Below are 60948 nucleotides of genomic sequence, written 5' to 3'. Positions count from 1 at the left end.
AAAAATATGTGACAGGGTGACAGTCCCTCCTGGAAGCTCCCAAGAAGATGACGCTTGAAGTTCTGAGACTAAAACCAAAGTTACAGTGGAGACACCAGGAAGTCAGAGCAGCAATGTGGACAACTGAGGAAAACAGCAGACAGTGAGAAGAGCTAGCCCATGAGAGAGGCCACACAGGCTGCCACCAGTAAAGCCACAGGGATAGGGCTGCCCAAACCTGCAGGAGCTCACAGCCCACAGCCCACAGCCTACCTCAGGTTATTCTTTTTTAGGATAAGTGTCATGGTTTATGTTGGTGGCCCCCATGCCTCATGCATTTACATTATGCATTTGTGATTGGTTTAATGTTTAGAGTTGGATTGGGGGTGGGTGTGCTACACTGGCCTATGGGTAGAGTCAGGATATAATGTAATGGCAGGAAAAAGGTGTGTCTTTCTGTCTTGCCTTGCTGTTTGCCGCCTCCACAAACTGTGGCCTCACCATGCCATATTGCCTCACAGCCAACGGAGTATGCACAGAAACTTCCAAAAACTCTAAGAAATACACTTTTTCTTTCCCAACTTAGTGAATAAGGCATTTTGTCTCAGGAAGGAGTAAAAACTAACTAAGACAAAAATTGGTACTGAGAGTGGGATCATTTGCTGTGACTACACTTGACCATGTTTTTTGAGAGACTTTGCAAATGGTTTGTGGGCAGAGTCTGGAAAGGTTTGGACGTGTCACCTGGATGCATACAGCTGGAGCAGCTTAGGCTGATCTGTAGAGGAGATTCAGTTCAGAGGTCAGGAGACCAAAAGGCTGATAGAAGGCCCGATGGTAAAGACCAGGCTTGGGAGGTTTCTGCTGGGAAGAAGTACTGCCTTGGTTGTTGGACTCCCTCTGATGTGTGTTATGGCTTGAAAGAAAGTTTGTCTGCATTTTGTTCATGCCCAGAGACTTTTTGCCTGAGACTGAGCCTAAGAGCAATCAGTCCAGGAATCTGGAATAGGAAATTACACACAGTCAAATGTTAAGGCTGTGGAATGACTAATGTTAGGGACTTTTAGCCACCTTTATGTTGCAAATCAAGAGCAATGAGCCCAGCAGGGTAATTTACAATACTGTGAATTTGGCCAGAAAGAAAATTCCAGAAAAGCTGTGGATTATAATGATAGAGTTAAGACTTTGATTGCTGAGGAGAAACAGAGAGATAAGAAAGATGGCCCAAGGCATCCCAGGAAGCATCAGGTCTCCAGTCTTTGTAGCCTTAAAACTGCAAAACTGAAAGAATTTGCTCAGAGGAAAAAGCTGCAGATCATCATGCTCCAGAATGGCGAATGAGGCCACATGAGTTTCCAAAATGGTGACAAAGGACACATGAGGTTCCAAAATAGCAGCAACATAGAGAAGGTTTTCTTCACAATCAGGTTCACAGAGCCCAGTGATTCAGGCAATCTGCCCCTGCAGTCAAGAGAGAAGAACGCCTGGCTACTGCTCCAGCTGGGAGCAAACCTTAGTGGCATCCACATGGTGCTGATTTTAAGTGCAAGGCAAATGCACAAATTATGAGGGTAAGATGACTTTTGCCTTGACTGCAAAGAGCCTGTTAGGCCAATCAGTGTACTCCTGAGAGGGCAATTTGTAAAGATACATGGATAAAGCCAAAGGTGCAATGGAGACCTCCCCAAAAAAGCCAGAAACCTGGATGATCCAAGGAAAGCTGCAAAAAGAAGGAAAGAGGATTTTAAGAGAAAAGTTGTGGGAGCTACAATCCCTGTGAGTTCCATGGGGGTAGAATCACCCCAGTCTTTTGGAACTTGCAAGCAGATTGCTTCAAATGCTGAGCATGTAACTATACTATTTAATCTTTACCCTGCAGGATGTTGGATTTGCTGTCTTTCCAATGTTTATATTCTCCTGTTTGTAACTTTTGAAATTGTAATGTTTGTCTTGTGCCTTTGGATTTCAGAAAGTTTAAAATTGTCTCATTTGTACACAGGTTTACAGTTAAGAGTTTGCCAGAGGTCTAGGAGGAGACTTGACACTTAGACTTTTCAGCAATGCTAAAACTATTAGGACATTGGCAACTCTTGGAGGTAGACTAAATGTCTTTTGTATAAAAGATATACATGAGGCCTGGGGGCCAGGGGTAAAGTGCCATAGTTTATGTTGATGGCCCCCAGGCCTCCTGTGTTTGCATTGTGCATTTGTGATTGGTTCATTGTCTAGAGCTTGGATTCACGGTGAGTGCTATACTGGCAAGGTGGTAGAGTCATGATATAATGTAATGTCAGGAAAATGGTGTGTCTCTGTCTTGCTGGTTTCTGCCTTGCCATTTACAGCTGCCTTGTATTGCAGCCTTGCCATGCCAGCCTGCCTTGGAGCCAACTAAGTATAGACTAAAACCTGCAAAAAACTTTAAGAAATAAACCTTTCTGTTCCCAAATTTGTGCATCATGTATTTGTCTCAGTGAGGAGTAAAAAGTAACTAAGACAATGAGGAAGTCTACTTGTGCCTTTGCACATCTTTTTATTTGCACAAGGGCTTACAGGTAAGTGTTTTCCTCCAATCTCAGAAGAGATTTTGGATCTGCAGCATGCAGGATGCAAGAGTCAAATCCTCTGTGTTTTCAGCCCCAGAAGGATTCCTTCTCAATGGCCATGGGAAATGCAGATACAACCACACGTGATACACCTGAGGCCAGCAGGGACCTCAGGCAGGAATGGTGTCACACACCAGTTGCAAAGTGCCCAAGTAATGTTTGCAGAACTAAAAGGTCCAGGGGCCAGGGAGGGAGTCGCTGGGGTGGGAAAGCCTTCCTCCAAGCATCAGAAGCCATGGGAGGGAGAGGACATTTGTCTCTGTCACCCTGTGAGCAGCTGAAGATGGATGCTGCTCCAGGCAGGTACTGAGGCATTGACACTTTCTGTGTTGCAGCCTCTGTGTATCCCCTCCACCCCTGAACCACTGGTGGCAGCAAATAATTCTGATTTTTTCCACTAACAGAAAAGAATTGTGAAGTAAACCTAATCCATAAATTACTCTCCCCTTCTCTGTCTTGAGGAGAGGACTGTGTCCCTGTCCCCAGGGCAGCCTGATGGGCCAGGCAGGAAGAAGAGCATCAGAAGGGATGGCTTCTGGGTGGCCATTGGCAGTGGTGAGGGACACAGGCAGGCACAGGATTTAGCAACATCTGGAAAGCCAAGAGTTGTGACCAGGGTGGGACTAAAGCCAGAGCCTCAGAGGTGGAGTGAGGCCAACTCCAGCCCCCTCCTTTCTGCCAGTCCAGGGTGCAGCAGGGTCTGCAGAGGGTGAGTGCTTTGCAGGGACCAGAAGCCCGGCTCCTCGGGTCCAAAGCTGGAGACCAGGTCCTCTGGGGACAGAGAGACAGGGTGGCCCCTGGCCAAAGCCTCCTCAGGCCAGCTCCTGGGGGCCCAGGTAAGGGGCACGGGGGCTTGTCCCCACATAGGATAATTTGTCATGGCAGAGGCCACCCCTGCTGATCCCTCCCCAGATGCCTATGTGCCTGGACACAGGCTGCTTAGCTCACATGGCTGCCCACACATCCTGTGTCCCTGCCCCTGCTATTTCTGACAGCAGAGCCCATTGTCTTCCCCCAAGCACACCTGGCTCTGATGCTGTCCCAATCCCCTGACCGAGCCCTGCTGTCTCCACTAATTACTGAGTTGCACTCTGACCTCTGGCCTCAACACCCACTGAAGGCAGAAGGCATTGTGAGTGCATAGTCCAGTCCTCTCTCTTCTGCCCTCTGTAGCTCCTATCTGCCTGGGTCAAAGCCTAAGTCCTTCTGCAACCTGTAGAGCCCTGCATGACCTGCCTGTCCCCTCTCCACCCCTATACCCTTCACACCAGCCACACAGGTTTTTCACTGCTCCTGCACCTTGCTCAGCTCTATGGTGCCCCAGAGCCTTTGCATGGCTTCTCCCATATCCTCTGAGGTCTCCCTGTGGAAACTGCAACAGCAGCCCCAGTGGCACCTGCAATATTCACTGCAAATCTCTGCCTTCCTTTGTCTCCAGCAGTGCTTCTGACTCCTGGGTTCAGGATGCAAGGCAGGTAAGAGCTGGGTACCTGGGTCTCAGCTGCACTCTACGGTTTGGACCAGAAGTGGGCTTGGAAGAGAATACAGGATGGCATTGGATGGGGGTGGGAAACAGCTGGGCCAGGACAAGTATATATGTGGAGTACAGCTCAGCACCATCATTGAATCACCTGAGGCAGCCCAACTCAGCCCCGCCCTCTGGGATCCACTTTCTGCCCCCCGCAATGCCCTCCAGGGGGATGGAGGAAATGAAGAAACCTCCTGTGAGGCTGCACATGGCTGAAGTGCTCAGAGCCTTTAATTTGCCAGGGACCCCAAGGCAGGTAGTTTAGGGAAGGATACAGCATGTGAGGCTGTCCTTTTGTCCTTCTGTCCATCTGTTAACACAAGTAGGAATGGAGACCATCCTGTCCACACCATTAGGCACAGTGATTCTCTGGAGAAGTTGCACCACCTGCCTGCTTCCTGGGCATTCACCTGCTTCTTCTCTCATACAATATAAATTGCATTTCATGACACGTATGGGGCAGTGACTGCACCATGCGAGTAGCAGCTCTGTGCATGGGACCAGCTCTACTGGCACCCACTGCACCCAGATCCCAGATCCTAGATCCCAAAGCCCTTTGCTCTGGGTGCTGCTGTGTCTGCAGTCCTCTTCTCTTGGCAGATGCCAGACATGCATTGAGTGCTCCTGGCACAGGCTAGTGTCCCCTGGACCCATGTCCCTGAGCAGGTTAAGCTGAGTGGCATGGTGGCCGAGGGCGGGGACACCAACCACCCTCCCAAAGGCCTCTGCCAGACTCTTCAGGGTGATTGGTGCCATCTTTTTAACCCAGGGCTCCCATCTTCTCCTGACATCTGCATCCCAGGTAAATGGCAACACAGGGGATTCTGGGCCATGGAACTGCATCTTTGTCTTATGTACGCAGACATGGGCTCCTTGAGGGCCCACCCAAACTAGTCCTCATCTTCCTGGGAACCAATGTCACCACATGTGACAGGGTGGAGGGGCCCCAGCTTCACAGGCACATAAAACTGCTGCCTACTTGGCCTGGGAGAGACTGGGAAACAACAGAAATGCAGTGAATTGAGGCTATTCATTTGTGAATCTCTGCCAAGGCCAGGGCGGTCCCTAGATGCTAGGGATCACCATTGTGTAGAGCATGGATATCAGAGCACCCACATGGTCAGGCAGGCTGGAAATGAGTGGCAGCAAAAGGGCTGTCGTGGTCATCTGGGGAGACAGCCCTCTGATTCCCTTAGGTTTCTGGGTCTCCCAGACATGGTGGGACAGCACTCCCCTCAGCTTTCCCAGTGGTCCATGGGATTTTATTTTGTTTTGTTGTTTTTCTTTTAATCTTTTGGAGACAAGGCTTCACTATGCAGTTCAAGCTCGCCTTAAGTTCACTTTGTACACCAGGCTAGTCTTGAGCTTGCATCAATCCCCGTGCCTTAGCCTCCTGAGTGCTCTAATGACAGACATGCACCACCATACCCAGCTTCTGAAGGGTTCTGAAACAACAAACATGAACAGTAACATGGGAACCTCATCCCTGGCACATCAGGGCTGCAGAAAAAAATGCATTGATATTAAAACCACAACTCTAAAATAAAATTACTACTTTGGGGGCTTCTACTTGCCCCATTTCCTGTGTTTCTCAATTTTTTTAATTTTAAAGAGGGTAAAATTAAACACAACAAAATACAACATAAGAAAGCAATGTAAGAGACATAAATTTCAAAGCAAGACAACTGGAGATCTTCACTATCTCTCTTATTGTCTCTTGTTTTCTTCCAAATAGTTGTCCATATCTTCACCAACAGTTTATTTATACAAAACAACATAGTATAAAACTGATCCAAATAAGAACGCATTTTAGGTCTTGAAGACCAGACAATAGGGAAGTTTCTCAATTTTTAAACAATATGTATTAATAGAAAGAACTTCAGAAATGTGACTTCGCACACAGCCTCATCCTGAGGCTGCTCAGTGCATGGCAGGGAAGTAGCACAATTAGGAGAACAGGGCCTAGAGTCTGATCTGAGGGATGTGGGTGATGGGTCTGAGGCCCTGCCCCTGAGTCCAGGCCATGCTGTCATTTGCTACTGCACCTCCCTGGCAGGGGATGCCTACAGTGTGAGGTGGCCTCAGCCAAGGAGGCCCTGATGGTGCCTGTAACTTTGGGTGGAGACGGGACCGGGGATCCAGACTGGGCCTGTGCCTGAAGCAGGCTCTCCCCAAAGGCCGGATAGTCTGGGCTGTGATCAGAGTCTTCAGAAGATGCAGCAGCAGTGAGTGGGTGTGCCCACCAGCAGGTGCTTGGAAGCCTTCACCTCCTCACCCCTGAAGGCAGCTTTCTGTGGAGCTCTTGTGTGTGCAGCAACTGCAGAGATTGAGGGATACATGGTCAGCATGGCAAGGTCCCCTGAAGCATGCTGAAAGTGCCCAGTGAGCACAGAGGACCACATTGGCCTCCAGTGACCCTGAGCCCACTCTACCACCCTACCCTGCAGTTCTTTTACATAGCCTAGCAGGGAGCCAGTGTACACTTCCCCCAACCTTGATGGCAGAGCCAGAGTATAGGGGCTAGTGACATCCATGTTCTACTCAGGATCAAGGGTGATGCTCACCACACAGGAACACAACTTATTGGGCAGCTCCTCCTCCAAGGTGAATATGTTGCCATGCTTTGCAGTCAGCTGGAACCTATCCTCAAACTCCATCTGCTAGGGTACACCATGCTCAGGTCGGTTCCAAGCTCTGAGCACCCTCTGCTTAGCTCTTCATTGACAACAGTGACAAACACCAGACACCTGAAGCAAGCCACTGGGCAGGGGCAGGGGTAACCAAGTTTGGTGTGGAAGGAGCCCTGGTTGGTGCTGAGCCACATGAGTGAGGGTGGTCCTGTCCAGGCAGAGTCCTTCATCTTCCCAGCCAGCCTGGTCTCCTTGTCACAGCAGGAGACCTGTCACTGCTGGGCCACCATCTTGGCCCAACCAGGGCCTACAAGTCCCTCAGTGCATCCCACCTGCACACAGATGGGTGCACAAGAACCCAGCCACTCTCTCTCTGTGTAAGCCATCCTGGGTCATGGCCCCAGTGAGTGACAGGTGTGTCCCCACCAGTGGCCCCACACTTGGACACTGCACTTCCTGTGAGGTCACATCACATTTACCTCTGGTCAGCTGCTGGCCCTGAAGGCTGTTTGGTGACACAACTGGTCCAGGGTCTTGGTACCCTTGGCTCCTTGGGGGATGCACTACTGGGGAGCACCATGGGTTCTCTTCAAGGGTGCCATCCCTAACCCCTATTGATGCCCCACTTCTGGTTTTTGATTTTCATTTATGTATTCACCCATTTGTGCCAGGGCTGGTGCAGGGCTTCCCTGTGAAGCAGGGCCTCTGTTGCTCTCCTGAGTCATAAGGGCAATGCCAAACATGGCATCTATGGCAGGGCTTCCCAAAAGGAACAAAGGCTGGGCCCGCACAGCAAGACCCTAGCACAGGGTCATTGGGAAGGCAGGAGATAACATCACCACTGATGGTAGGGGGCCTTGAGGTTCCTCTGGGTAGCAGTGGGTCTGGGTACACAGGGTGCACCATGCCTCAGGAAATCTGATTGCAGTTGTCCACCACTTGGGGTCTTCGTGATTCCCTTTCTTTGGCTGTCCCATTAAGTCCCATGTGTGGGGTGTGGCAGCCATGTGCTCAGGGACAGGGACACCCAGCAATGCTGCTGTGGCATCCAGCACATGTGGCTTTGACAGAGTTAGGGCCAAGGCTCTGTCTCACTGCTGGATTTGGGGGCCTGGCTCTGACACTTGGCTGAGGTGTGGCTAGTGCAATGCAGCTGGGCATGCAGGGTTTAGGGCTCAGGATAATGATATCAAGCTGTGAGGCATCCTACCCAGAGCCTGCAGCCCACACTTGCCCTCAATGGGTAGATATAACTCATCATGGAGATAAACCTGGCCTTGTAGACATTGCCTTTCTTTCATTGCAGCTCCACGAGCTCACCCTTGGCCAAGGCCCCCACATGGCCATGCAGCAACACCAGCCTGCATGTCTGTGGCCAGGAAGAGGCCTTCTGGTACTGGTGCTCCACTGTCACCCCCTCACCTTTGTCAAAGTTCATCTCATAGAAGAACTCCATGGTGGTGCTGATGACATGGCAGTGGTAATAGAGGCCATTACAGTTCTTGGTGATGACCACTTGACCAGGGACACAGCCAGAGGACCTGTAACTGCAGTAGGTGGGGGTCAGGCAAGGCATCATCGGGGCTGGGAGTATGGTGGTTGGAGGGCTGGGTGGGGTGAGGAGCCTGGGGAACTCATGGTGTGGCCACCAGCCTGGTACTTGAGGCAGGTGATGGCCATTTCATAAGGCCAGTTTTCAGGTTCCAGCAGCAGCACCCCAGTGGCATGCATGCAGGTCATGTGGAAAGTGTAGCCTTCCATGTGGCACAGGGCCCTCCTGACCCCAGACCACAGCTCTGTATCCACGACCAGCCCCAACACTATCCCACTGTCTACCCGGCCTAAGAGCAGGCCAGGAAAGAGGACCCAGGCAGCACCCAGCATGAAGCAGATGGACACATTGGGAAGCTCAGAGTCAGGGGGTGGACATGTCTCAGTGCCTGCTGTGGTCTACTGGGCATGGCAAGTCCACCATGCCAGGTGGCTCTTGGCAGGACACTCGTCACAGCATGGAGGAACCTCAAGGATGCTGTGCATGGTGAGAGATGCCGGATACAGAGGTCATATAGTGTGGGCTCCCTATGCAGGAAATGACCAGGAGAGGTGATGCTAGATACAGGAGTGGACTTGGGTGTGCCAGGATGTGAGAGGAAGAGGTGTCACCTCATGGGACAAAGGGGGCCATGGAGCACTGGAGCCACAGCTGAGGTAGCTGCCACAAACAGGCCATGTCTGCTGTCACCCCGAGCATTTAATAAGCAGCCCTATCATTCTGCAAACCATGTACAAAGACCACAGAATCCCAGCTGCAGCCGTGGTATGAGGCTCTCAGGATTGATAGAAATGAGATCTCATTATAAGACCACGAATAATCGGGCCATGGTATAGGGTGGTGCTGAGGTCCAGCAAGAAGCCTGGAAGTATCTGCCTCGAGGCCTGGTCCCTGCTGCACACTGGGAACACATGCACTACCCCCCAAAGGCCACAATGCCTGGCTTACCATGAGCCCTTCTGGCCTGGGGGAGTCCCTGGGAGGTGGACATCTGCCCTGTGCTCTCCCAAAGCCATGCAGAGTAGCTTCAGAAGTCTCCACCCTGGCTCTCAGCCTCATTCAGGACTTCTGATTTCCCAGAGCACATCAAGGATGTCAGGACACACCAGATCATCGTCCCTGGGGCCTGGAGAGGGGCTCCCACCTTGGGCAAGCATGCTGGGCAGGTAGGATATAAGTACGCTTCTCACACAGGCCCATTAGGAAGGACACATGCACCCAAGTAAAAGGATCTTTTGGTTTTTTTTTTTTTTGTCTTTTTTGTTTTTATCGGTACCAGGGATCGAACTCACAACTGCCTGCTTACAAGGCAGGCGCTTATGCCGCTGAGCTAAATCCCCAGCCCCGTAAAAGGATTTTTAATTAATCATTACAAGGTGAAGAGGTTGCTTGCTGGAAATGTGAGCAGATCCCTAATGCCCATGGGATGGCATGCCATCCTTCCCCCTGACTAATGAGGCCTTTTAAACTATGTCTGTGGATCAAGGCTCTACCACCAGGTACAGGCATCACCTTCAGCTGTCACTCTGAGTATTTAAGTTACTTTTTACCCATCACTGAGACAAAATACCTGATGACCAAAGATGGGAAAGAAAAGGTTTATTTCTTACAATTTTAGAAGATATCAGTCCATACTCTGTTGAGTCCAAGGCAGAGTGGCATGGCACAGCCACAGTTCATGGCATCTGTAAACAGCAAGCGAAAAACATCAAGAGAGTGAGAGACACCTTCTTCCTGCCACTACACTGTATCCTGGCTCCATCCCTATGTGGTTGTAGCACTGACACCATCAAGTAAAACACTATACAATGAAGAAATCACAAATACATAATGTAAACACATGAGGCCTATGGGCCACCAAAATAAACCATGACATTCCATCCCTGGACCCCAAGACTCATATACATCCTTTATACAAAAGAAAGTTAGTCCATCTCCAAGAGTTGCCAAAGTCCTGACAGTTTCAGCATTTCTGAGAAGACCAAGTCCCAAGTATCCTTCAAGATCTGTGGCAAACTCTTAACTGTAACACCCTATACAAATGAAACAAGTTTAAACATTTCTGAAATGCAAAGGCACAAGATAAACATTACCATTTCAAAAGTTACAAACAGGAGAATATAAAACATTTGAAACAAAGCAAATACAATATCCAGCAGGACAAACATTAAGTCCTAGAATTTCATGTTCAGCATTTGAAGAAATCTGGTTGCAAGCTCCAAAAGGCTTGTATGATTCCACCCCCATGGCACTTTCAAGGATTTCAACTCCTGTGTGTCCCTTAAATCCTCTCTGCTCGCTTTCTGCAACTTTCCTTGGATGATCCACGTTCCAGGCTTTTTCAAACTTCTGGAATCTCCACTGCATCTTTCGCTTCACCTTTACATATTTACAAATTGTCCTCTCAGGGGCACACTGATTGGCAGCCCAAGCCCTTTACAATTGAGGTGGAAGCTGTCTTACCCTCAGAAATTGTGCCTTTCCTTTCACCTAAAATCACCACCATATGGATGTCACCAAGGTTTGCTACCAGCTGGAGCAGTAGCCAGGCTTTTCTCTCTCTTGGCTGTGGGGGTCAATTGCCTATATTGTTGGGCTCTGTGAGCCTGACTGTGAAGAAAACTTCTCTGTTGCCACCATTTTGGAACCTCACATGGCCTCCATCACCATTCTGGAGCATGGTGCTCTGCAGCTTTCTCCTTTGAACAAATTCTTTCACTTTTGCAGTTTTGAGGCTGCAGTGGGTTGGGACCCTCTGGTTCCTGTGATGTCCCGGGGCTATCTTTCTTATCTCTCTGTTTCTTCTCAGCACTCAAAGTCTACTTTAACTTTACAATCCACAGATTTACTGGAGTTTTCCTACTGGCCAAACTCACAGTATTGTGAATTACCCTGCTGGGCCTTTGCTCTTTATTTGCAACACAAAGCTGCCTAAAAGCACCCAACAATAGCCATGCCACAGCCTCAACATTAGACTGCCTTGAAATTTCCTTTTCAGATTAATCAGTCCATTGCCCTTTTTTTTAGTCTCAGGAAAAGTCTCTGGGAATGAGAAAAATGAAGACAAATTTTCTACTAAGCCATAACATGCATCATCATGGGGAGTCCAACAACCAATGCAGTGCTTCTTCCCAGCAGAAACCTCTGAATATTGGTTTCTACAATCAGCCTTTCTATCAGCCTTCTGGCCTCCTCAGCTTTGAACAGAATCACCTCTACAGAAGAGCCTAAAATTCTCCAGCTCAAGGCATCCAGTTGACATGTCCAAACGTTTCCAAACTCTTCCCACAACCCATTTCCAAAGTCTCTTGAAAAACATGGCCAGGTACAGTCACAGCTAATAACCCCATTCCTCAGTACCAAATTCTCTTTTAGTTACTTTTACTCTTTGCTGAGACAAAATACCAGAGGACCAAAGTTGGGAATGGAAAGGTTTATTTCTTTTTTTTTTTGAAAGTAGTAAAAATGCAACAGCACAAGACAGAACAAAGCCAATCAAGACAATGCAGTGAAATTGTTAAAGGATTTCACATTAGGATACTGGGATAGTAGTAATAGCTCTGTACGGTGTCTAGTCAATTAAGTATAGTAAAAGCAAACCAAAAATAGAACATTGTAAGACCAATTGAGAGTACTGAATAGAGGAAAAGAAACATAGCAAAACAAAACAATGAAAAAAACCTTTACTTTTAAACAGAAGATAGAAGGAAATCCACCATACTTGCTATACTGTATTATGGTCCTCCTACGCCAAGACATCTATCCCCAGTAGCTATGGGCAGGAGGGAAGAGGGAAGAGTGCTTGATTTTTCAGCCCACAAGGCAGTAGACTCACAGGTAATGGTTCTCTTCCTGGCCCACACCATGGGTACTTTTCAAGAGGGTGGAAGAATAAGCTGCCTGAGTCCCACCATGGCCGGATCTGGGGAGTTCTGGTCCTCCTCCTGGCCCACACCACAGACACTTACAAGGTTTATTTCTTACAGTTTTGAGAGGTTTTAGTCTATACTAAATTGGCTCCATGACAGGGTGGCAGGGCAGGATGTCAGTTCACGGTGGCTGCAAACAGCAAGTGAAACTGACAACTGTTGTAGTCTAAGAAAAATAGCTTCATTATATTTGTATCAAAAGCAAAATACCTGTAATGTGGCCTACTGTTCTATATATGGTTTTGCTTTTCTTTTGGGTGACCTAATTGATATGTTAATCAATGCTCCCCTCTGTAAAGAGTTGTAAATCCCTAAAATCCTAGCCTAATTGATATATTAACCATTGTTTCCCTCTACAAATAACAGATGCGGTGCTAAGATAAGCTAACAGGAGTTGTTAGTTACTCCTAGGCTTCCCTATTCTCTGCTGAGGAAAACCAGGATGTTTCGCTGATTTAAACTTGTTTAAAGTAACTTGCTTGTATGCAGAGAGACTTGCTTGTTAGCACAACCCTTACCTGACCTCGCTCTCCCCAAGGAATGTAATCTTGCCATATTTTCTATTCTGTAATGCACGGCACTGCCTTCCCCCCTTTCCCTACCCAGTAGTAGTCTGTCACAAAATGTGCTAATTGTGCTCTTCTTAAGAAATGCTTAGCTTCAAAGAAATTACAGGAAAATGTTATGGCTTAAACCCTGTAGGGAGCCGAGTGACAGCCCATTGCTGCCTCCCTACCTCTCACTCCTATGGGCACTGCATCTGCCTACATTAACCATAATCCTCTCCTGCTTACGTCACGTATCTGGATGTGATGGTGACCCTGTTGTATTCACCCCTTAACCTCTTCCTGTCCCACCTCCCACCCTTGGCCTATAAAAGGTATGATCATTGCCTGAATAAACAGCAGCTTGATTGGATTATTTCGACTTGCTTTCATCTCTCTTTGTCTCCCCCCATGTCTTTTATTTAATCCCTGTTCCCCCTTCAGGAGTTCTCCATGGATTGATCTGCAGGCCGGATCAAGTGGCGCTCAGTGTGGGGGCTCCTGGCACGGAGGAGTTAATGAGGGAGCCGTTTGAGAGACAGACAGCTTAAACTGAAAGTGAAAGCAAATTGAACCAAAGACCGCGGCAAGGAGTGAGCAAACTGAATCAAGGATTAAACCTTAAAGCAACAGGACATTAAATTAAGTACTGAGGCCTGTGCAGACGACTACCCAACATCCTGCCTGAGTCACGGTGAGTGAACAGCAACCCCATTTCCTTTCCTGGACATGGGTCAAGTATTGAGCAAACACGAATTGTTCATGGGAGGCCTTAAAAAGGCATTAAAGACAAGAGGGGTAAGAGTTAAAAAAAGAATTATTGCAGTATTTTCAATTTATTCATAAGGTTTGCCCTTGGTTCCCCCTAGAGGGTTCTATAGATAACAAGAGGTGGAATAGAGGAAGAGATGCTTTAAAAGATTATTATAGAGTTTTCTGTCCAGAAAAGGTTCCTGTGACCACCTTTATATATTGGAATTTAATCTCTCAGCTGCTTGCTCAGTGGCCTGCAGATCCTCAGGTTGAGGAGATGGTTGCACTAGGTGAGGCTGCCCTGTGAAACTCTGTTAATTCCACATCAAAACCATCCTCAGAAAAATCTGAAGCCTCTGATTTCTCAGATGCAGAGGATGACGGGCTGTTAGAGGTCCTCCTACATGGTGATCTGCCACCACTTCCTCCTGTTGACATGATCAACAGGTCCCACTCTCCGTGCCTCCATGGCCAATTGGGGATTCATATAAGCCTTTATATCCCGGCCTTTCTGATTCTCAGGAGGTCAACTGGGAACAACGAACACAACAAGCCTCTACATATCGCCCTGACCCTGTTGCAGCACCAGCCACTATTAGGCCTGACTATGATGATGCACTCAGCATCTGCTCTCAACCTTCTAGCACATTAGCAGAATTAGAGCAAAGAAAAATGGATCTTTTAAAACAGATACAGCTAGAAAAAGAATGCCAAAATCTTTCAATTCAATTGCAGGCCCTCCGAGCTACACAGTTTTATAGTGTCCTTGAGATGGCGCCTGCCTCTGGCATGCCTTGTGGCATGCTTAAAATGGTGCCTGCCTCTGGAAGCCAGCCTAAAATGGCTTTCCCAGTCACAGAGGCCCTTACTCCCCCACGGGATGTTGAAGAGGGCACTGAACCACAAGCTTTTAGGATACACACACCTCTCACCGTGGCAGCCTTAAAAGAGTTAAAGGCCGCAGTCTCTCAATATGGCCCGACTGCCGCCTACACCATTGCGGTTCTAGATTCTTTGACTCAGGGTTGGATTATTCCTAATGAGTGAAAAGACTTAGCAAAAGCCACCCTCTCCAGAGGCAATTATCTATTATGGAGATCTGAATTTCTTGATCAATGCAAGGGCATAGCCAGAGATAACGCCGCACAGACAAACCCCTGGATCCTCGCTATGCTTACAGGAACAGGAGATTTTGCCACAAAAGAGACCCAAATGCGGTTTGATTCGGGCCTCTTTGCACAGGTTAATATGGCAGCCATTAGAGCATGGAAACGGCTCCCCTCAGGAGGCGAGCCTACCTTATCTCTCACCCAAATAAAACAAAAGCCTGAGGAGCCCTTTTCGGACTTTGTTGATCACCTGTTACAGGTGGCAGAGCATCTTTTCTGCTCCACAGAAACAAACTTTTCCCTGGTTAAACAATTGGCTTATGAAAATGCAACCTCAGATTGTCAGGCTGCAATTTGACCACATCGCAAAAAAGAGAACCTATCAGGTTATATCTGCTTATGTACAGATATTGGGCCGGTTTATCAAGGCCTAGCCATGGCTACAACACAATAAGGTTGCATGGTTACACAACCCCTCTCTCATTCTAAAAAAGATGCCACTTGTTTCAAACGTGGCCAAAGTGGCCACACGGCTCGTGATTGCAAAAGAAAAAATCAAAATCAGTCCTCTACAAAAAAATCAGGGCTATGTCCTAGATGTAAGCAAGGAGACCACTGGGCTAATGAGTGCAGATCCAAAAGAGATTTTCATGGTAACCCTCTTCCTCCACAGGGAAATGGGTTACAGGGCCAGCCCCAGGCCCCCAATTTCGGACAAACCCGTGGGGCTCCAAGGTTTGTCCCAGCACAAAACAATCCATTTCAGACCTCTTCAGGGCAACCCCAGGGAGTGCAGGGTTGGACTTCTGTTCCACCTCCAACACAGTATTAACCCCTGACATGGGTGTCCAGATCATGCCCTCAGGAATCTATGGGCCCCCTCCCCCCGGGACTTTTGCACTTATTATTGGACCTAGTAGCACTGCACTTAAAGGATTACAAGTTCTGCCTGGGATAGTAGATAGTGATTACACAGGAGAAATAAAAGTCATGGTTTCTCCCCTTGTCGGCATCATACCAGTTAGGACAGGGGAACGCCTTGCTCAATTGCTGCTATTGCCTTTGTCTCAAATGTCTAACAAATAAGACAATTGTCTTAATGGGGCCCCTACAGCCAGGCCTCCCCTCACCCAGTGCCATTCCCCTGGGATTTTTTTAAATTGCCATAGATCTTAAAGATTGCTTTTTCTCTATTCCTTTACATCCAAATGACCAAAAGCGTTTTGCCTTCAGTCTCCCGTCAATTAATTTTAAAGCCCCTATGCAGAGATTTCAATGGTGCATTTTGCCACAAGGTATGGCTAACTCCCCCATGCTATGCCAGTCTTTTGTAGCCACTGCAATACAGCCAGTCAGAGATCATTGGCCACATATCTATATTATTCATTATATGGACGATATTCTCTTGGCAGGAGATGACCAAAACCACACCCTAAAGTGCTACCAGGACTTACAGGTTGCCTTACAAGAGGCTGGACTTCAAATAGCCCCTGATAAAGTATAGCTTACTGATCCATATACATACTTGGGTTTTCAATTACGTGGCACTCAAATACTCTCTCCAAGGCCCCAGCTGAGGCTTGATGGGCTCAGAACACTTCATGACTTCCAAAAACTATTGGGAGACATTAATTGGCTCATATCATTTTTAAAACTAACTAAACATGATTTACAGCCCCTTTATGCACTGCTTCAGGGAGACATAGATCCAATCTCCCCCCGAGAGCTTATACCTGATGCCAGGAGAGCTCTCAGTAAAGTAGAAGAGGCTATTGCTCAACAAACTGTTTCCTTTATGGGCTACAATGAGCCTTTACAGTTTCTCATTTTTAATACAAAGCTTTGTCCCACAGCAGTGTTCTGGCAACAAGCTCCCCTCATATGGGTCCATTTATCAGTCTCCCAAAAAGAACACTCCTGCCTTATTTCCAGGCTGTTTCAGACCTAATAATTCAGGGTAGAAAGCAAGGAAAATGTTACTTTGGCAAAGAACCAGATATTATCATTCAACCTTTTACAAAAGACCAAATAGATTGGCTATTTCAGACTACAGAAGTGTGGCCTATTGCCTTAGCTTCCTTTTCAGGGACTATTGACAATCACAACCCTCCAAATAAGCTTTGCTAATCGCCACCCATTTATATTCCCTAAGGTCACAGCTTCATAACCCCTTCCAGGCGCCCTGGTGTTATTCACTGATGGCTCATCCTCTGGAAGGGCCGCTTATGTATCCCAAGACAATGTTTCTACCCTCCAGGCAGACACTTCCTCTGCCCAATTAGCAGAGTTACAAGCTATTCTTGCAGCCTTTGCTGCTTACTTCAACCGACTCTTTAATTTGTATACTGACAGTGCTTACCTTGCTCAGTCTGTTCCATTATTGGAGACTGTTGATACCATCTGTCATGCTTCCCTGGCTTCAAATCTGTTCAAATGATTACAATGCTTCATACAGCTTTGCCATCATAAGTTCTTTATTGGTCATCTGCGGGCCCATTCCAACCTCCCTGGACCTCTTCCCCGAGGAAATCATTTGGCTGATGTTGCTGTACGAGCACAGATTTTTATGACTCATGATTCCAAGGTGTCTGAGGCCCAACAGGCCCATCAGCTACACCACCTCAATGCTCACACCCTCCGCCTCCTCTACAAAATTACCCGTGAGCAAGCCAGACAAATTGTAAAAAATTGCCCCTCTTGCGCTATCCACTTACCTGTCCAACACCTAGGAGTCAACCCAAGAGGTTTAATCCCTAACGCCTTATGGCAAATGGACATTACTCATTTCAATGAGTTCGGCAATCTAAAATATGTACATGTCATTATTGACACATATAGTGGCTTCATTTTTGCCACTCTCCAGACTGGAGAAGCTGGTAGACACATTATAGCCCATATGCTGTCAGCCTTCTCAGTTCTGAGATGTCCTCAACAGCTAAAGACTGATAATGGCCCTGGCTATACCAGCACCTCCTTCGCTCTATTTTGCAAGAGTCTTAATATCCTCCACACCACAGGTATACCTTATAATCCTCAGGGACAAGGCATTGTTGAATGTGCACACCGTTCCGTTAAATTCACCATAGATAAAATAAAAAGGGAGACATGGTACCCCACCCGGGGGTCCCCTAGAAATGTCCTTTCACATGCTCTTTTTATTTTAAATTTTCTGACCCTGGATGCTTCAGGCTGCTCTGCAGCATCTTGATTTTGGCATACTCAAACTCAAACATGGTTTGCATCTGTTTTATGGAGAGACCCACTAACCAATATGTGGAATGGCCCTGACCCAGTCCTTATCTGGGGACACGGTTTAGTATGTGTTTACTCTCAACAAGATAGAGAAGCTAGATGGCTACCTGAATGCCTCATAAAACAAGTAGACAGTTCTTCAAAGACCCCATGCAATGCCTAGGAATAATGTCATTTCCTGAGGCACAATCTCCTGTGTTCTCTTACAGGTGACACAACTCCCTGGAGTCTTATGCTGCCTAGTCAGCCTTCTTCTTGAGCCATACCACACCCATGGTGGATTTCGACCCCTGCCAAACAGACTACAACTGCTGACAGCCATGCATAGAACCCCGTGACTGTGGAAGAGGCTCTTCTTGGTCTGGAGGAACATACACCAGCCAAATAGCCTGTGTCCAATGTTATGCAAGGCATGCTCCAAGACATAGGAGAATGACTTCAACAGAGACACTGACAAATGGCTGTCAACCCCTTCTCCTCGATATGAGTGTGTGGGGGGGAGTTTTTCCCTTACCTAGTGCCACTTTTGGGTCCCCTAGCTGCCCTATTGCTTCTCCTTTCTGTGAGTCCTTGTATTTTATGATGCTCATTAATAACTGGATAGATGCATTTATGGCAAAGCCCATTCAGGTACACTATCGTCAGCTGGAGATGGCAGATCAACAAACTTACCAGGAAGGATTTCCCACGAGTGGCCCATATGACAATGTGGCCTAACTGCCCTGGGGCAATGGACAGGCAGTCAGAGATGGGCAACTAGGACATGCATGTTAATTCCAATGGCCACCTAAGACAGGCACAGGACCAACTGTTGTTCTGCAAGCCCATGACAGGTAAGGCCTGGTTGGGTCCATGCAATGAGGTCCTTGACCTAAGACAGACGCTGTCCGACAGGGCCTGCCATACTCTTGATTAAATAATATAAAAAGGGAGGAGATGTAGGGAGCTGAGTGACAGCCCATTGCTGCCTCCCTGCCTCTCTCTCCTATGGGCACTGCGTCTGCCTACATTAACCATAATCCTCTCCTGCTTACGTCACGTATCCGGATGTGACGGTGCCCCTGTTGTATTCACCCCTTAACCTCTTCCTGTCCCACCTCCCGCCCTTGGCCTATAAAAGGTGTGATCATTTCCTGAATAAACGGAAGCTTGATTGGATTATTTCAACTTGCTTTCATCTCTCTTTGTCTCCCCCCATGTCTTTTATTTAATCCCCGATCCCCCTTCAGGAGTTCTCCATGGATTGATCTGCAGGCCGGATCAAACCCCAACCGTGCTCTCATTTTGTTCTGTATGCATCAAAATTTCTAAGTTTCAAATCCTTGTAAAAACTTAGGTTTCAGCTTCTTGTAACTTTCAAGCCCTTCACACCTGTTAGTGATGAGCTTTCCTAAGATAATTAACTTTCTACTTTCTTTTCCAAATGTTATTGCAGATGTGCAATTCCAAGATAATGCTTATCTGCAGGACGGGAGTAACTTGAAAGGCACCAAAGGCTCCCAAGGTTGTCAGAACTAAGTGGACAGCTTTACAGTTTCCAGATTTGGGTCAACAGTTAAATGGCTCTGCGGATTTTTTTTGTCCCCCCACCTCCTGCTTTTTAAATCCCCTTCTCCAATCTCTGGCGTGCAGTCTCCAAATTGGCTCTTGGAGACTTGTCGCCAGGCCTGGCCTAAATAAAGCCTTTGCTCCCCAAATTTCAGTCTCTTGCTTCCTTGGATTTTGTACTGGGGTCCGAGCTATCACAACAACAGAGCGAGATACACCTTCTTTCTGGCATTACATTATATACTGACTCCACCCCTATGTGGATGTAGCACTGACACCATCAATCCAAGGACTACACAATGAACCAAACACAGATGCATAATGTAAATGCATGAGGCCTGGGGGCCACCTACATAATCCACAACACTGAGCTGCCATCTGTGCTGGCTGGGCTGGTGGCCACATGCCTGTGAATGGGCCACCATGGCCACAGGCACACCCATCCAGGTGGCTCTACACCTGTGGGCTTGGATTGCATGGTTCTTACCCCAGGCTTCCAGGCCTCCTAGCACCAGCTCTCATGGCTGAAAAGTAGTGACACAGAGGGTGGTGGTGTCTCGGGGGATGGGCTGTGGCAAGCAGGCTCTCAGACAGTGCTGCTGGGGCTCACAGAGAGGCCCAGGTGCACATGAGGTCTGGGTGGGGCACTTTCATTGGCCACTGCCTGGATAGCAAGGCCAATGCACAGAGTGGTCAGGAATCTTCCCAGGGCCACCCAGCATGACAGCAGCTGTGGTGCTGCTCCATGGGCCACCTCCAGACAACCTCGCCTGAGAGCTCAGGGAGCCTGCCAGAGATCGACCACTGGCTCTGTGAGGAGCAGTGGATGGGAGAGACACATTCCCAGAGACACACAGAGAGGCAACAGAAAGATGAAAGGCTGATGACACAAGTCACACCTGGGGAGGGAAAATCTCAACCATAATGGGATGGCGTCGTGGCAATCTGGAATGTCCACTCAGAGAGGACAGAAGGAGTATGGGAATTGGGACACAGGAATACAAGGCCCCATCTCACAGAAATGCTGCACTGCTGCCTGGGAAAATCAACCTCCACTCCAACCATGCCACAGTGATCTCACTGCTGGCAATTCTCCCTGCTCCCCGGGCACCATTCACCACAGCCCAGTGCAGAGATGCCTCAAGTGCCTGTCAGCTGAGGAATTGATCAAGAAAATGTGGCCCCACCACAAGCCAGGATGCTGGCCATCAGAAAGAGAGTGATCTTCATGGGTACTGGCCAAAACCTGTCCTACCAGGAGCCCACAAGGCTGAGGCAGAAGGGTGCTATGTGGTATCCAGACTGGGCAGCCTAGAAAAATCTTGTCTCAAGATAAAAATAAAAGGGCCAGACATGTTGCACAATGATGAGTGCTTGCCCACGTTGCAAAAAAAAAAAAAAAAAAAACAAGGGCCAAGCACTCCCTGGCCCAACTCCCACCAGATGAATACACAGGGGCAGGGATGACAAGAAGGGAATGAAGTGGCTGGCATGATGCCAAGCACACTGTGCACATGCATACTGCTGCCATGTGGGTGCAAGATTGTACAGAGCCCCCCAAGCAGGAACATGGTGGTCATTGCACCCTTTATGTCCCTGGCCTCCATACCTGATGCTTTTGGAGAGCTCTGAGAAGCCCCACCACCAAATTTGCAGGAGCTGGGTGCCCTGCCCAGAGGGATCTCAGGACCTAACAGCATCCAGCTGTTTAGTGATGTCACTCGTGTCCATGGGGTGGCATTCAATCAGGTTCAGGAACCTCACCTCAGGGACTGCTTGGCCTGGAAGCTGGCCATCTTGTTCTTCCTCTGCAGAGACAGCAGGGAACCCAGGGCCTTGGGGCCACTCATGTTCTGTTCTATACCGGAGAAGGGCAAGTCTTCTGTAAGGCCACACCAGCAAGGTGAGCCCTGTTCACACCAGCAAGGTGAGCCCTGTTCACACCAGGCCTCCCAGTGCCCACAAAGCTGTGGGTCTCAGGCCCCCCTTGTTCTCAGGGGCCTTCCTGGACATGTAAACTGGCTCACTTGGCTAGGGCCCTGCAAGACAAGTGTTGTAAGCTTAAAAACCCACAATGTGCTGTACTTATTCTCAATGTGCCTTTATGACTTATTCTATTCCTGTGAAACAATGACCTCTTCTTGCAACCTTGTTTAAGTGCCAGTTAAATTACCATTTTATGGCATATCCTTGTGTAACTCCCTGCCTACATCCCTGTTTCTTGTTACTGCTTGTTCCACCCTCTTGATTCCTCTAAAACTAAACCTAATTACCTTTTATGGAGTCAAACTGATCCTAAGACCCTAACCCTTCTTAAACCCCCCCCTTGTGGCTTATTGCTTTATAGCTCCCTGCAGTCCCTGGCTCAGGGCGCACTTCACTGACTTCTTGTGGGACTGTGTCCCTGCTGAGCTCAGCTAATAAAGCACTTTTTAAAAAAATTTTTGGAATCTGTAATTTTTCTGATTATTACATTTTGGGGGCTACTTTTGGACTACACCTTTCACAGGATTTACCACCCCCCCTTGTGGCTCCTAACGTCCCAGGACTCCTACACTTTGGAGGACATCAGGATCTTTTTGAATGTGGCTTCCTTATATTAGGAGGTACTTATTATTTTCATTTTCTCTCCATGATTGTTTCCTCTTCTATGACCTGGGTCAAGTTTTCAGGCTCGTTGCCATTTGGGCAAGATGTCACCAAAATTATGGCCAGTTACTGCTGTTTGAGAGAGGAATTGACTTCCATTGAATTGAATATACTTGGGGAGTCAAGTTTTCAACCTTGATCCCATTTGGGTGAGATGTTGCCAAAGTCTTGACTTAGATCTAATACACTGTTGTCTTCTTGTTATATTCCTGATTCATCCATTACAGAGAATTCTTGCAAATTTTAACCACTTTCTAGGGTTTTTTAAATACATGACTAACTCGAGTTAACTAAATTCAATAATTTTGTGGGGTTATTGGGATTACTAAATTGAAAAGTTTTACAGTCTGCAGTAGACAAACAGGAAAATGGACACCTGGTGATTTTAACCAGCTCTTGTTTGCAAAATCGAGGACCTTCTCCAGTCTCTGTAGCCATTCTTGGTGATTCTTTGGGTGATTCTTTATCTTTGTGGTGGGATTCCACCATCTTGCCTTTGTCTTTTAACTGTACCCTTGTCTTGCATGTCTACCACTGAGTCAGATGGTTTTCTCCTCTTTGTCATCCCTGCAACCCGTTCTTAATCATTTTAAGGAGTTTATGGATTGAGCTGCAGATACAGAGATCTTGTCTATCTTAAGAAGCTAAGAACATTTTGTGAACTTGAATGTCCTTCCTTTTTTGTCAGGTGACCTTCACAGGGAACTTAATTACAAGTCTCTGAATAGTTCAATCAAGTCATTTTCATATTCCTCATAAGCTGGCCATGCAACCTGACCAAGTCATCTATATCAAAGTTTGGATTTACTTGATGCAGAATCCACCCTCATGGATAAGAAAACTCCTATAAGAAGGACCATGGGAGGTGCAATGTTCTCTCATGGCAATGATTAAAACTAAGATGTGACCTACCCCTTCCTCATGATTCCCCTCCTCTTTCTGGACCCCCTCCTTATCACCCTGATTCCTCAAGCTCATCAGAAACCTCTACACAGACTCCTGCCCTTTCTAGTCAACCTCATACTTGCAGCTGTTGTCCCCTACCACTCTCTTCTGCACCCAGCCCTGACTCCCATGAGTTACCCTCCATTCTGCTTTTTTGAGAAGTCCCTCCATCAGACTTCTTCCAAGGGTATTTCTTCATCTCTGTCCCTTTCTCTACCAGGGATTTGTACAACTGTAAATTACAGAATCCACCTTTCTCTAAGTACTCTCAGGCTCTAATATCTCTCCTTGAGACCTTTTGTTTCACCCATCAGCCAACCTGGGATGACTGCAAACAGCTTTTCCAGACTCTCTTCACACCTGAGGAATGCAAACAAATCCACATCATGGTGTGTCAATCTTTCCTTGACACTAATTGGGAACCCACTTCGGATCTAATGAAGCTTGATGTTTTTCCTTTGACCCGACCTAACTAGGACTCCAAAAAAGATGGAGGTAAGAAGCCTCTCGATTGGTATCTCCAGACTCTTCTTATGGCACTCTGAGCTGCTGCCTAGAAGCTGACTAATCTATCAAAGATAACTGAGGTAAGACAAATGGCTTCTGTGTTTCCATTGGTTTTGCTTAGCATCTACTAGAGGCGATATAGATATAGATATAGATATAGATATGGATATGGATATGGATATGGATACAGATACAGATACGGATACGGATACGGATATAGATATAGATATAGGTATAGATATAGGTATAGATGTATACCTGTAGATCTGGAGGCACCAGAAAACAGACTATTAATACAGCTTTCGTCTCTCAGTCAGTCCCTGATATTAAGAGAAAATTGCAAAAATTAGAGGGTTTTGAAGGAATGATGATAGGTGAGTTAATAGAGATAGCCCAAAAGATTTCTGACAACAGGAAGATCTACAAGAGAAGCAATTACCAAGATCTTGGCTGTACTGGTGGAGGGGCATACTCAAAGCAGAAAGAGAAAAGACCACAAAAAAACTTGCTAGACAAGAATCAATGTGCATCTTTTAAAGAATTGGGACATTGGAAAAAGAATTGTCCAAAGTTAAAGGTCAAACTGGAGAAGGGGAAACCTCCCCTTTGGTCCTATTGGAAAAAGATTGACACTTTCAGGGTTCATCAACTCCCCCTGATCCCTGGTTAATAGATTTCCTGGTCAGTACTGCAGCAAGTTACTCAGTGTTACGGTGTCCTCTTGGGGAGATGTCCAAGAATACTCTAGCTATTCAAGGGTCCACAGGTAACATCTGGTACTACCCATGGACTTGGACTAAGATCACCCACTTAGGAAATCAGACTTTAACTCACTCTTTCCTAATGGTGGCTAAATACCCTAGCCCCTGCTTGGCTGAGACTTACTTCACATAAGCTTCAGGTGAGCATTAGCATTCCCTTGTTCACCTTGAGGGCACAGAAACTACTGGAAACTCTCCCATAAGTCTCCTGATAACCTGCCCCATTACTGAGGGACACCTACTGATAGCTGAGCCACCAAAAGTAACTTCAGAGCTTGAGGCCAAATTGTTAGCCCTCTTTATGCATGAGGGATGAGACTAATCCTACTAGACTGGCTATTAACCATGTACATTTAGTGATAAAACTTTTGCCTCATGTGACTCCCATCAGGCTGTGCCAGTATCTGCTCAATCTCCAATCTCGACTGGGGATCTCAAAACATATGGAGGTTAAAAGAAGCAAATTTTCTAATGCTTTGTACTTCAGCCTGGAATACAGGACTGGTCTCCGTCAAAAAGCCTGGAACTACAGACTGTCATCCAGTCTAGGACCTGAGAGAGGTGAACAAGCATGTTGTTACTCTTCACACCAAGATCCTGAATACTTATACAATCTTAAGTCTTTTGCCTCCAGACCAGACTTGGTATTCAGTTCTAGATCTTACAGATGCCTTCTTTACTCTTTCAGTTGTGCCAGTAAGTCAACCTACCTAGTTTTGCCTTTGAATGGACAGACTCAGACACTGGGTGTTCTCACCTAGTTCTCATACTAGGCTCCCACAGTAGTTCAAAAATACTCCTACCTTGTTTGATGAGGCCTTGAACAAGGGCCTCCAGAAATATTGTAGTGAACACCTAGGAGTCACAGTGTTACAATATGTTGATGACATGCTGCTGGCCGTCCCTAACTGAAAAGGTTGTCTACAGGCCATCTGAGATTTGCTACAGATGCTTGGATACCTAGGCTAACCATGTTTCAGCTGAAAAGGCCCAACTTTATGCTCAAGATGTGACTTACCTAGGATATATCCTTGTTAAAGAAAATTGCCTAATTTCAAATAAAAGATTTCAGGCCATCCTCTAAATTTCTAAATTTCAGACTAAAAGGTGGATTCAGGAGTTTTTAGAATCCACAGACTACTGCCACCTTTGGATACTGGGCTTCACTGAGTCGGCACATGCCTCCTGCTGCCACTGGTGGAACTCCTTCTGATTCACATCTGGACTGAAAGGGAAAGCCAAGAATTTCAAAAACTAAAATTGGCTCTTGCCCAAACTCCCACATTGGCTTAGCCAGATTTGACCTAACTCTTCCTGCTGTTCATTGCAGAGCAGTGTGGAATAGCAAAGGGGATACTGCCTCAGATGCTGTGGCCATGGTGCCGCCCATTTGCTTATCTTTCAGAAAGACTAGACTCAGTCTCCGTGGGCTGGCCAAATTACCTTCAAGCCATCATAGCCACTGCCTTGATAGTAAAAGAGGCCTATAAGTTAACCTTTGGGCAGACAGTCCAAATTGTGGCACCATGTGCAATCAAAATCCTCCTCAGGACCCAAACCAACAGATAGCTCTCAAATGTGAGGATTGTACAGTATCAGGCCCTCTTGCTTAACTCTGACCTTACTGAATTCAAGGAGACTACTGTACTAAACCCAGCAACCCTGCTGTCAGATGATGACCCACAGGTATCCACCCATGATTGCATGGACTTGCTCTCTGCCACTGCCAATCTCTGTCAAGACCTTACTGATCATCCATTAGAGAATCCAGATGATAAATATTTCACTGATGATAGCAGCTTCCTCTTTCAAGGTAAACGGTGGCAAGGGTGGCTACAACCACTCAAACACAAGTAATTTGGGCCCAAACCCTGGATCAAGTCACCTCCAATCAAAGGGCAGAGCTTATTTTTCTCATGGAGGCCCTAAAGTTGGCTAAGGACCTAAAAGCAACTATCTACACAGATGGCCATTATGCTGTTACTACCGTTCATGTACGTGGGAAAATCTACCAAGAGAGGGTCTCCTAATCTCTATTGGTTCAAATATTAAGAATGCTCTTTTTATCCTGGACTTGTTAGCTGCTAACTGGCTCCCCAAATCTATAGCAGTGGTACATCGTAGGGGCCATCAAATGGGAAAAGATCTAATCTTGATAGGAAACACACTTGCTAACAGGAGTGCTTGGAGGCAGCTCTAAAGTCATCTGTACAGTCTATGGTCCATTAGCTGCCAGTACTCCCAGCCCATTGTTTGCCCCAACTGGTATACTATAAGTCAGATCAAGAGCTAACTAGACAACTGAGAGCGAACAAGAACCTCCCAAAAATTGACTGCAACTGCAAGACAAACAAATTTTAATATCTGATGCCATGGAAAGTGACTTGATTCTTTAAATCGACCAGGCTTCACACCTAGGAGACTAAAAACTGTCTGAATTACTTCATAACAAGTACTTCATTTCTAAGATGACTCAATTGGCAAAGGAAACCAGTCAAAGATGTCCACACTGTCTGCAAGTAAATGTAAAAACCACTGCTATTTCAGAAATAGAACTAGATACTGAGGGACTTTTCCTGGAGAACACCGAAAATTTGATTTCCCAGAAATAGAAAAACCAAGACTACTTGGACATAAGTATTTCCTGGTTCTGGTAGACACCTTCACTGGACTGAGGCATATCAACAAAGCCTAAATCTTCCACAATTTTTGACAAAAAAACTTTTATATGAGATAATTTCTAGATTCAGCCTTCCATTATCTATGGGGTCTGATACTGGCCAAGCTTTCACAGTTTCAATCACTTATAAGGTTGCTCAGTTATTACAGATTGATTAGAAATTTCATTGTGCATACCATCCCCAAAGTTCAGGTCAAGTTAAAAGGATAAACCAAACTCTGAAAGAAATGCTTAGCAATTTAATCTTAGAGTCTGGAAGAAACTGGGTGATTCTCCTTTTTGCCCTCCTGTGTGCATTTTGTATTCCATATATAAATGGAATAACCTCTTTTGAGGCAGTCTATGCCACCCTTCATTCCCCATCTTGATAGTACTCATTTAGCAGAGACTGCTAACCACAGTTTATTTAAGTCTCTTGAGGTGTTCAACCTATGCTGACTTCTATTCTCCAACTCTTCCAAGACCACCGAGTCAAATCTCTACCCACAATAGAAACTCTACCTGTTTGCTAATCTGGGAGATCAAGCACTACTTAAGCATTTTCCTTCTACTCTTCTCTTAAACCTCACTGGATTGGACCATACAATGCTGTCCTCATCATCCCTATGGCTGTTAAAGTAGTAAAAAAAAAAAAACCTACTTGAATACTTCACTCTCACATCAAGTTTATCTCACTGGATGCCCAGAAAATAGATAAATAGACAGTCTCATGAACTGAGAACCCCCTTAAACTTATATTGTCAAAATGATCTTGAAAATCTTCTTTCCTTATCACATACAGCTTGCTTTGTTAGTTAGTCATAATCCAACTCTTTATACCTGGAAATTAACTAATGCATTTTCAGTGAAGTTATAGCAAAAAGACCACTCTTCGTGCTGTCCTAAATAGAGATCTGTGCCACCTCCTGAAATTATCAGCCCCTTACCCCCCGTTTTTATCAATTGATTTAACTTCACCCTTAGGAAAAAATAGTAGTACACTGACCCAGCCCCAATATGTTGGCCCCTATGCCTATTACACCCAAAATAAAATATAAGCCTTACAGAACATAAAATTTTATATTTGACCCCAAATACAGTCCTCTAGAGACTTTGGCGATAACGTGGTCTATAACAAATGACATGTGCCTTTTGAAGTTGTGAATCTATTTCTCTGTGGGGAAATAATGACCTTTTTATAGATCTTAAAAGATCCTCAAAATCCACTAGTTGCACAGACTCATAATGTAACCCCCTCACACTTACTAACCAACTTCATCACCACTCTTGGTTCAGGGGAATATCTTGAGGCATTTGACTATGTACCTGGTATGACCCTGACAAGTTTCCACATCTATAATGAATGGGCCATGAGCCGCCCTACTGGACCAGCCATTGCACCACTGAGTCTCTCTGCTCCCCCCCTTAGAAAAACTCCCAGAGCTCCTAGAGCTAATCCTCCTGATACTACTCCTGCAACCAACTTAGATAACCCCTTACTGCGACCTCATCAGCCTGTCTCTGACTTATATAGTCCCCTAAGTATAATGTTCCAATTACTCAGTCATAGTAATCCCAGTATCACACATGACTGCTCTTTTGGGTTTAGGCCCAAAGCTCCCTTTTCATATAGGTTTGGCCCAGACTGCATTCATGGTTCCAACACCTCTTTTCACATTAAAAATTCCTCCTTCTTGGGAGACTCCTTTCCTTTTTGATGTGGACAAAAAAAACCATCCTTACCTTAGAAAATGTTCAAGTTAGTAAAACTTGTGTCAGATCTTATAATCTCAACTGCAGCTCCTATGCAAACTTATGCTCTGATTCTATTTTAATAAATAATGTCTCTTACATGGTGAGTCAACACCTGGAAGCCCCTAAAAGATCTTGGTTTGTTTGTATTTCAAGTGTAACTCCTTGTGTCATGATTGTCATAATTACTAGGCTTACTATTTATTCTTCACATGTACTTCCCCAAGTTTACTGATATTCTAGTACTAGCAAAAAAATACTTAAATTTAAAATTTGACCTCTTTATGACAGTTCAAGCAGTCCCTGTGTTAATAACAATTTTGATGAGACTAGGTTTCTTTAAAGCCACAACATTGGGAGCTACAAGCTTAATAATTGGTGACCAAAACCACCAAAAACTAAGTGCCCTGTTAGACAGAGATTTGGTAACACTAAAAAATTCTGTATCCAAATTGGAAGTATCACTAGGGTCGCAAGCAGAAATAGTTCTCCAGAAACATAGGGTCTTAGACCTGTTATTAACAAAAAATGTGGTTTATGCATAGCTTTAGGAGAGCCTTGCTGTTTATATGCCACTCGTTCTAGAGACATAGGAGATGACATAAACAAGCTTTAAAAAAGACTCCATGAGCAAGAGCAGCAATGACAAATTGACCAGAGTTGGTTTCAAAACTGTTCTCACTGTCCTCTTGGCTGACCACCCTGCTCTCTGCTCTGATAGGACCAACTATCCTCTTCCTACTTGCTTTAAACACTAGGCCATGCATTGTAAAGTGCCTCTTAAATCACACACAGGACCAACTCCAAGCTGTTAAAATGTTTGTACTTAGAGAAAAAGGATACAACCAGTTACCTTCATATGACCATGGGACAGTCAAAGATTTGACTTAATGACCAAAAGCAGTGGAAAACGTTGTGAGCTTAAAAACCCACAGTATGCTGTACTTATTATTCAGTGTTCCTTCACGACTTATTCTATTCCTGTGAAACAATGACTTTTTCCTAAAAACTTGTATAAGTGCCAGTTAAATTTCAATTTTATGGCATGCCCATATGTAACACCTCCCCATCTTCCTATTTCTTCTAACTGCATGTTCCACCCCCCTTGATTCCTGTAAAAGGAAACCTAATTACCTTTTATGGACACAAACTGATCCTACCTAAGACTCTCACCCCTCCTAACTTTTCCCTTTGCAGTTTATTGCTTTATAGTTCCCTACAGCTCCTGGTTCAGGGCACACTTCCCTGACTGCCTCCTGGGACTGTGTTGCGAGTGAGTTCAACTACTAAAGCATTTCTTTTTTAATTTTGGAGTCCATCATTTTTTGGATCACTACACCAAGGGCCCATGGAAACTCCATACCCATAAACCTGCCAAGGCCAAAGCTGAGCCCAGCACAGACTTCCTAATACCAGCACTGGGCATCTAGAGTCAGCTGCAAATCTCCCAAGGTCCCTGAGCCTGATGGAGCTGCTGGGACATAGTGGGAACTTGGGGAGGAGACAGAGACCAACCCATGGTTCCTGAAGTTCCCAGACCTCAGCTCACACACTCCTCCTATACAATGTCCCCAGATGGATGCCGTTCCAGTATCCCTCCACCCTCCAACAGGCCCTACAGACTTAGGGTGCTGTGGCTACGAAGCCGAGTTCTTTTTCCCGAGGTCAAACCTCCTCCAAACAGCCCCCATTACAGCCTGGGTCCTGGGTCTGGGGTCCTAGAAGGGCCCTCTGGGAGCCTTAGGGTGCTTTGGGACTGAGAGTGCCCTGTTTAACACTCAGGCCCTGTAATCTGGCCATCTTGAACCAGGCCAGGCCCCGAGGAGCGAGGAGCCATGCCCTCACCCCTAGATGACCTGCAGTGTAAGGCATGGCACTGCCAGCCCCCAGAGACCCTGGCAATATTTTCTGGAAAGGGCCCTCGGCTAAGGTGCCACACTCCCGCCTTGACTTCCAGAATCCTTTCTCCTGCATCTTTCAGTCAGCCTGGCATGTAAGGTGCAAACTCCACAGTCTGCCTCATGGTGGCAGCATAGGCCAGAGGTGGCTCTGACAAGGCCACCCAGGGGGATCCCAGAAATTTTTCTCTAGCTGGCTTTTGAATATTGCCTTGGGGTAGCCTTGGAGCTGGTTTCCTTCTGCTGATGAGTGGGGCAGGGCAGGGGCCCATTTCCATGGGAATGATCCTGGAGACATGGGGACCATAGGGCCTTAGTTGCAAGCTCTGTTATGCTCAGCTCTACACCAGAACAAGTAGCCACACTGCTGCCCATGGCTAACCAGCACAGGAGTGCACAGTGCAGACCTGCCATAATGGCCAAGAGAGGATCCCTGCAGTACTGCAGACCAGGGGTGACAGGCTACAGCCACCTTCCCAAGGCCCCCTCAATACCTCCCTGGCATTCAGGCTTCCAACTCCTGTATGTCCTGACATCCTCAGAGGGGAACAGGCATAGGCACTGAGTCACCCAGACACAGCACTTTTGGTGTTGGAGGCCTGGGTCCAACAAGAGCTGGGTGTAGAAATGGAGCCAAGGGGTAGGTATAGGGCCAAGAAGTGGGGACAGTGATGGACACCCTCTTCACTGGAGGCCTCCTGCTTGAACACTGACAATGGGGAGGTCATGGCTGGCTGGCCAAGGAATGGTGCCAGCTTCTCTTGATCTCCATCTTTAGCTTGGAGAAGGTGGATGGGGCCTGGGACACAGACTGCACCCTTATGAGGCCCGAGGCAGCACAGCTCACTTCAGGGTGGTGTCAGCGAGGGTCCAGCAGGTGATCCCATTGCTACCTGCACCTTGATATCACAGGACTTGGCATCATCCTTGGACCCAGCCAGCTCCATAGGGGCAGCCCATGGAAGCTTCTGGTCATGCTTGGAATCCCAGGGCACCACTTACATCATGGGAATGATGGGCCATGGCTTGGCCTCCTGCTTCTCATCAGGTACCTCAAGAGGCACCATGTTTAGGGGTGTAGGCAGGGGGAGCCCTCCTAGGCAGCCAGGATCTCTGGGGAGGCAGCAGCCTTAGGGCCTCCTGGGTGGGTAAAGGGGTGAGTGGGCACACAGGAGCTGGAGTGGCAGCTGCAGGGAGTGGGCACTCCCTTCTTCTTCCACTCGCCCCTGAGGTTGGCTGGCCGCAGCTTGACCCTGACATCCTCTGTAGGGAGAGGGGTGGTGGTCAGGATTCTGGGGTCTGAAGCAGGGAGGGGGCCACCTGGCTTCTCCTCCTGCAAGGATGCCAGATTCCACACCTATAGCTTTGGCCAGCACAGCCCCAGGATGCTCCAAAACACTGGGCTTTCAAGACATCTGGCCACAGGGGAAGGGGGCTCCATGCTGGAGACTGCATTTGAAGCAATGTGCTGTGAAGCTCACAGTTGAACCCTGCAGTTCTGTCCTGCAAGGTCCTGGGACCCAGAGGGGGAGCACCCAGGACAGGTGCACTGGGCAAGTGGTGCTCAGCCCTCCCATGAGGCACTGGGGGAAGATGGGCGCAGGGATCCCTTTGCCCTAACCTGACCCTTCTACCCACCATATGCAGCTTACAGCTCACGAGGCAGGGCCACTTGCTTCATGCACAGTTCCACTCTCTCTGCTTGGACAAATGCAAGACCACACCTCTTTGGAGGGCATAGCCTGCACAGCAGGCCTGACATGGTTGGGAGGCCATGTTTCTAAAGCACCCAGGATGCTAGGGGTCTGGGGTTACTGCTGAGGCCAGAAGTCCCAGCCTGCAGAGACACTCTGGTCCTGTAGAAGGCCACTCCTGACCATCAGTCTTCCCCACCAGAACCAGAGGAATGCACACTCCATGGTAGGCACTGGATTCTCTGCACACAGCCCTGGCCCCTACATGTTAGCTTCTGCTACCCTGGTCCCAAAGCTGATCACCACCATTGGGGCCTCTCTGGGGATGGAGGTCTCAAGCGAGTAGAGGAGCAGGCAACTTGGAGCTTGCTTCCTGTCAGGTTGGTGCCCCCCTCAAGCTTCCAGGGAGCTCAGCACAGAGGCCACCTTCCTTGGGGCTCAGGCCCAGGTGTCAAATGTGTGCTGTGAGTGGTGCTGTGCTTGGGAGTTCACAGGTTGACACTGGAGTCCTAGCAGTGGGTCCTGGCCCTGCCCATGCACTGAGCTCCACCTGGGCCACTGGCCACACAAGCCACTGTGAGCCCCAGGGCCCAGTCTCCCTGGGAGCCTTCATTCCATTTGGAGACACAAGTCACATGTAACCCTAGACATCCTCCCCCCAAGACTCCCCAGTGGCTGCAGCTCGCAGGGACATGCAGCTGGTATCAAAGTACAGAAAGTACTCATGAGCACCCCTGAGTACCCCAAGACATGTCTTCGTCAGGTTCCAGGGGGAAGATGGTGAACTGGTGTATCTTCAGGGCCCCACCACAGCAAGAAATAACTTGGCTCCAGAAGCCCTAGCAGAGACCCCACCATGATTGCAGAGTCCCTGTCCTTGGTGGTCCTTCCACAACCTTCCTGTGGGAGGCAAGGTACTCAGAGGGGTTCCTGGAGAGGGGCCTCTGGCTTGTAGCCCTCCTGAGGTCTCCTGCTACTCAGAACACATGGGTGCATAAGACAGGAGTGGGGGACACTGCACCCTAATAGGTGGTGATGGTCCAAGCTGTTCCATAAATAAAAGCCAATTAATTGGTAATTCTCAGAGAACCATTATTTCCCCTGTAACCAGCTGGATACACAGAGCCACCCGGTGAGGGACCATCCTTGGTCAACCCACAGTCAGCAGCCCCTGCCACCGGATCACAAAAAACGGGAAAGCCATGGCAGTGACACAAGACCAGGAAAGCCTTGGCATGCCCATCTCAGCCAGCTCGGCAGGAGCAGTGGGGTCCTCACTCCACTGTCATTCCCTGTCCCTGGCAAGTCCCTCAGGGACATTCCACAAAGCCACCACTTACTTTGTATCTTTCCCTGCACATGTGCCTGGGAGACTTGAGGCCCTACCACCTCTGAGATCTACCCAACAAAATTTGGATCTCCTGACTCAAATGGTGAAGCATGGGTTTGTGGGCACTCAGATGAAAGGTCTAAAAGACTTCAGTGGGACAGAGACATTGCATCATCCTACCCTCCAATGGCTAGATTCTGGTAGCCCTGCCTCTGCTTGGGCCCTGCAGTAATCCTAACCTGCTACCAAAATGCTTATGTGAAGTTTCTAGCATAAAACTCCACTCTGATAGTTCATAGCAGGAGTCAAAATGATATGTAGGATGGGGTCTTTGAGGAAGGGGGAGATCATTGTGTTTGGACCCGAGGAAGAGCTGTGTTGCCCCACACAACCCCTGGATGGATGACACCCCTGTTCCCTGATCATAGAGCCGTGCAGGGCCATGTCCCTCAGTACATCTGCACTTCACCCCACCTGAGAATCAGTGGGATGTGCTATGTTGGTTTCCCTGGCCCTCTGGCCCCAACACAGGGCTGGCCTCCTCCTCATGCCTGCACAGCAACCACACAAGGGGCCCTGACTTCTCAGATACTGGACCACTATGAGGGATGCCCCAGAGCCCTACTACTGCACCATCACCTGTGATCCTCCTCCACGGGGCACTCCCATGCACCCTCCAGCCTTCATTGGTGAGCTGTTCTCTTCAGGGTTCTTGCCCTAGCTTTGCAGGCTTCATTCTCCTACTATACAAACCAGGCAGGTGCTGGGTGGAGCAGTGGCCCCCCAAAATGTCCCTGTCCCAACATCAGAGCCTGAGAATGTGCTGCTGATAGAACAGTTGGGCTAGGTGAAGGGGATATCCTGACTGCTAGCCTGGCTCCAGAGCCAATCATTTTCCTCTCCAAACTTCTAGAAAGGCAGAAGGTGCAGGCCGCAGGGCTGCTCCTCCCGAAAATTCAGGTACCCATGCCGCCTTCTAGGCTGCCTGCAGTCTCCAGTTCTGCAGTGCTGGCAGCCTGTCTTCCTCCTCTCAGCGTGTCACCCTCCTGCACCTACTCAGGGATCCCTGAAGGGCCTGGAGCCAGGCTAGCAGTCAGGATATCCCCTTCACACACACTGGATGTTCAGGGTGGGATGGGAGGTGGGAGTGGCAGAGAGGACGGGAGATGCTGATGTGAAAGGGAGGGGGAGGCAGCCCCCCCCCACCCAGCAAGGCTACTTGAAGCTCCAGAAGCAGCCCTGGAGGCACCACCCTGCCCTGCCAGAGGCCACTGTGGACCAGGAGCTGGGAGAGAGGCACTGCCAGGGGAACACAAATATGTTCCTTCCACGTAGCCCCAGCCCTGGCCCGAGATGGTGGCCTCCTGCCCACTCACTTGCCTGTGTCCCTGGGATCCACATAGCCACCTCTCCCCTCTCTGGTCCCTAATGGAAACCAGCCCTGGAGACCACTTCTAGGCAGCAGACCAATGGCCTCTGGGGCCCTCATCCTACCTGGCTGGGTCAGGCCTAGAGCTTGAGTCTGGCTGTGTCTGTGAGAAGTGGCTGCAACACTCAAAGTAATGGGCTATGCACGATGTACCCATGGGGCTGGGATTGCTGTGTCCAACTGTCACCTCCCCTGGGGCAGCCCACCCTGGAGGTAGGGTCTTCCTTTCTTGCAACTCTAGTCTTTATTTCTATTCCTTGAAGCAGGGTCTCATTGTGCAGTCCAGGTTGGCTGCAAATTTGAGGTGTTCCTCCTGCCTCAGCCTCCTGAGTGCTGTGGTAACAAGTTTGCACTACCGCACTTGGCTCTCTCTTCTCTCTACTAACAGGCACCTGCCTGCACTCTCTCCACCGCCCATTTGGGTCTCTCCACCACTTCCTGGCACAAAAGTAGAGAGTCCTGCTGTCTAGCCCCAGCCTTCTCTCAGTATCTGTTTCCTGTTGACCACAAGCCATTGGCCCCACTTCCTTCAGTTGCTTTTCATCCCCAGTGCATTGTCTTATGCCAGACAGCATGCCAGACATACGACTCCCTCTGTCTGACATGTCTTCCCTTGAGCCACTTCCTCAGCCCCATGGATCTTGTGGCTTCCACTAGCTGTGACCAGATGACATCCCCTTGATTATTTGCTACATCAGAGGCAGATGGTCCGTATCCTCACAACTTGTGGACAGCAATTGTAGAGCAAATTTTTTATATCTACCATGTTTCCAGGCAATTTTGCTTCTATTAAAAGAGTTTATTTTGTTTTCAATTTGTCTTTTTTTCATCAGATTCATTAGGAACATAAATGATGTAAATTAAATGGTGGTTTCAGAATTTTTTTCTCCTGGGATTGACTCATGATCCAGAATTACTTTCTGTGTGTTTTTGTTCATATACCATATCTTCTTGGCTGTAACAGAATCTGCCACGTTTAGGATTAGCATCAATAAAATTTTCATAATTGAATTAATGCAGTGGCTTGAGAACAGTATGTGTTACATAAAATTGTGATAATTAACTGATTGTGTCAATTTGAGTAATAAAAGCCCAACTAATCAGATTACCATAGTTCTGGGTGAAGCTGAAGGGATTTGCTGAAGATGGCAGAGGCACCCTGTTTGTAACTGGTACCAACCAATGGGTTTTCAGCCTGAATGGAATAAAAGGGTAATAAAGAAAAAAAATTCACTTCTGGGGTTTTTGTTTGTTTATGTTCATTTGTTTCCATGCTTTTTTTTTCTTTCCTGAGAGGCCCTAGTTTTTATCTCTATTCTTACTTGTAAACCCCTGGTTCCACTGAAGACTTTTGGCCCTTGTGAGATGCATCTGTGTGTGACACTACTGTGAATTCCAGGTCTTTGAGCTTCCTAGGTATTTTGGATCACCAATGTGGGGATAGCTCTTTTCTACACTTCCACATCTGATTGGGAAGTATATAAGGATTCACAACTGGAACATAACATGGCAATGAGCTGGTGTGTATCACTGATACCCATAAATATAAATATTCTCAATTGACCTATCAAAAGATATAGGTTCATGGAATGGATCAAGAAGCATGGTCCCACAATATGCTGTATGCAAGAAACACATCTGACCCAAAAGATGGAAAACAGTATTCCATAAAACAAGAATCTAGAAAAAAGCAGAGGTAACTATTCTAGTTGCAGACGTGAACTTCAAAACTAAAATGATTAAAAGAGATAAAAAACGGTCACTACACGCTCATTAGTGGAAAAATTAAAGAGGAAAAACTAACAATTTTAAATCTATATGCAACAAATATAGGAGCACCCAATTATAAAAGGCAGACAGTAATGGACATGAAATATCCAATACACAAGGACTCAGTTATAATAGGGTATGTTAGCAGCAATTGTCACAAAGAGATAGATCAACCAGATAAAAAGTCAGCAAAGAAATAATAGAACTTAATCATACCTGTTAGCAATTAGACTTTAGTAGATATTTACAGAGTGTTCCACCCAAACACATCGGAATGAACATTCTTCTCAGCTGCACATGGGACATTCTCCAAAATAAACCATATATTATCCCATAAAATATTCTTAAGTAACTGCAAAGGAATTGAAAATATCCCATGACTTGCATCTGACCATAGTGCACTGAAATTGGAAATCAGTGGCAAAAGCAATTGTAAAACCTGCAGAAATACATGGAAATTAAGTTACCTTTTGAATAACCAGTGGCCTACAGATGAAATTAGAGATGAAATAAAGCAATACCTACAACTCAGTGAAAATGTGGAAACAACATACTGTAATCTGTGGAATGAAAGTGGTCTTAAGAGGGAAATATACAGCTATAAACTGTCATATCAAAAAAACAGAAAGAGCACAAATAAGCATCCTAATGCTTCATCTCAAGGTTCTAAAAAAGAACAAGTGAAACCCAAAGCACATAGAAGAGAGGAAATTGTAAAGATTAGAATAGAAATCAATGCAATTGACATCAATTAAAAAAAATACAAAGAATGAATGAATCAAAACGCTGTTTTTTGAAAGAATAAACAAAATTGACAAACCTCTAGTTATCCTTATAAAGAAAAAGAAATAAAAAACCCAAATTCATGCAGTAAGGACTGAAAAGGGAGAAATTACTGCAGATCTCATGGAAATTCAAAAGACCATGAATACCTACTTTGAACATTTCTACTCGCAGAGTGGAAAACCCAGAGGAAATGGACATATTTCTAAAAACATATGAACTGTCAAAGCTCAACAAGAAGACATAGCAATTTTAAATTACCCAATATCAGTTATTGAAATTGAAAATGTAATTAAATCTTACCAACAAAGAAACGTCCAGGTCCTGGTGGATTCATGACTGAATTCTAGAGAAGAATTCTAAAGAAAGTTAGAGAAGATTTGATGTCAATGATCCTTAAACACTTCAATAAAATTGAAAAGGAAGCAATCCTCCCTAAGTCATTCCTGGAGGCAAGTATTACTCTGATACTTAAATCAGAGAAAGACACATCCAAAAAGGATAAGTATAGACCAATCACACAAATGAACATTGATGCTAAGGTTCTCAATAAAATCCTGACAAATAGAATGCAACATATTATCAAGAAGATTACACATCATGACCAACTGGAATTCATTCCAGAAATGCAGAATATATGCAAATCAATAAATGTAGTGCAGCATATCAACAGAGATAAAAACAAAAACCACATTGTCATCTAAATAGGTGCAGAAAATCTTTCACTAAAGTCCAACACATGTTCATGATAAAAATCCTTCACAAACTCTGAATGCACAGTGTCTACCTCAGTTTTATAAAAGACATCTACAACAAATGAACAACCAACATTATACTAAATGGATAGAAACTGAAAGCTTTCACTCTAAAGTCAAGAACAAGACAAAGATGTCCAGTATCACTTATTTAATACAGTTCTGGAAAAACTATTCAGGGAAATCAGACAAAAGAGAGAAATAAAAAAATAAAGATATCAAAGGAGGAATTTTAATTATCACTATGGCAGATGACATGATACTCTACACAGAAGACACAAAAAATTGATTAAAAGACTACTAGAGTTAATAAACAAATTCAGCGTGTAGCTGCATATAAAGTCAATGCTCAAAAATCAATAGCATTCCTGAGCACAAACAAAAAACTCACCAGGAGATAAATTATGGAAACATCATCCTTCACAATACCATCTAAAAAAATGAAATAGGAATCACCTAACTATGAATGTAAGATACCTATATGCTGAATATTATGCTATGCCAAAAAAGGAGATTGAACAGGATATTATAAAATAGAAAGGCATTGCTTGCTCTTGGCTATGAAGCGCCAACATTGTGAAAATGGCCATACTCCCAAAACTGTTATACAGATTTAATTCAATCCTAAATAAAACACTCCTAAAATTCATTTGGAAACAGAAGAAACCTTGAACAGAAAAGGCAATTCTGGGTAAAAAAGGCAAGGCAGTTGGCATTTCAATTCCTGACTTGAAACTAAACTACAAAGCCAAAATGATAAAATCAGCATGGTACTGGCAAAGAAATATACCTGAGGACCGATGGAACAGATTAGAAGATACAAGCACAACTACAAAGACACCACCTGATATTTGAGCAAGGGGCTAAACATGTTCACTGGACGGATAGCCTGTTTAATAAATGGTGTTGCAAAACTGGCTCTCAGTGCTGGGGATTTAGTTCAGCGGCATAAGCACCTGCCTTGCAAGCAGGCAGTCGCGAGTTCAATCCCTGGTATCGATAAAAAGGAAAAAGACAAAAAAAAAAAAAAAAAAAAAAAAAAAGGAAAAACTGGCTCTCTGCATGCTGATGACTGAAACTAGATCCATGCCTATCACTTTGCACATACTAAAGTTTATATGGACCTAATACCTAAATATTAAAACAGAAACACTAAATCTACTGAAAGAAAATGTAGGTAGAAGCCTTAGAGACGTAGGGGTAGGCAGAGAATTCTTTAACACAACATAGCCTGCACGTGAAACAGTTCAAAAAATCAATGACTGGTATCTCCTATTTTTGAAAATATTCTGCACTTCCAAAGAAATCACCAACTAAGTGAAAAGAAAACTCATAATGGAAAAGAATTTTAGCCACCAACATACCAGACAAAGGACTTCTATCCAGAACATATAAAGAACTGAAAAACATCAAGTCCCACAAATTCAAAGACCGTCTCCAAAAATGGGCATCTGAGATGAACACACAATTCTCAGGTGAAGACGTACAAATGGCAAATAAATACATGAAGAAATGTTTATCGTCACTGGTCATTCATGCAATGCAAATTAAAACAGCATTGAGATTTCATCTTACTCTGGCAAGAATAGCTGCTATCAAGAAATCAAATGATAAAAAATGTTGGCGAGGCTGTGGAGAAAAGCGAACACTTTTCCACTGTTGGTGAGAGTACAGAATCATATCTTGGTAGAGAGTACATAGTGGTGCAACCACTATGAAAATCAGTATGGAGAATTCTTAGAAAACTAGGATTGGAAGTTCCAGTCCATCCAGCTATTCCCCTCCTGGATATTTTCCAAGAGAGACTGAAAATGTCATTTCAGATATATGTGAACCCATGTTCGTAGCAGCACAATTTGTAATAGCTAAATCTTGAAAACAACCAAGATACCCATCAACCACAGAGTGGATAAAAAAGATGTGGTATTTTTATAAAATGAAATATTACTCAGTTATAAAAATGACGATTTTGAGGCCTACATAGGCAAACTTGAGATTATCCTCATTAGTGAAATAAGAACCATATTTATAAATATCACATTATTTCTCTAGTGTAAAAAATAATAAGAAAGGTAGGAGTAAAAAAACCCAAAATGTGTAATTGTGACTGTAAAAAACCAGAGGAAAAGAAATGCTCTAAAGTATATAACTACATGTATGTTTAAGCGTGTAGGATTGATGATCATATTACTAAGTTTTTGTTGGATAGTTGAACAGAAGTGTTTGTAGTCTTGCTGTTTTATGCTTTACTTTTGAAACTTGAACAACTATTTCTAAGACGACAGTATGCAATTTATCAAATAGTGATTTCCTACTGTTTATTTTTCTGAAATTATGTATTGTTTTGACCCTTTTTTTTTCTTTAAATAAAATTTAAAAGAACGTGTGGAGTGAAAAAGCTAAAAAAAGAGATCTCATTCAAATATCAAGGAATCATGAGAAAGAAGTCCAACACCTACAAGATGATGCAAGGAATAACAACATAAAATTTATCAAAGTCAATGAAAAAGCAGGCGTCAGCAAAACTATATAAAAATGTGTTTACAAAAGTAACGGCAGAAAACTTTCAAAGTATGGAAGACAATTTTACATAATTGAGGTATGTACAATTCCAATTATTCATGGCCAAAATAAATTCACAACATGGCATATAAACAAGATTTCGGAATCATAATGCAGAATGGTTCAAATAATGGATCCAGAAATCGAATGCAGAATGGATCAAAAATATGATCCAACAATATGCTGCATATGTAAATGATATTTTAGTAAGTTTCTTAGAACAACTTATATATAGATATAGACATAGATGATAAAGATATATAGATATAGATAGATATCATTTTAGATATCATTTTGTCATAGGGAGCTAGTACTGTACATATCTGGATTCTTCTGTTTTCCAACAATATCCACTCTCCTCAATCCCTCTTCCCCTCCCTATTTGCTAAGCTTGTTTCCATGTTAACCTTCTTATCACAGAAACACATTTAACTCAAAAAATATTCATAGACTAAAAGTCAAAGGATGCAAAACAATACTTCTGGTGACAAGAAAACAAAAATTAACAGAGTATCTATTCTAATTGCTGAAAAGCCCACTTCAAACCAAGAATGAAAAAAAGTGGCAGAGAAAGTGAGTTCATACTTGTTAAGAGAAAATTCCAAGGAGATAACTGTCCTAAATATATATGCACAAAATACAGGTGCAACCAAATAAATAAAACAAATATCAACGAACATAAAAAGTGAAATAAGTGACCACAAGCAGCATGACCCAACAGCACTAGGGATGTTGGCAGAAGCTGCCTCAGCTCAGCAGAACCCAGCAGAACACAGGACACTGGTGGGTGGCATTCCAGTCCAACTCTACCCAGCATCACCTCCAGCACTAGGGAAGACCACACTGGCCCAGTGTGACCAATGTGTGGCCCAGCATTAACTGAGGCTCAAGTGGGAGCCACCACAGTCCAGTGCAACAAAGTATTCCAGTAGGAGCTGGCTCAGCCATGCACAACCCAGCAGTGCCTGGGGAACTTGGGACAGTGTCTCAGAAACGACAGGATGCTGTTTCCTGAGGGCCTCACTGAGCCAGCAGGTGAAAAGAAATCCACAAGGGAAAACTCATTGCATACAAGTTCCTGTTGTATGTTGGATTTTGTTATACAACTACATAGAGTTAGCACCTATGGTTAAAAGTGGCACATTGTTACCACAGGTGATCAGTGCCTAGGCCGTGGTAGATATTATTGTTATTGCTAATTGTTCTACTTTAGCCAAGATGTCATACATGTCCTAATAAGTTTCTCTACTGCCAATGACAATACTGTGATTATCTGGGTATATAACCATAACCACAGTCCAGTAGGAAGGAACAGAGTGCTGAGCCAAATAGATTTCAATCTTCCATCTTTAGTAAATTGGAAGGGTAAGTTCTCAGGATACACACAAAGAACAACAACTAATTACACTAGAATACTTCTCAGTAGAATAGACATTGTCTGGGAAGCCACAGTATTGATGATAAAGCTATCTGCCATAACCAATCTACAAGCACCAATATGGAAAATAAAATGAAATTTAAAAAGAGAGAATGACAGGACGTAGAAGAAAAATGAAACCGCAGGCCTCCTGCTGACCCAGAACAAATACAGAGCAAAATGAGAGAGAAGAAATCAGACACCAAAAGCTGGTACTTTCTGAGATGACAGCAGCTGAAGTAAACACAAATGGAGCTGGATATAGAAAAAATGACCTCTCGGGTAAAAAAAAAATCAGTGATCAAAATAAAGAACATTCACAACCAATTCACAGTTTCCACAGGATAAAGATAAATTCATGAACTTAGGGAAATGATGAAACCCAGAATGACCAACATAGAAAAAAATGAAAGCCATGAAAAAGCTATTCAGGAGATCAAACAATCTAACAGCTACAAGACAAAGCAAAAAAGAACAGCGTAAGTTTGAGAATCAGTGAGGAAGTTGAGGGAGTATGAATGCCATTGTAAAAAACTATTTAGAGAAGTAATGGCAGAAAACTTACCAAACATGGAAAAAGGGTTTGACTTAGAAATAAGTAAGGCATTATAGACCTCCATTGAGCCATGATCAAAATAAATCTATGCTAAGGCATATAGTGAACAAGATTTCAGAAATTCAGCACAAGAACAAAATATTAAAATATTTAGACAAAAGAAATTAATCATGGATAAAGAAAATCCTATAAAAATTGAGGCAGATTTCTCAACACAGATCCTCAAGTCAATAACAACTTGGAGCAAACCATTTCAAGATGTAAAATAAAAATATCCCCAACTCAGATTGATGCACAATCCAAAAATTCCTTTCAAAATTAATGCAGAAAAATAGTTTCATGAAAAACAACAAATAAGATTCATTGCCATCACACAAGCTCTTCAAGCAGCTATTTGATCTAACGTATATTCTAGAGAGAGAAAATTTAAGGTGATGTTGTAAGAGGATAGCAAGAAAGAGGAATGCAATATAGGACAAATAATTTATAGCAGTATATATAATGCTATATATAACCAAGAAGCCAAAAAAAAAAGTGCAGCAAAAGTTCCACACAGTAAAGAACTGGAGAATCCAGGTGAGGGCCTGGATCCCACATCAATGTCATTCATAATTGCAGCTGAATAACTAGACCCCTGACGATGCCCCCATCATGTCCAACTGGAGACATAGAGTCCATGATAATAACACATACAATCTGTTTCACAGATCTGCTAGGAAGGCCCAAAGGTCAGCAATAGAGGCTAGAAAGTCTATGCCAATGGAGAGAAGGATCTGTACTAATAGTCTGAGGGTTCTGAAATAATAACAAGAAGTGACACTCAAAATAAGGACCAGGGCTCCCCAAAAAATACCACTGCCATCTTCAGCAATAATGAAGTCCCAATTTTCTCCAAATATGAGAATACTATAGTTCATAGCAGGAAGCCATTGTGACAAGCTTCTCTGTGGAGATTGAACAGCACAAGACTCCCCCTCCAAATCCAGGAAACAATTCTCAAAGAATGGATAAGAACTCTCCATACCTGAACCACAGTCATTGTCAGCAACAAGGTGCCACGCTCCTCCCAGGATAATAGCTGAGTTCATATAAGGGAATGCCAACATGACAAGCTCTTCTAGGAGAGCCAACAGTTCCAAAAGAACCAACACCTCAAGCAATAACAGTATTCTTCCTCTCCAGGCCTCCTTTTTATACTGGCCAGAGTCCTTAGGTAAGCCAACTACACTAGCACCACACTGATTAAGTTCACCTGATATTTAAGTTGACCATCAGCTTTCAATCCAGCTCAGCAGACCACACTTCCAAGAACACCAATAGAACAAAGCCATATGGCAGGGCAATTACAAAGAAGGGAGAGACATGATGCCAAGAACAGGACAATAATATGGCATGGAATATATCACTACAAACCAGTTATAGGCATCGATGTAAATGATCTCAATTCACCAATCAATATATATCAGATACTGGTGCAACCAACAAAAACAAATACTAATGGACATGGAAAGTTAAAAGAGCAATGACACACAATTCTAGTAGGGATCTCAGTATTCCACTGTCACAAATAGGTCAAGTAGTCAATAAATCAACAAAGAAATATCAGAACCAAACCATATCTGTGAACAAGCAGACTCAGTAGGTACCTACAGTGTTACACCACACATCAGAACACACATTCTTCTGATTTTTGCATAGGACAATCTCCTAAATAGACCACATATTAGACCATGCAACATTCTTAAGAAAATGCAAATTAATTCAAAGTGTTCCATTGCATATAATGTAACCAAAGGTCAATAAAATTGGTAATCAAAAGAAAAAGAAACAAAAAATTACATAAACAGCTGCAAATTAAACAAAGCCATTTTGAATACACAATGTGACACACATGAAATTAAAAGAAACAAAAGAGTATTTACAATCAAAAGACAAATCTAATGCAACATACCAGAATTTAGGGTACACTGTGAAATCAGTCTTAAGCTGGAAATGTAGAGCAGTGAATTTTCACATAAGGAAAACCAAACACACTTAAATGAACAACCCAATTTTGGACTTCAAACTTCTAGAACATTATGTTCAAAAGTCAAAATCAAAGTTTCCAGGAGGAAGCAAATTACAAAGAGAGAAAAAATTAGTGCAAAGAAAAACAAAATACAAAGAATCAGTGAATTGAAGATACTTTTTTGAAAGACTGAATGAAATGATAAGCCCTTAACCAACAAAATCAAAAGGAAAAATACATAAAAATTTATGCAATTAAGAATGAAAAGGTTAAATTACAACAAATCCTGGGAAAATCCAGAAAATCATCAATACCTCCTTTGAGAACCTTTACTCTCAAGAAGATTAAAACATCAGAAACTGATTGTAGATAAATATGAATTGCCAAACTGAATCAAGAAGATTTTAAAAATTCTACATAACCAATATCAATCATTGAAGTTGAAGATACAATTAAAAATTTACCAACAAAAAAGCAGGATACACAACTGAATTCCACAGGAATTTGGAGATCTAATGCCAATATTCCTCAAAATCTTTTATGAAAGTGAAAGAGATATATTACTACTGAAGACACTCCTAGAAGCAAGAAGATACCAAAACCACACAAAGACGCAAACAAAAAAGAGAACTATAAAACAATCTCCATACTGAATGTTGACACACACACAGAAGTAGCGAATAAGATACTGGAAAGCAGAATGCAATAAATGAAGAAGATTATTCACCATGGTCTAGTAGTATTCATCACAGCAACGCATGGATGGTCCATTCTCACAGTCACAGATCTTCAAGCCACACTTCTCTCTATGAATAAAGAAAATCTGGCTTCATCCCTGAGTGGAGGCCTTTTTTTCAGGTTAACCATCACTCTAGGTGAACTTAGGAACCCCTCAACTCCCCACATCTGTGGATATGCTTTAGTGTCTTTATTCTCAGTGGGTAGCACTGAAAGTGCTTATTTCAGTAAATTTTCCATGGGTTACAAATATAAATTCCCCAAATAAAGTCTGGGAATGGCTCTCTGTTAGACATTGCCAAAAACTCTACAAGAAGAGTTGTAGACTTAATAATCCAGTTGAGACACATAGCTTGATACAAAGTCAACATTTAAAAGTCAAAGACATTCCTGTGCACAGATAACAAAGTCAATGTGAGAAATTAGGGAAACAACCATCTTCACAATAACATCCACAAATATATTTGGAATCAATTGAGCAAAGGAAGTAGAAGACCTCTACACTGAAAAGCACAACCTTTTGCAAAAGGAGATTCAGGAGGATATCAGCAAATGGAAATATATTCCCTTGCTGTTGGATAGGAATCACCAACACAATGAAAATGGCTAAACTCACAAAGAACTTCTACAGATTTAATGCAATGACAATCAAGATGCAATTAGTAAAGCTCACAGAAATAGAGAAAAAAAATCCTGAAATTCATTTGGAACCAGAAGCCACTTAGAAAAACAAAAATAGCTCTAGGCCGCAAATCATAATCCCTGACTTGCAACTAGACTACAGAGATGTGTAAGCACTGTCCAGGATCTTCTCATGTTCTTCCAGGGCATCTGATGCAACTGTAGCCTGTGCACTTCATTGGGCCTCATATGCCCAGGAGGGTGCGGGACGGAGGCCCACGATCTTTTCCTCAGAGGTGGCTAAATTGAGTACTGGGCCACAAAGTTCTATTGGACTGGATGGCAAGGGACCCTGGGAGCTGAACTGTCCCCAAGGCCTCTACTCTTGTGACAGCATGGCTCTAGATTTGTCCAGTACCTGCCTTGGGTCCACACTGACCAGTACAATGTCAGGATGGGTCCCCTTGGCCACTCTGCCTAGCTCGAGTACCAAAACTGCCTAGGAGTCAAGCGTGAGGAAGTGCCACACTTGCTTGCTGCCCAGCAAGGCACCAGTGCTTCCTCTTTCAGGCAGCGCCTTTGAGGGTCCTGAGGGCCAAGTGTGCAAGGAGGGCAGAACTGGGCAGCGTGAACCTGCAGAAGGTGCAGACCAAGAGAGGGAAGCAGCACTGAGGGGTGTGGAGGTGCAGAGGTGGAGCAGCATGCAGAGGCCACTTGGCCTGGAACTGCCCACCGGGAGTGAGCTGCTTGCAGAAACCTTGGGCACCAATAGGAGCTGTAGCTGCTCCATACTTCTGTGCAGCAGCTCTGTCTTCTAATACACAGCTCCGAACTACAGCTAGGAGCCCATAGCTGACTCGGGCACATCACTGCAGACCATGGTTCTGGACCTGACAGGTTTCTGGACCTGACAGGTTTCTGGACCTGACAGGTTTCTGGACAGAGCCAGGAAGGGATCTATGGGAAAGGGAGTGGCCTGCACCCCATGGCCAGCACCTTTGTGGGTCGGGGCTCAGATGGAAGTGCAGCCAACCATCCAGTCTCTGGCACAGGGAGGGACAGGGCCGAGCACTAACATCTCAAACTCCCCAAGCCTGATAAAATGTTAGACAGCCAGTCTTTTTCAAAGTGTACCGTTTCCTTCTGCCATTTTTCAAGAAACCACAGCTGTCCAGCACGGCCCATAATTTGAGTTGTTATGAGCCCTACCCCACCCTGGAAGAACTCTATCCTGACACAGTGGGTTTGAATTTCCTTCAGTCAGAGGAGTCAAATTTGGACCAATCAGTGGGCGTTATACAGAAGCTTTGCATGTTCTAGACCAGTTAGGACAACTATATTGCTCAGCTTGTGTTTGCACCAATCATCACACAAGACTGAATGTAGTGTGACCAATCACACACCTGCAGCTGCAGTGTTAGATGGAGATGCACAGTCTCTAGGGGTGAGAGGTCAGGATCTAACCCAAGGCCCACAGGTTCCTATTAATAATTCTGTACCTAGAGTGGGCCAGTCAGGTGAGCACACCGGAGGTCCATGCCTGGCACTGTATCCCTGATCAACTCCCATGGTTGTGCGGGCACCCACTTGCCAGGCAGGTACTGTGCCACTGGGCTATATCCCTGGCCCTCTGCCACATGTATTTTTGTTTGTTTGTTTGTGATAGGGTCTCACTACGAAGTTCAAGCCTACCTTGTATTCACTATGTAGCCCAGGCTGAGCCCAAACTCATGGCAACCCTCTTGCCTCAGCCTCCCAAGTTCTCGGATTACATTTGTGCACCACCATGCCTGTTTAGCTGTTTGTATTCTGTCCCAGACTTTCTTTCTTTCTTTCTTTCTTTCTTTCTTTCTTTCTTTCTTTCTTTCTTTCTTTCTTTCTTTCTTTTTCTTTCTTCCTTCCTTTCTCTCTCTCTCTGTCTGTCTGTCTCTCTCTCTCTCTGTGTCTCTCTGTCTCTGTCTCTCTCTCCCTCCCTCTCTCTTTCTTTCTCTCTCCTCTCTCTCTCTCTCTCTCTCTCTCTCTCTCTCTCTCTCTCCTCGTCTCTTGCTTTCTTTTGTGTGTGGGCACTGGAGAGGAAACCCAGTGCCTTAACACTGATTTACATCCCTAACCCTTTTAATTTTATGTTTAGACAAGTTCTCACTAAGCCACCTAAATTGCCCAGACTTGCCTGGAATTTGTGATCCTCTTGTCTCAGCTTTCCAGTGCACTGGAATTAGAGGTGTACAGCACCACACACAGATTTCTCCATATATTCTGAGTTCAGTGAGACTGACCTGAAAAATGTGCTTGCTACACCTTTCCCCAACCTGGAAATGATTTTGCCTGCTTTTCAAAAATTAATTTTAAAAAATCATGTAAGCTGGACCTGGTGTGCTTTGTGTAGGTCTAATTATTCAGGAAACTGTGGTAGGAGTATTGTTTGATCCTATTCATTTCAAAACAACCTGGGCAACATACTGAAATCTTGTCAATAAATATCTTTTTCTATATCTAATTTCTTTTTTTGTTTTCACTGTTCTGTTCTGTTTTGTTTTATCTTAGGGTTTGATGGAGGCAAGGTCTCTCTCCCTGGACAGTCCAGGTTGGTCTTGAATTAATCATGTAATCCAGGCTGACCTCAAACCCATAGTGTTTCTCCTGTCTCAGCCTCCTGAGTTCTGGGATCACAAATCATACTACTATGCCCAGATATCTGTTTGTTATCTTATGCTACATTATATTTATGAGATTTATCTATCTGACTGCATACATATGAATAGAAGGTACAATTGGGAAATGATTATTGCTGTTTTTCTCCAGTACATTTTGTGTACTCTAATCCTGCAGAATGTAGGTGGATTTTATTTATTTTATTTAGTCTTTCTGAGACAAGGCCTCCCTACACAGTTAAGGCTGGCATTGAGCTCACTTTGTAGCCCAGGTTGGTCTTGAACTCACAGCGATCCTCCAGCCTCAGCTTTCCAAGTGCTATGGTTACAGTTATGAGCCACCACACCTAGTTCATCATTGGGTTTTATAACTTCTTTGTAAGTAACAGAATAGGACAAAAGTGATGGATGTCACTCCTTTGGTTACACTATATGGCAAAAAAAAAAAAAAAGACTTTTACAGATGGTATTAGGGTTCCTAATCATTGGACTCTGAATTTTTAATCAGACAGAAGGCAATCCTGGGGAGGGCCTGACACAGTGGAGTGAGCCCTGAAAATTGGGCATAGGGGTCAGAGACTCAATGCAGCAAGTTCACTCTCTCTATTGCTAGCTTTTGTTACCCCTTGGTAAATGGGATCTCAGTCTGCTGCCCAGACTGGCCCCTATCCTCCTGATTTAGGCAGTAGCTAGGATTAGAAATATACCTTGTGGTACCCAGCTTCTTTTACTGGCTTTGATGAAATAAGCAGCCCAGAATTCCAGTCATACAGAAATAAATTTTGTCAACCACTGAAGGAGATTAGAAAGAAATCCTTTATTGTTTGAGCCTCAAGGTTAGAATGTGGGGTTTGGGTATAGCTCAGTGTCAGGGCATTTGCCTAACACACACAAAGCCCTGGATTTGATCCAGCATTGTAATGGAAAAGGGACAGAAAAGATGATATTATAGCCTGTTCTGTGTGTAATTTTAGCCTCACGGTATTCTTAGCAGAGAATTTTGCTAAACTGTGCCCACATTTGCAATCCTTAGAAACTGAATAAGTTGCTGTTTTGCTTGTAGCACCAAGAATCAAATCCAAGGCCTCCCACATGTTAGGAAAGTCTTTAACCACGGAGCCACATCCCCAGCTCAGTGTGTTATTTTTAACCCACCAAGTTAGTGGCAACTGTTACAATCTGTAAATGATTGCTTTTCTTTGCCAAAGAATAGTTCATTAAATAAGGATAATTTAATTTTCTTTCCTTGAGGGTGATTTGGATTTTTTCCCTGAAAGATATTTTCAAATCAAGCTTCTATGAATAGTCTTTTTCTTAATGAGCATAGATTTTTTTGTATAGGTTGTATATAGGATTGCATTCGGTGGAAAATGTCAATAGGTTTTTCCAGACATATTCCAAGAGGATAGAATTATAGCTCAGAGGTAAAGTGCATGCTTAGCCTGTGTAAGATCTTAGGTTCAATCCCCTGCACACATATAAGCGTGCCCAATGTAAGTGCATACATACATACACACACATATAAAGCAAGCAAGGGAAACTCTCTCACAAGGTCAGCAAGAAACAAAAGGAAAGGAAACTAGAGACCTCTCTTTGGAAAAGAATTTAGGGTGCTGAGTGTGGTGGCACACACCTTTAATCCCAGCATGATTGGAGCCTGAGCAGAAGGATTGCAAGTTTGAACTCAGCCTGGCCAACTTGATAATTTAGCTGTGTCTTGTCTCTCAAGATAAAATTAAAATGACCTGTAAATTTAGTTCAGTGTGGAGCTCTACATGGAAACCACAGTAAAACACACACACACACACACACACACACACACACACACACACACACAGCAGATTGCAGATAGAATTCACACCCATATTCACCAGGTTCCACTTATTCAATTGAGGCCAGCCTAGGCTTCTCCTTTTTTTTTTTTTTTTTTTCATTTTTCAAGGCTGGAAGGAGAACCCAGGGCCTTGGCTACCTAGACAAGTGTTCTACCACTGAGCCACACCCCCTAGGGTTTCAGTGTGTTTCTAGGGGTAAGTCGTGGTCATCGTACTTGTCTTTCTCTCCTGAGCTAGTATGGCCGGTCATCACAGCTATGGTTTTAGCACTGTGTTTCACATTTTGATTCTGGGCCGGTTTGCAAGTCTGGCTGATAAATTGATCAGGAACTATAGAAAAGCTTTGATTTTTATTTAATATGTGATCAATTCTTTTATTCAAATATCTTACATTCTCTTCTTTTTTAAAATTTTAAAACCAAGTCTTCCAAATCTAGCAATCTAAATTTATATTGTTTCATAACCTGACTCAGTTTCCAAGTGCTTGGCGAGATTACTTTTGAGGGGAGGAGAACAAGATCAGGTAAGGGTTGTGCTAACAAGCAAGTCTCCCTGCATACAAGCAAGTTACCCTTCAAACAAGTTTAAATTAGGAAAACATCCTGGTTTCCTCAGCAGAAAATAGAGAAGTCTAACAGTAATTACCAAAACCTGTTAGCTTATTTTAGCACCACATCTGTTATTTGTAGAGGGCAACAATGGTTAACATATCAATTAGGTAAGATTTTGCAATTCTTTACAGAGGAGGGCATTGATTAACATATCAATTAGGTCACCCAAAGGGAGAAGGAAAACATACACAGTATGGTCATATTACAGGTAATTTGCTATAATACAAATATAATGAAGCTATTTTTCTTAGAGTACAATACCCCTAATGGATCTCCCAGCTGCCCAGTGTAGCCCAGGCCTGTCCCCTTGTGTCTCCCACAACTATTTCTATCTTAAAGCTCTACTCCCTGGCCAGTTTCTTTCCACTCCTGTGGCATACCAGTCCCAAGGTCCCATTAACCAAAAGAAAACAGAGTTTTCACCCCTCCCCCTTTCTAAACTGAACTCCAGGAGACCAGAAGTGACATTGAGATCACTTTGGTCACGTCAGCTGCTGAAGAGTCAAAGGATCGCTTTGCCTGGGTGGGCCAGTGGGTTTTTTCTTTGAGATCCTCAAGTGAAGCAGGGGGTTTGGGTCTGGCTGGGAGGCTACAAAGGACAAGACTGATTCCATGAGCTTCTAGTCTCCACAGAGCAGCCTGGCAGGATCAGTGGAGGCCTGGTTCCCCTCAAGAAGTTGGGGTGGTGGTGTCACTAAGCTGTGATCTTTATACCTGTGCCCTCCTCCACTACCTGCATCCATGGGCTTCCAACCTTCAAAGCCTCCCAGAGCATCAGGGTGCAGCTCCTTATTAGAGCCTTTATCTAGCATGCATGAAATCAGGGTTCCACCCAACCACTCAAAAAAGCAAAGCAAAACAAAAACAAAAACTAAAAAGCAAAATTTAACCCCTCCTGCAAACCCTTCTTTCACAGAAGAAAAACTTTCAGAAGTCTAATCACCTTGAATTCAGCATGCATCCCTCAGCTTCAAGGACCTGACAGTTCCAATCGCTTTTGCTGAGCGTTGGAGAGGGTTTTTCTTAACCCGCTCATGCCAACAGTTCTATTTTGGCTTTGCTAGTCTTATACTGATATTTGCCACATGGTGTATGGAGATAAAGGTCATTTTATAGGCACAATGGTGGGAGTGTTCTTCTGTTTGCATACTATAATATACAGTTGTAGACCTCAAATGTTTCTACTAAAGAGAAAGAAGCCATACTCAGCTTTTTCCTTTATCTGAAGTTCCTAGGCCTCTATACCACAACTATTACCCCCACCATAGAATTCCAAAATGGTTGACCATACACCTGCACTACCAATACTGAGCAGCATGAGGCAGAAACATCACTGCAAGTTAGAGGCTGGCTTGGGCTGCATAGTGAATTCAAGACCAGCCTGCATAGTGAGACTCTACCTCCAAAATAAACATGGAGCCTCCAGAAAGAAAGAACAAGCACAGACTTTATTAAACTCCTCTACACAGTTTTGTGTGTGGACTGGGCAAGTGCCTTACCACTGACCTGTATCTCCAGCCCATGACTCTGAAAAATTGAATTCACCATTAATAAGGTTGTTGTGTTGTTTTTCTTCACACATTTTTCTTTTGTAAATTCTTAAACCTACAGGTAATTTGAACACCTATAACAATGAATGCTTGTCATAGTATATTCATTTATGTTTGACATTTTATATATCTTGGTTCCCCCATAAATACATTTTATTGTGAACTGTTAAAACATTGAAAATAAATTGCAGATATGACATTGCACTGTTAAATAATTGGTATTCATTTTTTGTTTGTATTTTGGAGAATGGGGTCTCATTATAAAGTTCAAGCTGGCCTCAGAGTCACTATGTAGCCTGAGCTGGCCTCAAACTTGCAGCAATCTTCTTGCTTCAGTCTCTCAAATGCTGGAAATGCGGTGTAGTCCAGCACGCCCAGTTCACATTTCTTACAAGTAAGGAGTGACTGGTGAGTTACAGCTCAGTGGTAGAACACCTGCTTGGTGCGTATGAGGCCCTAGATTCATCTTCTGTGTCCCCCCCCCCAAAATCAAAATGGACATTTAGCTTTTATAACTAAAACCATAATATGATTATGTGAATTGAGGATATTTGAAATAATAATGTGAGATAATATCTACTTTCTGTAAAAAACTGAAATTCTCCATGTTGTTTCAAAATGGAGTATGGATGCTTTCATTCAAAACACCACTGAAGATAGTTGTGTGTTTCTTTATGGTATGGGGACTGAAAGCAAAGCTTTGTGTTGAGCTCAACTCTTGGCCTATCTTAAAAATCTTTATTTGTTTATTGTGGTGTTTTAAAACAGGGTCTTGAATGTATTCCAGGCTGGCTTGAACTCACATATAGCCCAGGTTGACTTGGAACTCCTGGCGATTCTCCTTTCTTAGCTTCCTAAGTGCTGGAATTACAGGAATGTTTCACCATACCCATACCTGGTGATTTTTAAAAATTTCTTTGCAAGAAGGGAGAGTAATATACTTTATTAAATAAGCAACCCTGAGTAAGTTTATGAGAGAATCATTAATGAAACAGTGCTACCTGTTTATGTACATCTTGATGTCACTGATACTGATTGATGCATCTGTGCATATTGGTGCAAGTAATGTTAAGTATCTCACAGAGTCAGAACTTATAAATTCTGAAGGGGGGGGTCATTGTTTTACAGATATGTTCACTGATGAAGAAAATAAAAGCTTTTGTTGGAACACAGCTAAAAATAGAAGACAGAAATTACCCTCCTGGTTTTACCAATGACTGCTTCTACTCTTTCTCCTCAAGAAAATGTTGAACTGTGGCAGGACAGTCAGGACGTGGCTGATGAAAAACATCAAGCAGTCTTCCTGTAGCCTACCAGTGCACATGGAGACACAGCCAGATACACCCCTCGGATCCTGCTGGAATAATCAGAAGGCCTGTTTCCTGGAGACAGAATGCCTGGGCAAGCAAGGACAGACAACCAGATCCACCCCTGCACACCAGCCACCACCACTGGAAGGCTTGCTTCCTGCACATAGCCAGCAAGGGCAAGGAGATGCAGCCAGATATTCCCAGTGCCTGAAAGTTGCCACTGGAGATGCTTGCTTCCTTTGTCCAGCCATCAACCACAAGGAGAATCAGATATACACACTCTTGTGTCTCTGCCACCATCAAGGGATTCCCAGTGTAGAAACAAAGGCTGAGAGAGGGGAGGGGCAGCAATCCTGCCACCACACACTTCAGTGTAGCAGTATGTATAGGGAAAAGCCTGTCCACACCTTGATTCCTCCGGTGGAGCTTATGATCAGAGAAACACAGTACCTGTCCCGTTCCTCTACACTGTGGAACAGCAGCCAGTATGTGAATTGCCTGGAGCTTCACAGTTAGCCTTTTGGGATGAACATAGAAGAAGGTAAATACAAAGGAGCAAAAGGCAATGTCAGACATCTAACCCGCAAACAACAACTCTGGGAGATATAGTAATCAAAGAAAGTGGAAGCCACATACATGAAATGTCTAAGAGGAGAGCAAGTGTAGTAGAGAAACAATGTCATGAGACTATAAATGTATTGAGATCAGAATACTGTGTCAGGTAAAAAAGAAGTCATAAACATATTTAAATAAACACTGAGCATATCTAAAGAATAGGTGGATAAAAAGAGAAGTATAGGAAAGTCATGAAAACCTTGAAAGAACAATACAGGAAGCGTATATAATGCATGAAAAAGCTTCAAAAAACTATCCAGGAAATTAAAAATTTGAATGAAAGCTGACAAAACTGCTTGAAAGATTCTGAAGACAGACTTTCAGACCTTGAAGATAAAATTACAGCTAGCAATCTTTAAAGGAAAGATCTCTTAAAAACTACAAGGAATCATGAAATAATTCAGTGACCTCCTTCATCTATTTCCTCCTTCCATTTCAGAAATAATGCTGAGTGTGTATGAAAGTTAAAACTCCAACAAGAATGGAACTGTTAATAAATACTATTCATAAATTCACTGACAATATATGGAAACATTAAATTAAAATATGCTCAAAGTTGTTTTTAAAAAGAAAACTGTGGACACAGCACAATATGAACAATTAAGCTATTACATTATGGTAATCAATATTAAGTATTAATAAAATTTCTAAATTTATAAGTGTGCAAAATTATTACTAGGCAAGAAATAGATTGACCATGAACTGATGAAAATTCTGCAGAATTCACAACAAGAACTGGATCATCTTTCAACAAAACAGCATGTTGTCAGTATGATGAAAACCTCAAATAAACAAAAGATAGAGAAGGCAAGTGAAAAATCACAAATCATATGCATAAAAATATAATGGATTCAAAAACACAAGTATGGATCCAAAAATTTGGTCATTTGATTCAACAAGTAATGCTGTCTTATAAAACACTGAGTGGATTAAAACATTTTAGACAAAATTATTAGTTTTGACATTAACAATAAGTTCTAAAAGCTCAGGTGTAAATATCAGTAGAAAAATATTGTGAATAATAATAAATAAAAACCAAGAGAAAGACATATTGATAAGTCTCATGTTAGAAAATGAGATTTAAAGAAGATAAATAGAAAGATTTCAATAAGTACTGCTATAAAAATTCACTGTACTACTCTACAGAATTTTCCTGAATTTAACACATAAACTCAGTTCATTGCCCTTTTAAATATGAGCATTTGATATCATAAGTATTAACAGGGATTTGTAAGAAAGGAAATGCAAAACCAAATATGAAAATAAAATTGAGTATATTTAAAGGATATATATATATATATATATATATATATATATATATATATAAAGGACAGCATATTTAAAGGACACTAATTCTTAAAGCAGAAAAAACATAATGGGATACATTAGAAAATAGTGAAATTTAATGACCTGAAAAAATTTATCATAACAAAAATGATTGAAAAGGGCAAGTGGAACACAAGTTAAAATGAAGTAGAATAGTAAAAAAAGATTTATTAAAGAATTTGAATAACAAGAAATATCTAGACTATTATGTAAAGTCAAAAGGTGATTTTTACAGTTGTTGGTAACATTAAGACTATCATAGGAAAAAATAAGAATCAGTTGTTTACTGATGTAGACTCCATGTTTTAATCTAATAACTAACCCATAAAATGTTGCAGATTTTCCCTGGCAGCACTGTACTTTACAAATTATATTTTTTTAAACTAAGAAGGTTTGTTATTTACCAGAATGTGTTTTATCTCTGAATCCATGCAGAGAATTTCTCTCTGGTCTTAAAAAAATAATGCAGCACTTAGGGACAAAGATGTAGCGCAATAGGCCTTCACCAGAGACCAAGATGGAGAAGACCTCCATGGCCACCATCACCCTCCCCTTGCTGCTGTGCTACATGGGGAGGAAAGTTATCCACACACTGCAGAACACCAGTATGCTGAATGTCAGGAACTTGGCTTCATGAAGGAGTCAGGCAGGTTCCTGGCTAGGAAAACCACAGGGAAGCTGAGCATGACCAAGGAGCCCAGATTTCCCAGGACATAGTAGAAGACAGTGAGGGAGTCCTTGTTGCACATGATGATGATGTGCCCATGTTCAGAGTGTGCATCTGTGTCAACATAGGGTGGGTTTGTCCGCATCCACACTCTACGTAGAGTGAGTTGGATCAGGGTGCAGATGGGGATGATGGAATTTGGTGCTTCTAATACCAGCAACTGCTTCATGTTTCTTCCTGGAGCAGTGACCTTAAAGGCCTGCACCAAAATAATGATTTTGGCTAAGACAGTGGAAACTGCCACAGTGAAGACAACTGCAAATGTGGTATGCAGGAGGATGCAGGTGGCTGTGTTGGGATGGCCAATGAAGAGTAAGGAGCAGAGGTAGCAGAAGGTGAGGAAAATGAGCAAGGTGTAGCTGAGAGCTCTGTTATTGGCCTCTGTTAATGGGAGTGTCTTGGTATTTTACAAAGAGCCCATGGACAGCAGTTGTGAGAACAGTGAGACTCAGACAGGGCTGTGCCATCCAGCATCTTCCCCATGAAGTCTTCATGAGCCAGGAAAGTCACAGACTTTTAGAGGCAGTGGTGTTTTTGTATTGTGGCATACTGGGCATCAGAACACTTCTCACATAGCTCCATATCTACTGAGAAATTCAAATTGTCATTAGCGGAAGTTCATTAATTTTTAATATTCACTCTACTGTTTATAGTATTTCGTAGGTCTTCCTAAGAAAATTTGTGCTCTTTTGCTTCTGTTTCATGTTTATTTTTCATTTAAAATAATTTTTTTCCATTTCTAGACAAGAGTCTTGAATAGAAGACATTTGACCTGAGTTACAGCAAGTCTCCTTTCAAAATTTTTTACGTATTGAAATAATCTTAATCACAGAATCACCTAGGCTGCACTCAAGTTTGTGATCCTTTTGTCTCTGCCTCCTGGAGTGCCTGTATTCCAGCTCTGCATCAATATGCCCAAGGTTTCATTTGATTTTCTAGACACTGAGAAAAGGAATGTTATATTTACAGTATTTTCCAATCAATATTTCCCTTTACATTTCTATATTTTCAAAGAACAATAAAGTAATTCTCATCTATAACTACCCCCTGTAAATTCATGTGTTACAGATTTGTTCAGTAAATAACTGCTTGAGAAACCCAAATACTTTACCATGTTCTAGCACTATGATGAGATTTATTCACTATCCAGTAGGATATTTTCCTCCACTCCATTAAGGTTTGAGGCTTTGTTGAAAAATCATATTGCAGTTTGTATAACAATTACATAGTTTATATAGAACAAGTTATAAAATGGTAACATCCTCCCATTGTTAACCATTTCCATCCATTAACATGGCTTTTTCCGTTATTTCAGTTTTATTACTTGAATTTTTTTGGATTTGTACAGGAGAGTATTCTGTACCTAAAAAATATTTATAAATTTTATAAGTATATAACTAATACTTTAAGATTTCCTAAGTGTGAATTTGTGTAATATCATCTTTGAATGGGTAATGAATCACCTACAGCAATAGCTTACTTTTCACTTTATGTTCCACAACCATTGGTTCAATTATTAATCACTGTGTGCTTTATACTTACAAAAACCGACACTACATAACACTTATCCCAAATATATTCTTCTTTCTCATACTTCATTGATTTTACATGTTATGTTTTTCTGAGTGTTTTGTATCAACATGGACATGTAGCATGTCTGATAGGAGTAACAAAGAGTATTCTACTGTAAAATTTGCTTTCAGAATTTAACTGCAAATTGTGTGGTTTACTTTGAGGTTGTATAAATATCATTTAAAAGATGTATGCAGTTTCTTCCTATCCCTAATTTACTAAGTGTTGCTTTTGTTTATTTATAAATCATGGAAAGGATTTGAATGTTATTAAATTTTCTCCATTCATTGATACCATTTCTATTTTTTAAAGTCATAGAACATTGAATTATATTTAATAGCCCGAATTTGGCCATGGATTCCCTATTTAGAGTATTTTTGAATTTGGAAGAATATGCCAATTTATTTCCCAAAGGAAAGTGGTCTGTAATCTTAGCTTATTGTGATCACATTGTCAGCTGGTGGTAACATAATGTAGCCTTTATTTCTCCGTTTAAAAAATATTAATGCATATATTTTCCAGTATAATGAGTCTTTTCACTACAGTGAATTGGTACTTGTACATAAATATATCATAATTCTTCTCTTTCTCTACTATCCTTTTATTGTACCAGGTTCTAGCTCATTTTTTATCTTACACATCTTTATATATTTTATTGCTATGTATACAGAATAACACAAGACTCCTTGGACAAATAGCATGTAAGACAGCTATCCTAAGTCAACACTGATTAACTTTCCATGCTGAATTACAGTAACTCTATCTCATTTTCATTTTTCCTCTTTGTTACTATTCAATATGTTTTCACATGTCGAGTTTTTCAAATGAGATATACCATGCAATATTTCCACTCATGTGCCAGATGTACTTCTCTTTCGTTATGGTATCAAGCTGCATCAATTTTCCAACACGGAGTGAAGTGTATCCATCCCTATGACAGGGTGTAGTCTATAGAACTAATGGATTTAGATATCCTCTTAACATAACTGATAGTGTTATATTTTTTCTTTCTCTGAAGAAGTTTAAGTAAATCAACATTGGCATGTTCTTTGAACACTGAAATTTCACTGGTACAACTTTTTCTGTTTTAAATACTCATAGCATTTATTTTTATTATATTTTATTACTGCCTATTGATTTTATGAACTAATGAGTTTCATTGAGATACTATATATATAGTATTCTATATAAATATATAGTATTGAAATACTATATATAGAATAATATATATTGATTGATAGAAATATATATATATATATATATATATATATATATAGTGTTTTTCCCAGGATTCCTTTCCCTTACACTCCCTCCTGTCTATTCTTTTCCCCTTCTATAGTAACAGACTCTTCCACTTTTTACCACCCATCTTGATTCCATGGAGAATGTATGATACTTCTCTGAACGAGTCCGGTTTATTTTATTTTACTTGAGTCTCTCCAATTTTGTTATTGTTCTGAAAGTGTCATAATTGCATTTTACTTTATGACTGAATACATTAATGCGTATAATAAATGTCTTTATCTTTGTAATGGCATCTTAGGGTGAATCAATACATCGGATACTATTTGTTGTGTACAATGAACACGCATATGAAATTATGTCAGTAGAACATTGACCTTCATGCAAATACTATGGGTGATATAACTGGGACTATGTTAGAGAGAGTTTCTTTAATACTTAATCCATAAAACTGTTTTAGGGAAATATTAAACTAAGAATCCCTATAGGTTAATAGGATTTGGTCAATTTGTTTTATTTTTACTTAGAAATATTTTATTATTTCCTGTAGTTTGTGAGTTTCAAGTTAACATTCAAATAGATTGATGTAGAACAGTGAACTATAAACTACATATTCATAAGGAAAATTTCTATAGATCTGAAGAAATGGCAAAACTTTTAGTTATGATATTATTGTTTTTGAAATGTGTGTCAATTTCTTCTAATGTATTCATTGTTCTCAATATTTTTTACTAGAATCAACTTTAATTCTGTTGAGTTCTTTACTTGTGTTTTAATTTCTTAAACATTCCTTTTATTTTGTTTCTCATGTTGCATTTTTTGTTTCAATTTTTGCTTTATTACATAGTTTTTAAAAACATTTCAAATACATAACTTGTTTTTCAATGACTGAATATTCATAGACGCACATAAAAATATGATATATGCATTTGCCAATAAAGTAGTTTTTGCTCCAGCTTTAATCTTTGATAAGTCATCCAAGTACAGGAGCTTGTTAATTTGTATTTTAAATTATTGTATGAGGAACAACATTTTTGAGAATTTTTATTTAGAGATTAGAAGTACAAACAACTTAACTGAAATGTATCACACATGAAAATTCCATAGAGAATACATATCCAAGCTAATGTAAGTTACATGAACAGTCTTGAAATACTTCAAATCAAATTTGAAATCATACTAAGTAGGCTGCAAAATGAAATCACATGCTTGTTGTTAAAGCAAATCAGAAGATACCCAGTATAAAA

At 43.3% G+C, this 60948-nt stretch overlaps 1 long non-coding RNA gene and 1 pseudogene across 1 annotated transcript; one reads left to right on the top strand and one right to left on the bottom strand.

The window, feature by feature from the left end:
* Window positions 1–6647: 6647 nt before the first annotated feature.
* LOC134475136 (lysine-specific demethylase 4B-like) lies at window positions 6648–8624 on the bottom strand (annotated as a pseudogene).
* Window positions 8625–12994: 4370 nt separating this feature from the next.
* On the top strand, window positions 12995–19577 carry LOC134475135 (uncharacterized). Its single transcript, XR_010046103.1, has 2 exons — window positions 12995–13460; window positions 18090–19577. It is a non-coding gene; the product is annotated as an uncharacterized LOC134475135 (long non-coding RNA).
* Window positions 19578–60948: the final 41371 nt, after the last annotated feature.

This window comes from Cavia porcellus, unplaced genomic scaffold (assembly GCF_034190915.1).
Source record: "Cavia porcellus strain 051 isolate PalLab524CR breed Dunkin Hartley unplaced genomic scaffold, mCavPor4.1 scaffold_133, whole genome shotgun sequence".
In the NCBI taxonomy this organism is placed as follows: domain Eukaryota; kingdom Metazoa; phylum Chordata; class Mammalia; order Rodentia; family Caviidae; genus Cavia; species Cavia porcellus.
The sequence above is the reverse complement of the archived record's forward strand: the minus strand, read 5'-3'. Positions and strand labels throughout refer to the sequence as shown.